Below are 72,089 nucleotides of genomic sequence, written 5' to 3'. Positions count from 1 at the left end.
AATCGATGATGGTTTTGGGAGGAGAAATTAAGATTGGGAATTATTTTTTCCCTTTGTTCCAAGTGTTTTCTTTTTAATTTTTTTTTTTATACCATGACAAGAATCATGAGGCTCCATCTAAAAAAAAATTTGTGATTAGTGGAGTTACACATGTTCTTATTAATGGTTCAATATTCTTACACTTATTCCATGTGGGACACAATAGTCTAATAGATTAAGCTCTGTACGACGTTGAATTTTGAGATGAGGCATACGCTCTTTTAAATGGAGAGTCCATCGTAGTATGTATTTCATACTACATGTGCTTGGTGACCAAATAAGAGGATGAGTGGAAGTATCCCTGCTTCCTCATCATGTGATCCTTATATGTTATCAATGTTACTATTGATAATATTATTTTTGTGCCCTATGTAACTTTTTACTATGTCATGAGGTAAAGAGATAGTGTCTACCACTTTAGCATATTTCCTAAGATTATGATTGATTCGATCTAAAGGGACATGGCTAGGCAAGCAACTGTATCAAAACTAAATGACATGAGGGCGAAAGGAAGACAATTTTGGGTTATATCATAAGTTTGCATTTGCTCTCGGGAATTATATAGGAATTTGGTATGCTAGTATAATTGTGAATGTGTAACTAAGTGATTCATAGATCTTAAGCATTGCTAAGTTGTGTTAACTTGAGGGATTGGGATGCTCGATCTGATATAACTAAGTTGGTCTGAGGCATACGAGACACTCTTAAGGAATGCACTATGTTGGTCCGAATAAGATTTAGTATAGCACTCCCAACCTTTCTTTGCATGTGGCTCAACAATCGCACAAATAGAACTACTATTGTGATGATTAGGAAAGAATTTTTCTCCTAGATGTGCGAGTGGGAGATGTTGGATTTCGGGTCTATGTCCATGACCCATTGGATCACCCATCCGGCTTGATCTATTTGAGAGCTCAGTTTTAATTTGAATGGATAATTAATTGATTAAATAAATAGATAATTCTAATAATTATCTTTATTTGATTATCAATATAATATCTATAGATATTATGATATTCTCAGGAAATATTGCGATATATTATTTTGAATTATTCAAAATATAAATATCTCTTGGAGAGATATCAAAAACAATCCCTAGAAGCACAATTATGTATTATCACAGTACACAGAAAATACATCTCAAGATAACACTCTTTCTTCTCTCATGGTGAGTTCCATGGTGGCTTTTGCACTATGGATACATGATGGTTGTTCTAGTAATACCATTACTGCGAGTATGATGATCTATTTGGCAATAGAAGATAAGTTCGTGATCTAGGAGTATTGTGAGACTACCGTTGGCGAATCATGACTGGTGCAGATTGTAGATCTGACCCAATCCAATCCAACACAACACATAAGCACTTCCAACAATATATAATCATAAACCTTTGTTTCTGGTTTAGTATTCTGAAATTGATGTATATAACAATAGGTAACATTTCTTAACAATTTTGTTGCTCAAACTAATCTATAAAACCATGGTATCTTTTTTTATGGTTTTAGATGTTGTAGCTGGTATAAATAAAATAAATGACTTTCCTTCATTTTCTTCTTGCGCAAAATAAAAAATAAAACCAATCAGCCATTTTCTTTTTTATCAATCAGTGGCATTTGTTCATGGTTTAGGTTACTGAAACTAGTGTATATAATAATAGGCAACCCTTATTCATAGTTTTATGGTTGAAATACGCAATAATTTGTTTTTAATGGTTTCAAGTGTTGTAGCTGATGTAAATAAAAGCAACTTTTTTCATATTTTTCTTTTTGAAAATAATGAACTAAATCAATCAGTAACCTCGTTTACCAACTAGTACAGTTGTTTCTGGTTTAGATTATTGAAGCAGAAGCATATAAGAATTACTAACATTTGTCAAAACTAATATATAAACCAAACCAGTAACATTTTTTTTATTTTGGATGTCGTAACTTATATAAATAATAACAAGTAACATTTTGATATGAAAATCTTACTGAAACTAGTATATAAGGCAAAATAATAAGCTTTGTATTTAGTTTGAGTTGTAGAAATAGAGTTGGATATTGATTTATTGTAGAATATAATTGGTAACTATATTGTAATCCAAAAAAAAAAAGGGCAAAATCTGATACATCTAATTTTCAAGGAACTACTCTATAACCCGGAAAGTTAAATTGTCACAAAAAAAAAAAAAAAAAAAATTGATAACCAACCCAATTTGAGCATAAACTCAGTGCTGATCTTTTTATCATCATTATTGTCATCATCATCATAAACTCCATTGTTATTGCCATCGTAGAAGTTGCAAGAATATATGTAAACAGAGCTGAAATGAAATGTAAAGGCTTATTGAGGAAAACTCTTTTTCAAACATAACACATAGATAATGACGTAACTGTTTTTTTTTTATGGAAAATAAGTAATCTTCATTAATAAAATCAATATGACATAACTCATTACAAGCTCATACTGAGCAATATCAGTAACAATGTTACAATTTTTCAAAGGAAAGAAAACCCACATATAGAAATTTCAACTAACACTACAACAAAAATATCTTTTAGCGTCGCTTTTTTGCGTCATTTTTGCACACTCACCGTTGCAATTGATCAAATCATCTCAGTAGCGTCGATTTTGAATGGACGCTAATTTTTTATAATTGCGTTGGTACTCTAACTGACAGTGTTAGTAAACACCATTAGCATCAGTTTTAAACCGGCGCTTCTGATATCAATCACAACGATTCTAATATCAATAGCATTGTTCATGCAATGACGCTAATGGGCTGATTATAAAAAAATTTAAAAAGAGGCCCAAAAAAAACCAAAAGGCATTAGCATCGATTCTAACGCGATGCTAATGTACTAAAAAAAAGGCCAAAAGATGGGTTGAAACCCATTATCCCTCAAAACCTTAAGATCTATCTCCAACCCTCTCGTTCTCTACTACTAGCTACCACTCTCTCAAGCTCTAACTCTCATTCTTTCTCTCTTCTCTCTCTCCCCCCCTCATTCTCCATTTATCTTTCACTCTCTCTTTTCTATATATATTTTTCTTGTTTTGTAGATGGTTGTTTGGGGCAGTTGTGGTGGTTTGAGGCGGTGGTGGGTTTTGGTGTTCGTGGGTCTCGATATCAACAACTCATGGTGGTGCTTGCGTGGTGGTTGTGATTTGTGGGTTTCTATAGGGCGAGAGGAATCAACGATTAGTGGGTTTGGGTATTCTTTTTCAGTTTTGCAGGTGGTGGTGCTCACGTGGCAGCTGTAGAGTCCAAGAACTTTACTTAGCTAGTTAGATAGTAGTAGTAATAGTAATAGCTAGTAGTAGTTGTAGTATGTTTATGACTATGAATTTCGGATCAAGCCGGAACTTAGTTGGACACTCGTAGCAACACTTATAGATTTTATAAGTTTAACCTATAGTTTAAGAATATTAATTATAATCTAAGGTCTGATTAATATGACAGATTATGAAGGTGATATTTATTATACTATAAGGTTTAGATAGACCCAATAAGATAATGACACTTTTCATGTGTATGTTTAATAAAAAATTAAGTATTTTTTAGGAATAGTTTATTAAGAGTAATATTTGAAAATTCTAGAGTCTGCCAGCAACTTTGAAATCGTTATTAGACTCAGTCAAAGCTGTTTACTCAATTCAAATTAGGCTAAAAAAGTATAATTACGTGTATAATATTTCAACGTATGCTGATGTAACGCCATGGATAGCCAATACCGTTACACTGTGTGTTTATAAAGTGCCAGACTTGCTAACCAAGTCGCTTAAACAAAATCGTGTTACTGAGACTATAAAGGAACTAGGGTTTAAAATGTTTTGGTCTCAAAAGCCGCATTTTCATTAAGAGACATTATTTGTTTACATGGGATCCCAAAAATACAAGTTTAGAGATCGTTTACAAAAGTTATAGGATTCAGATACAATAACCAGCCATACTAAGGCAAAACAAGCAGTTAGGTAATCCCTGTCCTGATCCACTCCTCGACCATGGTGATCGAACAGCTGGCTATGTACATTCAGCCCTGCAGCCCTCCAACTCAGGATTGGTCCAGCTTGCCTTTGCTTTTACCTGCACCACGTAGCACCCGTGAGCCAAGGCCCAGCAAGAAAACACAACAACAGAGCATAAGCAATCAACAGACAAATCAATATCTCATATTGCATCTCGTAATCTTAACCACATAACCATTTAATATAGCCTAGTATTCAACATGCCAAACATATCAATTCATAGTATACGTCACTGCACAAATGATAACTAGGGCTAGCGCTCTCAAGCTGCTCCCTCCGTTATCCCACTGACTCCGGCCCGCTTAAACCGAGCTCAGTGAATGTTAAGCTGTCCTTGGCTAACAGTGGCCAACCCGCGCCCTATGCGCAAGTATTATGTACGTCACTCTTAGGCCTCTTCTACATGTCCCATGGCGTAATACCATCATTGACACGATACAATTCTCGGGAGCACTTAGTCCCATCACAAACATATAATCGGGTGCAGTTTTCTTACCTTTCAATTCACTAGCTTTGATCCCTCGACTCCTTGAGCACGATCCCCCTCGAGCCCTAGCGCTCACCTAAACACAATCATGGGCCAAAGTCATTAACGATCCTCAAGTTCAAAACCTAGCCTCGGGGCTAATCCCGAGCCCCCGGGAAGTCCTAGAACTCAAGCACATGCATCCACAAACTCAGAATTTACCACAGCCACTCCTAAACACTTAAACTCAGCAGAAACCAATTGAACAACAAAGTTAGAGTTTAGACTTTATACCTTTGATAGGATTTCGACCACAAGTTGTCTCTAGACCTCCTTGGCTTGCTTTTCCTTAACCTTTGCCCTGAATTTCCCCAAAGTTCCCCATCAAACTCAACTTATACACCATAGTTCAGAAACCAAACTAGCAACTAAAGAAATTACAGAACCTTACCTCTAGTGATGGCCTAACCTTGCTAAACCCTTGTTAAATCCTCAATCTTAGCTCAGTAACCTTGTGGCTTAATTGAACTAGCTCTCCTCTGAATCTTACTTCAAGAAGAATGGAGAAAAGTGGTAAGAGAACCACAAACCGACTCAAAGGAAAACCACTCTGTTTTTCCTTCCTTTCTTTTCCTTTCCTTTTCCTTCTTTTTCAGACTTCTACATTTCTCTACACTTCCCACTAACATTAAGCCTCAGCATATATATTCCTTACATGCCAAATGACCCTAATGCCCTCCCCTTTATTTATAATCCTTTAGTCTACTTAAGGGCATTTTAGTCATTTTACCCAATTCCCGCTAACTCCTCGAGTGTCTCTAATATTTCCCGCTTAATCCCCGATACTTAATTAACCACCAATAATATTCCTCAATGTCAAAATAGACTCCAGTATATTCGCTAAATTCCCATTTATACCCCTAAGCTCACCCCGAGCCGGGTATAAATCCCCGCCATGACTTTTTCGCTACTTGCTCACTAGGATCGTCTCGAGTCACAGATCTCAGATATATCCACATAATAATGTGGTCTTGACAATTATCACATATATCAATACAATTATGCCCATAATGGCCAAAATTACGATTATTCCATTCTAACCTAATCAGGACCTACATGCATACTAATACACATAGTCATGCATCTCAAATACTCAAATAATCATATAACATGCTTTAACTCATAATCATGCATCTTAATAATTAAAATCACACATAATTCCCATTATGCCCTCCAGAGCCCAAGCGATATATCGCTTATGGTAGGCGATATATTGGCTCTAGGGCTGCATTTTCAAATGATTTTGAAACCGAGCTTATTATATTTCATAAACCTCTTGATAAGCCAGAATCTTTTTGACCGAGTCTTCAGCCTCTGCTGAATGATTATTCAAATATCTTTAAATTAAAAAGCCCTTATTTTATTCAAGCCAAATGAAGATCTTTTCATTCTTGAACTCTATAAATAGGACATAGTACCCAGCCATTTCTTCATTCTTCAAGCTGAGTTCAGAGCCTACAAGCTGCGAGGTTTACTTTAGAGTGTTAAACACTTGGGTTGAGGTTATAAGCTTTATCATTATAGGCTTATCAAACACTTGGGAAGTAAGATTTATAGTGTATTTCAGGTTTGAGGTATAGTTCGGTTATAAAGCAATCAAAGGTATTCCTATTCCTAGTTCATCTATGTATATTTCCTTAGTTTTTTTTAGTTTTTCTCTACTCAAATCCTAACTCAGTATTCTTTATTCTTGGTTAGGCATCTAAGTTCTTTGAACTTGAGGTTCTTGTTGGTAAGTATCTTCTCGATGGCTTAGTTCATTCTTTTCATCTCTTTTCTTTTAGAATACTCACCTCTCTATTAATGGTTTTTAGGAGTGTTATCCAAATTTCCGGATAGCGTTTAGATTGATGTCCTCGGGGAAGCAGAATTATCGATGTCTTTCACGGTAGGTGACCAGAGCTCGCGGATCCACAGAAAGGCTTTGCCTCTCCTGTTTAGTATCCGGATTACTCTTCCAAGCAAGCACAACACGGAAACTCGTCGACTCTCCCGGACTCCCGAAGGATACCCCTCGGGGAGGCCCCTTCCAGGAGAGGCTCTTCGAGTGGTCTCCACGGAAACAGTTCCGTGCCTCGCACAGAACAAAACCGAACGGCCGAGTCCGGGAGAAGGCATATTTGGAATGATATCCGTCTGACACAGGATCCCGCCTGACACGCCCGTCAGGTCAAAGCCGCACACATCCCAGCACGCCTAAGGGTACCTTTTCGCCTACTGTTCCGCTGACAACTTGGAAAAGACGGCTGACTTTGTGTGTTCCCCATACTTTCACGTAAATATACCCACATAGAGTCTTGTAGCCATGCTACTACAGTAATTGTATCCCCTATTTATGGCTGGTGTAATTAAGACTCATGTACGTAGAGAAAAACCCTAATCCGAAACCCTAGCTATAAAAACCCCTTCATTTTACAAGAAGAGAGGGGACGAACAAATCACATAGCAAAAACTCTACTAAAATCTCTCTAGCTTCATCTTCTTCAAGGGAACCCGAGAGAAACACTGTGAGTGTGTGGAGTTCTTGTGCACCAGCCATCTTACTGTAACCTTTTCCAAGTATAATAACATCGACTCGTGGACTAGGGCTTGTTAACGCCTGAACCACGTAAAAACACTGTTTGTTTAGTTACGTTTCAGCATTTCTACAGTTCTTATCTTTTTATTATTCTGTTAGTTATTCGTTTCCGAAAAACTCGGTAAACATTTTGGTGCTTTCCAACTGGGAAGGCCCCTACGAAGTCCAAGAAAAAGTGGGCCATGGGACGTATCACTTAAAGAGACTCGACGGATCTAAAGTCCCACGCGCCTGGAACGCGGAGCACCTCCGCCGTTACTACCAGTAGGCCCCGGACCATCCAGTCGGAAGTCCTTGGTGAAATTAGCAAAAGTGAAAAATGTGGAAATAATCCTCCCTGTTGTAAAACTCACGCCTAGCAGGCTAATTTAATGAAACACGGAGAGATTCACTCCGCTTTTACTGCACTTTTTATCCCTGTGTTCAAAGCTGCGTTTTAACAAGTGACCACGCGGTCCGGAGACGTCCGGACCCCACGCTCACTTGGGGGGTATACATGGCTAAGGCATAGCCATACGCCCCTTGAACAAAACGTACACAGAACACCACTTATGTGCTAGCATTGTGTTTGAAATTTTTAAATTGTTTGAAATGTTTAAATTGTTAAGCTTAGGTTTATTTGTTGCCATGAACATGCTTGCATTACGTGTCATATGTGCATTATGTGCTTATGTGAAAATTGCCATGGAAATGCCTGCCATTATGTATCATGAGAATTATCTCCTGTGTAGCCCAGCGATGGACGGGACTGGGGGTTGAGGCACGTTCATAGAGCTACGCCAAAACACCCCCAACTCCCTGACAAGTCCTTTGCAGAATTCTCCGCGATCGCTGTAGAGCTTTGCTTCGCAAGCTCCAGCTCCGGGTCTCGGAAGGCGAAAGATGGCGAGACCCGCGAGCGCTGTAGAACTTTGCTTCGCAAGCTCCAGCTCCGGGTCCCGCAAGGCGAAAGAAAGCAGAATTCTCCGCGATCGCTGTAGAGCTTTGCTTCGCAAGCTCCAGCTCCGGGTCTCGGAAGGCGAAAGATGGCAAGATCCGCGAGCGCTGTAGAGCTTTGCTTCGCAAGCTCCAGCTCCGGGTCCCGCAAGGCGAAAGATGGCATGATCCGCGAGCGCTGTAGAGCTTCGCTTCGCAAGCTCCAGCTCTGGGTCCCGCAAGGGGAAAGATGGCAAGATCCGTGAGTGCTGTAGAGCTTTGCTTCGCAAGCTCCAGCTCCGGGTCCCGCAAGGCGAACGATGGCAAGACCCGTGATCGCTGTAAAGCTCTGCATCGCAAGCTCCAGCTCTGGGTCCCGCGAGGCGAAAAATGGCAAGATCCGCGACCGTTGTAAGCCTTGCTTCGCAGGCTCCAACTCCGGATCTCACAAAATAATGCATGGCAAGCTCCATGGCCATTGCAAGTTTCAGCTCCAGAAGCAGACATGCTCGATCCCCCACTCACAGCCGGCCTTGCTTCGCAAAGCCCCTGCTCCAGGATCACACCTGGTGGGCGTGGCGATTTCCCCGACCCTAGTGAGCCTTGCCTCGCAGGGCTCCATGCCTGGTCCCTGAAGTCAGCCACCATGAGGTTCGCAACAACAGCTAGTTTTGCTTCGCAAAGATCTAACCTTAAGTCTAGCGACGCTCACCAAAAGAACTCCCGTTCCAAACAATGGAACGACTCACCTTAGCAATCCCAGCGAACAGTATAACTACAAGTCCCGGGATTGGCTATTTGCCTCAGGAAAGCTAAAATACGGTGAAAGGAGCCTGGCCGTTGGAACCAGGAAACCTTCGTAACCTAGAAACTACGTGGGAAAAGACATCATCCGTTAAAGCTTCAAGTGGGAAGTGCATAGGTTTTGGCCGTTGGAACCAAAACCCCATACGCCCCTACAACAGTTTCTACCGTATAAATGTCTACCCTAAGCGCAAAGATAAATAAAGAACTCAGCAGAAAAGAAAGGAGAATGCTATGATTATGGCAAAAATGTCCGCAATGAAAAACTCAAAATGAAAAATAATTAAAGATAAAACCCCTTCAAGCATTGGAGGTAACTACAGCTTCCACGACCGCAGCTTCGGGGGCATCGGTTTCAACTGAGGCTGGCGGAGTCGGCTCATTGGAAGGCGGAACTTTGTCATGAGAAGGTTCAGAGGTCCCCGCCTCTCCGGGATCTCCCACCTCAGGAGCTCCAGCACGTTCGTCAATGTTGTAAGTTTGGACGTACGCCTCTGGGCCCTGATCCCACACGAGTAGCTTCTCCCTCATGGCTTCGGCATCATCTCCCAGATAGCCTAATACCTCCGGGTTCACTTTCCAGAGTTGATGCATGAGGACCACATGCGATATATTAATCGTCCTGTTCAGTATCACCTCAGCATCCTCCTTCTCCTTCAAGCGCTCCGCCTCGGAGGTTGCCAGCTGTGCCTCCGCGACAGTTAGTTGAGCCCTCAATTTTTCCATTTCGGCCTTGGAGGCATCACGCTCCCCCTTAAGAGAATCAATCTCCTTGCGCTGTTCCCTATTTTGGCTTAGCACGGATTGCTTCTCGGTCACATGCCCCCTGGCAGTGAATTGTAAGGCCCCGATCTCTTTATCCTTCTCGGGGAGCCCTAACTGCAGCATAGACACGAGATCCCTGCTCCTCTTATGGAGTTGCTCCTCCTCGTGCAGCTTACTCTGAAGAGTGGAATATTCCTCTTGCCGCTTAAGGAGGAGATCATTTTTTGATTGCAAGCGAGTTTCCAGGGTATCCTTCTCCACCTTGGCTTGGGACAGCTCTTCCCGGAGCTTGGAGTTTTCGGCCTTCATCCCATCCGACCGCTGTCTAAACTCATTCTCTGCCTTGGCCCGGTACTCTTGATATTTGGCAAGATATTTCATCTCCGCCTCTTCTTCAGCCGTGCGCCGGGCCTGATCAATCTTCTCCGAAGCCCCCAAGGCCTGTTGGGTCAGTTTCTGTTTCTCCGCCTCCAAGGCCTGGCGAGCCAGTTGGCTCTCCTCCAGCTGAACCAGAACTGCACCAACCTCCCGGAACGAGCGTTCCGCGATCATAGAGGCCTGCAAGGAAAGACAACAGAATGAACTAAAGCCGGACCAAAAGACAGGTGATCCCAAAAAATAACAACTGACGGCTTACCCCGGACAGTTGCTGCTTCACAGCGTGTGTCAGCAACAGCGGATCCTTGCTGCTACTGATGGCCCATTTCTCAGAATTGAGCTCGCATAAGCTCAGGGCCATGTCCTCCATCATCTCAGCTCCGAACGGCGCCAATACACGTCCGAGCCGAGGCACCAGCCTCTTCTCCAAGGCTGGACCATCCAGAACCGCTTCGGCCGGGTGAAGGGATCTCACCCCCTCGGCCAGCTCAGCTCTCTTCACGGCAGACAAGTTATCTGCCCTTCCCTGAGTAACAGCCTTCTCCGCCTCTAACCGCCTCTTCAAAAAACTATCGGCCCGTCTTACACCCTCCAGGAGGGAAGCGGGGAAACTGGTTGGCTTCCGTGGGAAGTGGAACTTCAGGCCAGGCAGAGGAAGGTTGGTTGTCTGAGAAGAAGGAGACCCCGGAAGGGTGGACCCCCTTTGGGCTGGGGGAGGAGGCAGACGGGGTATTAAGGCCCCAGTCTGTTGCTTTTGCTGCTGCGGCAGCAGGAGTAATTGCCCTTGTTGCTGCTGCTGGTTTGGATGTTGTGGTTGCTGCAGCTGTGACGTTGGTGATTGTCCCTGTTGTTCTTGTTGCTGCTGTTGTTGTAGTTGTGCTTGCTGTCGTTGCTGTTGTTGTTGCCTTCGACCAGGAGAAGAGTGTCTAAGGAGTTTCTTCTTAGCACCCTCAGCATCTTCTCCGGGACGCTTGCTCACCCCAGTTGTCTTCACGGGGAACACAAGCCCTTCCCCGTCGCTGCTGCTACTCGAGACCATCATAGTCTCGGAAGGCCCGTCAGCAGGAGACTTCTCTACCCTCGGAGACACTTGCGCCTCGCCACTCGTCTTCTTCGGGGAGGCAGTTTTACCTCCCCTACCAGCCTTGGTCTTCCGTCCTTTCCCCGTGGACGGATCTTGGCTAGTGGCAGCCTTCTTAATGAGCAAAGTCACTCTCCCCAACATCTTGGCTTCTGGATACTCTGCAAGAAACGTACAAAGCAAGGTTAACGAACCAACAAGCAATGAGAAAGAAAATAAGTAAGAAGCGGCAATCAACAAAAAAGCACAAGCAAGCGCGCCAGCAGGGAACAAGAAACGAGAAAAAGAAAAGTTTGAAAGGGACGACCATGCACGAGAAACGTGGATGGCCTTCCCCGAGCAAAACAAAACATCGCTTCCTGCTCCAGGAAACTCCTGTACTCCTTGAAGTCCGGGAATGACATGCTGAGGGAAGAAGGGTCAACCATGATGACACCTTCTGGCAGACTACCGTCACTCAGACACCCGAGGAGCTCATCTACCCTATCGCAATATCTTTCGAAGGGTATCCTACGCGGATCTAGCCTAAGGAAACGGGGATCAAACCCCATCTGAGAGGTCCGGGAAACCTCAGACAGGCTGGGGGTGTGGATCAATCGAAAACTAGTCTTACCTCTCCCGGAGGTACTAGCCCCCGGAGCCCCTTCGTTAGGGTAAGCCGCGGCGTGGCGAGCCTCGATCTCCTCTTCCTCCGGCTGGGGGTCGGGGAACCTCTCCGCCCAACTAGGAGATAAAGTATTTTCGTCCCGGGCTGCTTGGGTGATCACCTTAGACAGCTCCAGGGCAATCTGCTCCCGGATGTCAGCTGACACCTGAGTTTGCCCCCTGCCACTCACTGGCTCGATGTTTTGGAAGGAGGCAAGTAACCCATACTCCCTCAACGAGTCGGAGGTCACAAGTCCCTCCACTTTCAACTCTTCCTCAGAAAGCCCTTCGTAGAACTTGGACCTCCTTATCATCTCCGCGCAGCGAGGTGTCCGCGTAACGACTTCTGCAAAATTCAAATACGAGCGTTAGAGATCCTACCAAAAGGCAAATCAAACGCAAAGAAACAAAGTTGAAAAGGAGAGGAAGGAACACTTACCAGGGATTTTGAAGTCCAAAGATAGGGCTGGCACCCTCTTCAGCGGAAAGCCAGTCGTCAGGAACCAGTATTCCCGGAGGTCTGGAACCCTCGCGGTATGACAGGTGGGGCACATCACGTCCGGGTGCCTTTCCAGCCTGTAAAACCCCACCTTGTCTGAATGACCCCTCATAGGCTGAGACTTCAACCCGTAGAAGTACAGCACCTCCTCCGGGGTAGGAGCCTCCAATTTCCGGGACTTGCAAAAGATGAACCACCCCGCTAAGAGCTTGTAGCTGGGAGGAATCAACTGGAAGGGGGCAATCCCCGCCTTCACACAGAAATTGGCAAAGTAGCTCCTTAGGGGCAAGTGCGCCCCACACACTATGTGTGCCCAGCTCCAGGCACCGAAGCCTTCGTGACTCTGACTAGCCGACTCGCCCAGCACCGACAGACGATGCCACATCAGACCTGGGATGTTCTTCAGGCCTGCCTCGGAGGAATACAGCTCCAGCATGCCATAATTCCTGAAAAGGTTCGGCTTTTGGTCCATCTCCCAGATGGAACTATTGGAATTCGGTGGACTAGTCGCGACCACTTTCGCCTTTCCTTTCCCCTTTGCGCCAGCGACAGGGGAACCCTTCTCTTGGGCAGAATCAGCCTCCCCCACAGCAAGGAGTTGTTCCTTTGGGATGTTTGTCACTGGACAAAAGAAAGAAAGAAGAAAACACTCTAAGCATTCAGCACCCTTGTCATACCCTAGTGGTATCAAAGGCATCGGGGAGACCCTCCCCGAAAACTGCTTGGAGAGGCTCCCACCGAGCTTACCGAGGGATTGGCACCATGCCACCCGAAGGGCAGCAAGGAACCAGACTCCGACTCCGAGCCTAATCCCACCAAAAGAAGTGTTTTTCCAAGAAAAAAACACCCTAAAGGTGTTCATGCTTATGCCCTAAAACAGCATGAACATGCCTACTTATCGACTCACATCAATCACATGCCTACCAAAGCCCTATTCACACATGCACATAAGCAATAATGGCAGAAACATCTACTCTAACAACTACCAACAACCTAAGGTTTGGGAGGAAAGAGCAAAGTAGAAATACTTACTGATATTCGGGTAGTTGGAGGTTGAAGGGGTAACTGGACCACTGCGCAGCACGATCGCGAGAAGTAAAAGCTGCAAAGACGAACGGCGATTCAAACCAGGAACTTCGGCGAATAAACCCACTGCCAAATCAAAAGAAAATTTTCCAGATACTTACCAAAAGAAATGGCAAGTTCGGGGGAACGTAAGCTGGGAAGCCTGAGAGTTCGAAGGTTTGGAAATCTGAAAATCCTAAAGATGGAGAATCTGAAAGCGTAAAGAGGAAGAAAGGTCCTTTCCCTCGTTTTTATAGCAGGGAGGAAGTCGTTTCGAATTCCTCAAATGGACGGTCCCGATCTTCCCATTCCGTGTGCATCAGATCCAACGGCTGGAGAGGAAGCGACGATCCTATTTATGACTCCTCGGATGGGAATAAAGTATTTATTTCCCATCATTACACCACCTCGGGCCCGGAGTACCATTAAAAACCGTCAAATCATTATTCAGATGACTGACGCACGCATACTCAACCAGTCGCCTCACGCACACGTCTTGGTCGCAGAACCATTCCCAGAATGACACGTGGTCCTTGCCGCACTTGAGTACTTGAGTTCAAACAGAAGAAATTCCCTTTCTTTTTCATACTAACACTCAGGCGGGAAAAAGGAACCCTTCCGGGAACACAGAAGGTGCCCCCTCGCCTAATCTAAGAAACCGAAATACCTGGAGTACTGTACAAGCTCCCGGATCTCTCAAAGCTCCGTGACCTTGGGGGGTAAATGTTATCCAGATTTCCGGATAGCGTTTAGATTGATGTCCTCGGGGAAGCAGAATTATCGATGTCTTTCACGGTAGGTGACCAGAGCTCGCGGATCCACAGAAAGGCTTCGCCTCTCCTGTTTAGTATCCGGATTACTCTTCCAAGCAAGCACAACACGGAAACTCGTCGACTCTCCCGGACTCCCGAAGGATACCCCTCGGGGAGGCCCCTTCCAGGAGAGGCTCTTCGAGTGGTCTCCGCGGAAACAGTTCTGTGCCTCGCACAGAACAAAACCGAACGGCCGAGTCCGGGAGAAGGCATATTTGGAATGATATCCGTCTGACACAGGATCCCGCCTGACACGCCCGTCAGGTCAAAGCCGCACACATCCCAGCACGCCTAAGGGTACCTTTTCGCCTACTGTTCCGCTGACAACTTGGAAAAGACGGCTGACTTTGTGTGTTCCCCATACTTTCACGTAAATATACCCACATAGAGTCTTGTAGCCATGCTACTATAGTAATTGTATCCCCTATTTATGGCTGGTGTAATTAAGACTCATGTACGTAGAGAAAAACCCTAATCCGAAACCCTAGCTATAAAAACCCCTTCATTTTACAAGAAGAGAGGGGACGAACAAATCACATAGCAAAAACTCTACTAAAATCTCTCTAGCTTCATCTTCTTCAAGGGAACCCGAGAGAAACACTGTGAGTGTGTGGAGTTCTTGTGCACCAGCCATCTTACTGTAACCTTTTCCAAGTATAATAACATCGACTCGTGGACTAGGGCTTGTTAACGCCTGAACCACGTAAAAACACTGTTTGTTTAGTTACGTTTCAGCATTTCTACAGTTCTTATCTTTTTATTATTCTGTTAGTCATTCGTTTCCGAAAAACTCGGTAAACAAGGAGTGTTCCAAAATCCCAACCTTGTTCTCATCATCCCGGTATTTTAGTAAGGAAAATAGGATAGTTCCTATGTGATATGTGCTATGTTTATATAATATGTTATGATTATGCGATAGTATGATTTATATGTTATGATATATGTATGTTTTGGGGCTTATAGTTGTTATATAACAAACCCTAACACTTTTATGTTTTGGGCTTATAGTTGTGATATAGCAAACCCCAACATTTTTATGTTTTTGGGGCTTATAGTTGCTTAACTAGCAAGCCTCATTGTAGTTTGAGGCTTATAGTTGCTTAGTTAGCAAACCCCAATAGTTACCATGTACATGGGTTAGAATTATGATATATGTGTTATAGTATATGATATATGTTCATTGTTTATGTGTATGATTATGTTTCATGCTTGTAGTAGATTTTCCTTACTGGGCATTAGGCTCATTCCTTTATGTTTTATATGTGCAGGAAAATAGTTATGGCGGTGGGAAGATTCTCAGAGGCTTGGGAATGTGTATTGAGGAAGAATGAATTCAGTGGACTGCATGAACGATTCGAGGATGAAGTTGTTTTTAGTCATTTCTATCATATTTTCTATGTATTTTTTCGCATGTGAGCTGTAACGAATTTTAAGATTTAAAGTTATGTTTATTTTAATATTTTCAAAACAATGGGATTCCATATCCTAAATGAATTTTATACCTTTGCTTTATAGTTTATAATAAAGTTATGGTTATTTCATATGTATGTTTTCTTAAGATTAGTGTCTGTGTATAGTAGTTTTTAATGGTCCAAGATCTAGAATAGTTGGGTCATTACAGTTGGTATCAAAGCAACGGTTCATTTGCACAAAGTTCTCCCCGATACACACACTCAAAGCTCTGAATCTGACCGCCAAGTAAGTGTTTATGATTATAGTTATTATGTTTATATGTATAGGTAACGATTTTAGCCTTTATGTTTCAGTTAAGAATGAACGGAGCATTAACTTATGAGGATATCTGAGCCATTAAGGCTTGAAAAAGAATTAGAGACCCTCAAAACACCATAGGAGTGTTAGAGAGAATCACTCGGAGGCTACTTTTGTTCCACAGGGAGATAGGTCACCTCCAAGAACCTAAGAAAATTATGATGAGATCAACCGAGCAATACGTTTTAGTACTTAGACTTTTTAGAGATTATCCTACTGTGACTTCAGCCTTAGAAGAAATTTGGGAGACGATAGATGACGAAGATGAATTGTCGGTAGCTATGAGATATTATTTTCTCATACTTAGGTTCACTTCAAAAATGGAATTTCAGTTTACAAATGAACAAAAACATAGAATTTTTACGAATCTTCCTCGAGGGCATTTTGAGGCACAAGATAATGTTGACTATGAAGAGATAGAAGACGATATGCTAGATGAAGGATCGGATGTAGAAGATCCCGGTTTTTAGAATAGATTAGTTTCATTATTTATTTTATTTGTTTTCTTTTATGATTGTAAATAGTGCAAAACTTTTTCCAAATTAATATCATGGTTATTTTGTTATCATGTATGAGTTTGATTTTTCTTTTGCAATCATAATAAATAATAAATTTAATAAATAATGACTAAGTTCGGTGAGGGTGGATACAAGTCAATGAACCAAGTTCCTATATTGAGAGTTAGGAGGTCATATTAGTGGGAACGATTTTACTGATCCCAGCCGTCCCTCAATAAGGTTAAATTTGGAACAAAGATGAATTTCAAGCCTCTGAATTAAGTCATACAGGATGATTAGAAACAAACTTAGAAAATAAAGACGGCTTATTTTTCTAAGTATAGAAACCCCCTTTAATAATAAAGAAGACTTATATAATTTTCATAAGAAGTCATAATCAATAGGTCCGAGTTATGTTTGTTTAGATTAAGTTTTTCCCTTAGAGCCTATTAGGGAAAAGTTCTGACATATTTCTCTCAACTGTTAGAACTCTGCTGCGATGTCGCTCCGAAGATCTGCTCGCACCAACGGAAATGCCTCCAATGCTGCTCCAGTGAACAATGAAGCCCCTTTGGTTCAGAGAAGGGGAGTGCGTGCTGCTGGCAGCCGTAATGCACCACCGACACCGCCAGTTGACAACACTGCGGAGATCACCAGACTGCGAAAAACAAGTCGAGGAACTATTGCAGCAACAGCGACAATAGGCTCAGCCTCAGACTCAGCCTCCGCCTCCGCCGCAACCACAGCCACAACAAATGGCCTCAGCACCCCCAACAAGTTGGTCCATATGGGGGATGGCCAGTGGCGAACTATGCACCATATCCAGTTCAGCATATGGAGCCAGTTTATGAGCGATTCCGTAACCAACACACTCTAAACTTTGAAGGGAATACAAACCCCTTTGAGGCAGAAGAGTGGCTAAGAAACGTGGAGCCAATCTTGACACACATGAACCTCAGCAACGAGGACCGCATATCCTGCATTTCGTCTTTGCTCAAGAAGGATGCCAGGATATGGTGGGACTTAGTCCAGCAGACGCATGATGTTGCCACTATGACTTGGACCCGATTTGTGGAGGTATTCCACAAGAAGTACTATAACTCGGCTGTACTCTCTTCAAGAGTTGAGGAGTTTGTTGGCTTGAAGCAAGGGAATTTATCAGTGGCAGATTATGCTCGGCAATTCGACCAATTAGCTAAGTTCGCACCAAAAATGGTTCCAACTAACTATCTGAGGGTGTCTAAGTTCGTTAGAGGACTTCGACCGAAGATCGAGCTAGGGGTTAAGCTAGCAAGCCCAGGAAATACTACCTATGCCGATGTTCTAGAGACGGCAATAGAAGTGGAAAGGCTGCAGGCTAATGTTCGTAAAGAAGAAGCCAGTAAGCCTGAGCCTAGATAGCAGAATCAACCTCAAACTAGTCGGAACAACAACCACCATAGCAACAACAACAATCAGTCTAGCAACAATAATAACGGTCAGAAAAGAAGGAATCCTGACAATAAGTAGTTCGACAACGATAAAAGGGCACAGACAAATAATGGAGGTATTGGGCCGGGTTATGTAGAATACCTACCATGTGCTAAGTGCCAAAGGAAACATCCTGGGGAATGTCGAGCGAACACCAAAGGATGTTACAACTGTGTTCAAGAGGGACACCAAAAGAAAGAATGTCCTCAGCTCAAGACAGAAGGGAAAAAGGAAGATAAGATGGTTCCTGCCAGGGTTTTTGCCTTAACCCAAGGAGAGGCTGATGCTAGCAATAAGGTGGTCACAGGTCAGGTTTCTATCCTCAATAATATATGTTCTATATTATTTGAATTGGGACCCACTCATTCGTATATCTCGTTAGGAATGATAGAAAAACTATACAAACCTTGTGAAAGATTTAGAACTAGGTTTGTAACCAACTTTCCTTCGGGCAAAGTAGTTCTATCATCACGGATAGCACGAGGCATACTGATCAAGATTGAGGATGTAGAACTAGAAGGAGACCTGATAGAACTGGAGATCAAGGACTTTGACGTGATACTAGGCATGGACTGGCTAGCACGGCATGGCGCGACAATCGACTGCAAACGCAAGAAGGTAATGTTCGAGACTCCTGATGGCCAGAGATTATGTTTCATGAGACAAGTTTTAGGACTACACACACTGCTAATATCATCTCTCAAAGCTCAAAGGATGATAGAAAAAGGATGTCAACCGTTCTTAGCCTGCATCACAGACGTAGTAAAGGAAGCACTGCTTAAGGTTGGAGACGTCCGCATTGTACAAGAATTCCCAGAAGTATTTCCCGATGACTTACCAGGGTTTTCGCCTACTCGGGAAATTGACTTCATGATAGAATTAGTACTGGGCACCGAGCCTATCTCCAAGGCACCATACTAGATGGCACCTACAGAACTCAAGGAGTTAAAGACCTAGCTACAAGAACTCCTAGATTTGGGTTTTATTAGACCAAGCCATTCGCCATGGGGAGCACCGTTTTATTTGTGAAACAGAAGGACGGAAGCATGCGGATGTGCATAGACTACCGCGTGCTGAATAAGGTAACAATTAAGAATAAGTACCTGCTACCCTGGATGGACGACTTATTTGATCAACTTCAAGGTGCGACCATATTTTCAAAGATTGATTTACGGTCCGGGTACCATCAGCTCAAGTTGCGGGGAGAGGATATTCCTAAGACAACTTTTAGGACTCGTTATTGGCATTACGAGTTCTTAGTTATGTCTTTTGGTATTACCAATGCTCCAAGCGCGTTTATGGACTTAATGAATAGGGTCTTCAAGGACTACTTGGATAAATTCATCGTAGTATTCATCGACGACATCTTAGTATACTCCAAGGATGAAGTCGAGCACGAGGAACACTTGAGGTTAATCCTAACGCGACTAAAGGAGCATCAACTCTACGCCAAGTACAAGAAATGCGAGTTTTGGCTTTCGCAAGTGGCGTTCCTCAGGCACATTATATCCAAGGATGAAGTTGCAGTAGACCCATCAAAGGTAGAGGCCATGAAGGATTGGCCAAGATCAAAGAACGCATCCGAAGTAAGAAGCTTTCTGGGATTACCAGGTTATTATAGGAGGTTCATAGAGAGATTTTCTAAGATAGCCACTCCGCTCACCAACCTAACCTGAAAACAGCAAAGATTCAACTGGAATGATAGATGTGAAGAAAGCTTCCAGTTGCTTAAGGACAAGCTATGCTCAACACCAGTACTCTTTGTACCGACACCCAACGACAAGTTTGTAGTTTACTATGATGCGTCGAATCAAGGGTTGGGTTGTGTGCTGATGCAAAATGACAAGGTGATAGCCTATGCCTCAAGGCAGCTGAAGGAGTATGAGAAACGCTACCCAACTCACGATAAGGAGTTGGTAGCGGTGGTCTTTGCGTTGAAAATCTAGCACCATTATCTTTACAAAGAACTGTGCGAGATTTATACAGGCCACAAAAGTTTAAAGTACTTCTTTACTCAGAAGGAGCTTAACATGAGGAAGCGCAGGTGGTTAAAGCTAGTGTAGGATTACGACTGCGAAATCCTATACCACCCAGGAAAGGCAAACGTAGTTGCTGATGTGCTAAGTAGGAAGAATTATGGAAGTTTAGCAGCACTAGCCAAAAAAGAAAAGCCGCTGCAGCAGGAGCTGATCAATGCCGGAATAGAAATAGTTGTCGGCAAGCTGGCTAACTTGTCTATCCAGTCAAATCTGCTAGAAGATATACAGATTGGGCAAAGGTGTGATGACACACTAGTGACACATATGGATACAGTCAGAGAAGGCAAGACCACAGATTTCTCAATATCTGGTCGAGGGTTATTGAGATATAAGGATCGGGTATGCGTGCCAAATGATCAAAGGATTAAGAGAACGATTCTAGAAGAAGCACACAGTACCCCATACTCAGTTCACCCAGGGTCGACCAGGATGACACACGACATCAAGGCAATGTATTGGTGGCCAGGGATGAAGAAGGACATAGCGGAATTTGTGTCTAAGTGTTTAATATGCCAACAAGTGAAAGCAGAGCATCAGCAGCCTGAAGGCTTATTGCAACCGCTTAGCATACCAGAATGGAAGTGGGATGATATAGCTATGGATTTTGTGACAGGTTTGCCACGAACAAATAGGCAGCATGATTCAGCTTGGGTAGTAATAGATAGACTAACCAAGTCCGCTCATTTCCTTCCTGTTAAGACTTCACACACAGCGGACCAATATGCAGACATCTATTTTCAAGAGATAGTATGGCTGCATGGGATTCCCAAGACAATAGTTTCGGATAGAGGATCGGTGTTTACATCGAGATTTTGGGGAAGTTTACACCAAGCCATGGGTACTAAGTTAAGTCTTAGTATAGCTTTTCATCCTCAAAATAGCGGACAGTCCAAGCGTACGATACAGATTTTAGAGGATATGCTATGCGCTTGTGTACTTGATTTCGAAGGATCATGGAATAAGTACTTACCGTTGATAGAGCTCTCCTACAACAATAGCTACTAGTCAACGATCGGGATGGCACCTTATGATTTACTTTATGGAAGAAGGTGTCGATCACTGTTACACTGGGACGAGGTAGGAGAAAGGCAGCTTCTCGGTCCCGAAGCAGTTAGAAAAGCTCAAGAAGTAGTAGTGTTGATTAGACAACGTATGCTTGCTGCTCAAAGCTGTCAAAAAAGCTATGCGGATGCCAAGTGACACGATGTGGAATTCAAGGTTGAAGATCAAGTCTTCCTAAAGATATCTCCTATGAAAGGTGTGAAGCGATTTGGGAAGAAAGGCAAGCTTAGTCCTCATTTTATAGGTCCTTTTGAGATATTGGACAAAGTGGGAGCAGTTGTGTAATGACCCAAAATTACTATTAAGACTTAAGGGCCTTGATTAGTGTGCCGAGAGGGCACAATTGGAAGTTATGTGAATTAATGTTGAAAATTCATGACAATGGCGCAAATGCAAGCTTATACAATGGGCATATTTGTAATTTTGGCCCGTTGAGGGCATAAATGTAAATATTTGTGATAAATTGTCGAGACCACATTATTATGTGGATATATTTGTAGCTTGTGACTCGAGGCGATCCTAGCAAGCGGCTTAGCGGGGAAGTCACAGCGGGGATTTATACTCAGCTCGAGGTAAGTCTGTGGTATATCTGAGAATTTGGAGAATATATTGGAGACTATTTAATATTGAGAAATTTAATTGGTGATTAGTTAGGTATCGGGAAGTAAGCGGTAAATATTAAAGACACTCGAGGAATTAGCGGGATTTGGGAGTAATGACCAAAATGCCCCTAGAGTAATTTAAAGGTTTAGCTATTATTGGGAGGACAAGGTGGTCATTTGGCTTACTAAAGGATAGGCTACATTCTGCTTTATGGCTTTAGTGGAAGTTGTAGATAAACTCAGAAGCTTAAGGAAAAGAAAAGAAGAAGGAAAGAAAAACAGAACACTTGGAGCTATCACTTTCTCTCTTTCAGTTGGGTCATGTTTTCACCATTCTTTGTGAGTTTTGGAGGTGGAATTCCAGAGTAAGCTTAGGTTGGAGCTTAGGGCTAAAGACCTTGGTGAAGCTAGAAGAGCTAGCAGGGATTAGCCACTCAATTAAGGTAAGTTTCAAGGTTTCCTAATGTGTTTTTCTGAGTTTTATTGAGCTGATTTCTAAGCTTGAGGAGTTGAAGGGATTGAGGCTGGTTGGATGCTAGGGATAACTTAAGGTCAAAATTCTCCATAGGAGGTAACAAATTATGGCTTTGAAGTTCTGAGTTTCTGGTTGAATCTTTGAGTTCTTGGGTTCAATGTTTGTTTTTTATAGTTTGATGATGCATGTGGTTAAGTCTTGTGTTATTGGGTTGTATGGGATGAGATATAGGTGATGGTAGACTCAATGTGTTGTGTAGTTGAGGTTTGGAAGGGTTCCAAGGGGTTTTGGCTCGAGGAAAATCGAAGAAGGAAAAAATAGAGTGTTGTTAGTCTGTGACTAGCGCTGTAGCACTAGCCTTTGGGCGCTACAGCACTAGGCTTGGGTTTCCTGGTGCTTTTAGTTCTATTTTTAGCGCTATAGCGCCCTCTTTATAGCGCTGTAGCGCTACCCTATTTCCAGAAAGGGGTTTTTGGGTTATTTCTTAGGGTTTTTGCCCGGGGGCTCGGGGTTTGATTCCACCACCCCGTTTGGTTGAATTAGGGCTTCTCGAGGGCTCAGGATTGGCCCCGAGGCTAGGTTTTGGATTTGAGGTTTGGTGATGATTCTGATCTATGGCTGTGACTAGGTGCGCGCTAAGGTTCAGACGAGATCGTGCCTGAGGATCAAATTGAACAAGGTAGCGAAATCTAAAGGTAAGAAAACTGCACCCGGTTATGTGATTGTGATGGGACTAAGTGCTCCCTATATCTGTATAATGTCATAGATGGTATTACGCCATGGAACATGTGATAAACGGCCTAAGGGTGTCGTACTCAATATTTGCCCATAGGGCGCGGCTCGGCCACTGGTAGCTAAGGACAGCTTAACATTCACTGAGCTCGGTTTAAGCGGGCCGGAGTCAGTGGGATAAACAGAGGGTGCGGCCTAAGGGCTCTAACCCTAGTTATCATATGTGATTTGATTATTGATATGGAATGATGTACTTAGTATGTTGAAAACTTGATTACTGTGAATATCTGGAATGTTGAGTATATGAGTATATTGTATGAGTTATCTTGTTGTTTATTTGATGATTATGCTCTATTATTGTGTTTTCTTGCTGGGCCTTGGCTCACGGGTGCTACGTGGTGCAGGTAAAGGCAAGAGCAAAGTGGACCAGTCGTGAGTTGGAGAGCTTTGGGGCTGAATGTACATAGTCAGCTGATCGACCACCACGGCCGAGGAGTGATACAGGACGGGGAGAACCTAAATGTCTATTTTTCCCTTAGAACGACTAGTAGCAGTACATTTGTTCTGAGTTTTGTAAACTATCTTTTATCTTGATTACTATTGGGATTCCATGTGAGAATGTTTGATTATAAGAAATAAAACTTTTGAGACCGAAATATTTTAACCCTAGTACAACTTTAGTTATTGTAACACGTTTCTAACTGAATGACTTGATTAGCAAGTTTCGCACATGTGTAAACACACAGTGTAACAGTCTTGGCTATCCAGGGCGTTACAACTTGGTATCAAAGCGTCCTAAGTTTAAGGGTTCCTGAAGACTGGTTGGACATGTACATTCGCCGCGAAAGACAAGCTCGACTCAGGGTTTGGTAATTGTGTATATGGTTATATGCTTAGATGAATAGAATGTAATATGACTGTTGATATCTGCCTGATTAATAGGGAGCATGAGATACTAATAGGACCTGGCCCTTGACTATTTCATGATGAGATTGAAGCGTGCTGATTAGCATTGATGTTGCATGTGAATGAATAATTGGATAATGGTTTGCATACTGAGTGTATGTGGTAAATTTCCTAAATTGAATACATATGACATATCTGTTTATTGGCTTGTAGGAAGCAAGATGAAATGTGAGTATACTTAATTGTGATAAAATTTGGTAGCTAAATGTATAGTATTGTGGATTTGTGTTTAATATGCTTTATGTGTGCATGATAACCGTGGTTATTTGGGACCTAGCTGTGGATTGATTCAGAGTGTGAATCTCAGGGTTGAGAAGTTTAGTCAGCAGTGGCGGATGAACACAAATGGTTTGCACCTAGAATGGTTAAGTGGACTTGGCATTGTTATATGGGGGGATTGCAGATAATAGTGGGAGTTGGAAACCTCCATCTATCCCTGGAAGCCGCAGCAAATGATCATTAGTATGTGAGTAAGCTATGGGGTTTAATAGTTGGGATTAGGTAGAAGAACAACGGACTTCTTTGGGGAAAGAGCTGTTTTGTATGCTTTGACAGTGAGGCTATCAGTGTGGGTTTATTGTGAGATTATAGACAGATAAGGGTATTTTGTGGAAGGCCTAAAAGGTGTTATCCTCTAGTTTTGAGGAAAGTTTAGATTGCCTAAGAATTGGTCAGCGGATGGGAAAAGTTAGTTCCATCCTTGGTTATATGGAGATGAGAGGTCATGATTAAGGGGTTGTGCTAAGCATTTGTGGCAGAAGAGTGCCTGGAAATGGTACTTGGATCGAGACATTAGCATGATGGGTTGGAAAGGACTCAGATGTTGAATTGATAAAAGAGGTTATAAAGACATGGTTTGAGCTGCGGAGATTGGTAGGCTTATAAGCTTGATCTGGAATAATAAGGTAACAATAGTGCATGATAACGAGTTTTGTAAGTTGGGTAGCTCATTTTGAGAAATTGATACGAGCGTGATGTAGTTGAAAATGATGATGACCCATTTAAGGATTAAACTCTGGAATGGTCCAGAGCGTTTGGGCCGCTCCGATGTAAGAATTCATCATCTGTATTTGGGTAGTAGAGAGGGCCATGTTATTGAGGATCAATGAAATGAGGTATAAGGCATGAGTGCCAGAGTAGCTGATGGCAGTGCTTCCATTGGTGGAGTTTAGTAAGGACAGATTTTCGATAATCAAGTAGAAGAACCTCGGACAATTCTATGGCTCTTGGTTTTGTCAGGAAGGGGGAATCTGATTGACAAGATAGTTGTCAGGATAGTGATGGGAACTAGTGAAGTTATTTATTATGCACCAAAGGCAAGAGATGCCACCTGGGAGGATGTCAGGTGAGGGCACAATTTCTACATGGGATGATTCGATATGTTAGGATGGATTTCCCAGGATTAGGGGGTGGAAGACTGGAATTTCTTGTTACATTTGAAGCCGAGGCTAGTTCCTCGGAGTTGATCGGCTAATTGGAATGTTTACGTTTCTGGTTATATAATAAGCTGGAAGAGTTCGGTGTTGAGAGTGTGTCAAGAAAGAGTTGGACATAAAGAATTTGCCTCAAGGTACTTTGCGAGGGGCTGGAAATACTAAAGAGGAATTAGGAACTTTTGGAAGAGGTATTGGGACACAAGTAATAGTGAAGTTCGTGGTGAAAGCAATAGAGTTCGTCATATGGAAGCCTTGGCATGAGTGAGAGTGAGAATTAATTTGTTAAGAAACAACCATGGATAGTAGGGAATATCATTTGGAGTACTTCAGTTGGACTGAATGGAAACCAAGTTGCCCAGTAGGGATTCAGGTAGGTATACAAGGAAGGATTGGGTACATTTCAGAACTCGACTACAGATAGGTTCGGTATCAGGGACATTATGGAAGATGATAATGATTTGATAGAAAGAATTACTGAAGCAGTCGAAGAATTTTAACCCCAGAGAGAGTCAGATAGAGCATCGCACGGTGTGAATTACTAGCATAGTCTGATAAGAATAAAGAATTTAAATGCCCGGTTACAAGTTAGGGCAATGTCTTCAGGAATTGATCTACGATCTGGTTATTACCTGCTGGGGATCAAGGAAAGAGACATTTCAGGAATCATAACTTATACCGGGTAGAGTGTGATGAATTGGTAGCAAAGGTTCTTAGTTGATTCAAGCGTCAGTAACTCGAGTAAGTTCTACAAGCAGAAGATATAGGAACAGTACAGACAAATCTCCTTCAAGGTTTATGGACGATATAACAGACTACTCCCAGGCAGTAGTAGAAAGCGAACGACTACTACGCTGAAGATGTTAGTATTAAGGAAGCAAGGTCATAGGAAAAGCTCCATGAAGTGTCAGTTTGGTCTCGCCAAGGGTATTCAGAATAATGCTACAAGAAGAAGAGGGGGCAGGTATGAAGAAATTTAACCTGAAGCCACAGAGAAGCTACTAGAGAACGTCTGAAGGATAGGGAGCACCACAAGACCGAAAAACGCGTCATCTACTACATGAGTGTCTTCGTAGACAGCTACATCAGAAATTAGAGGAACATCAAAACTTGAAGTTAGACTGAATGGATAGTGTTAGATTAGAAGTTCAGAAGATAGAGTAAGAATTTATTAACGCTTGGTGATGTGGGAATACGCGTGTTATAGTTGGATATATAATTGCAGTATAAAGGACCTAACTCTTAATGAAGATATGAAACTGTGAGGGGTGCATCATAGGTTGGGGGCACGCCCAGGCTTAGACCGATGAGAGGATGGATCAAGCCTCGCGAGAGGTAAAATGGGAACATGGTCTATTCACTTGAAATAATAGGTAGGCAGTGTATGCATAGCAAACGGTAATGAGCGTTTGGTCATTTGTAGGAAAGATAATGTTGAGACCCAGATTTAGTGAGATGTAATGGGTGGGTGGTTGGTGTTAGAAATCCTCAACTGTATGAGGGGAAATTTTAATTGAAGGTGGATCTCTTAATTGGAAGGTGCGTGTCAGTCAAAAGAACGCCACAGATTGTGATGGAGTGGACAAGGTAACGACTGAGATTGATATAGCGTTAGTATGTGGTGATGAACGGGTATGTATTCTTTGGACTATGGAATCCAAAGTGTTCGATTTGGTAGGAACAGGGAAGAACCCTGATAAGGTATTACAAGTTGAGATATCAGGATCAGGTGAATGATCCGATGGGAGTCTGATGTAGAGACGAGAACTCTGGAAGGATATCATTCCACCTCCTAGGGTATGTTATACCGGGAGGATTGAGCGGGTGACAGAATCTAGTACACTTGGATATTGGAAGGTAAAGTGATATGGTGGTGTATCATAGGAATGAACCGCATTAGACTATAAGTAAGATGTTTGGACAGAGAAAAGTTTTAACTCAGCTGAATGAGTTAATGTAATTGGTTCAGGTGAACTGGTAATGGGGTAGAACGTTGATGGTGCTAAATTGAGATCCTATAGTATTCCAAGTTTTGGAAAGGAACTAGAGAATGAAGAGAACAGAGTAGGGACCTGGAGTTATTGGTTGATAGCAGATGGAATAGCAGCCTAAAAGCTTAACGGTTATCTTAAGGAATTAAACATTGAGTACTCGAATACTTGAGATATTAAGGAAAATGTAATCCTTGGTAAGATAGTCACGATGATGAATACTGGAATACAGCTAAGGTGACATAGCATACGACATGGTTAGATGAGAAGTAAGAAGTACTATGCAAAGTATAGAAATGAAAGACAATGGATACTACAGTTTAGTGTTGATTCAAATGGAAAAAAAAAACAACAAAGAGGTTGTGGGAATTCTTAAGGCAGAAGTGTCTGCCTATCCAAAAGAGACATAAGAACCTGTAAATTGTCAGTTTTGGAATACAAAGATCTGGGATAAGGGATTTGTATCTCTCCAAGTAAGTGTGGAAAAGAAAAAGTATGATTTTTAAAAAGAAGAAAAAAAAAAAGAGTTCCGACTCCTAATTCAGCATAAATTCTAAAGATGTACCAAGGATTAGGCCGAGGGCCTATAGATTAATCTCACCCTGGTAAGGGTGATGACTCATAGGAATTTCCGATATTAGGAATAAGACAATGAGGTGATCATTGTGAACTAAGCAGACCCTGAAGCGTCAGCAGGATCGTGATGCAAGCAAGGGTTAATGAAAGTATGGCTATTAGACAAGATCTTGAAAAAAAAAATATTGTTACTCTCGTAAGAGTGTTGTCGAGGAGTAAAGTAAAAGTGTTGGACCTTTGGAATTATGGTCAGAGGTACAAGGTTTACTATCTGATGTGCTTGAGTAAATTTTGAGGACGAAATTCTCATTAGGAGGGGATAGTTGTAACGACCCAAAATTACTATTAAGGCTTAAGGGCCTTGATTAGTGTGTCGGGAGGGCACAATTGGAAGTTATGTGAATTAATGTTGAAAATGCATGATAATGGCACAAATGCATGCTTATATGATTATTTGGATTAATGTAATGCATGACTATGTGTATTAGTATGCATGTAGGCCCTGATTAGGTTATAAGGGCATATTTGTAATTTTGGCCCGTTGAGGGCATAAATGTATATATTTGTGATAAATTGTCGAGACCACATTATTATGTGGATATATTTGTAGCTTGTGACTCGAGGCGATCCTAGCAAGCGGTTTAGCGGGAAAGTCACAGCGAGGATTTATACCCGGATTGGGGTAAGTTTGGGTTATATCTGAGAATTTGGAGAATATATTGGAGACTATTTAATATTGAGAAATTTAATTGGTGATTAGTTAGGTATCGGGAAGTAAGCGGTAAATATTAAAGACACTCGAGGAATTAGCGAGAATTGGGAGTAATGACCAAAATTCCCCTAGAGTAATTTAAAGGTTTAGCTATTATTGGGAGGGCAAGGTGGTCATTTGGCTTACTAAAGGATAGGCTACATTCTGGTTTATGGATTTAGTGGAAGTTGTAGATAGACTTAGAAGCTTAAGGAAAAGAAAAGAAGAAGGAAAGAAAAACAGAACACTTGGAGCTATCACTTTCTCTCTTTCGGTTGGGTCATCTTTTCACCATTCTTTGTAAGTTTTGGAGGTGCAATTCCAGAGTAAGCTCAGGTTGGAGCTTAGGGCTAAAGACCTTGGTGAAGCTAGAAGAGCTAGCAGGGATTACCTACTCAATTAAGGTAAGTTTCAAGGTTTCCTGATGTGTTTTTTTGAGTTTTATTGAGATGGTTTCTAAGCTTGAGGAGTTGAAGGGCTTGAGGCTGGTTGGATGCTAGGGATAACTTAAGGTCAAAATTCTCCATAGGAGGTAACAAATTCTAGCTTTGAAGTTCTGATTTTCTGGTTGAATCTTTGAGTTCTTGGGTTCAATGTTTGTTTTTTATAGTTTGATGATGCATGTGGTTAAGTCGTGTGTTATTGGGTTGTATGGGATGAGATATAGGTGATGGTAGACTCAATGTGTTGTGTAGTTGAGGTTTGGAAGGGTTCCAAGGGGTTTTGGCTCGAGGAAAATTGAACAAGGAAAAAATAGAGTGTTGCTGGTCTGTGACTAGCACTGTAGCGCTAGCCTTTGGGCGCTACAGCGCTAGGCTTAGGTTTCCTGGTGCTGTTGGTTCTATTTGTAGCGCTATAGCGCCCTCTTTATAGCGTTGTAGCGCTACCCTATTTCCAAAAAGGGGTTTTTGGGTTATTGCTTAGGGTTTTTGCCCGGGGGCTCGGGGTTTGATTCCACCACCCCGTTTGGTTGAATTAGGGCTTCTCGAGGGCTCAGGATTGGCCCCGAGGCTAGGTTTGGTGATGATTCTGATCTATGGCTGTGACTAGGTGCGCGCTAAGGTTCAGACGAGATCGTGCCTGAGGATCAAATTGAACAAGCTAGCAAAATCTAAAGGTAAGAAAACTGCACCCGGTTATGTGATTGTGATGGGACTAAGTGCTCCCTATATCTGTATAATGTCATAGATGGTATTACGCCTTCGAACATGTGATAAACGGCCTAAGGGTGCCGTACTCAATATTTGCGCATAGGGCGCGGCTCGACCACTGGTAGCTGAGGACAGCTTAACATTCACTGAGCTCGGTTTAAGCGGGCCGGAGTCAGTGGGATAAACAGAGGGTGCGGCCCAAGGGCACTAACCCTGGTTATCATATGTGATTTGATTATTGATATGGAATGATGTATTTAGTATGTTGAAAACTTGATTAATGTGAATATCTGGAATGTTGAATATATGAGTATACTGTATGAGTTATCTTGTTGTTTATTTGATGAGTATGCTCTGTTATTGTGTTTTCTTGCTGGGCCTTGGCTCACGGGTGCTACATGGTGCAGGTAAAGGCAAGAACAAAGTGGACCAGTCGTGAGTTGGAGAGCTTTGGGGTTGAATGTACATAGTCAGCTGATCGACCGCCACGGCCGAGGAGTGATACTGGACGGGGAGAACCTAAATGTCTATTTGCCCTTCGAGTGGCTAGTAGCAGTACATTTGTTCTGAGTTTTGTAAACTGTCTTTTATCTTGATCACTATTGGGATCCCATGTGAGAATGTTTTATTATAAGAAATAAAACTTTTGAGACCGAAATCTTTTAACCCTAGTACAACTTTAGTTATTGTAACACGTTTCTAACCGAATGACTTGATTAGCAAGTCTCGCACATTTGTAAACACACAGTGCAACGGTCTTGGCTATCCAGGGCGTTACAAGTTGCGTATAGATTGGCCCTACTGCCAGCCCTAGCAGATAGTCACAACGTGTTCCACATCTCAATGCTACGCAAGTATGTGTCAAACCCATCTCACATCCTCAAGTACGATAGAATAGCACTCCAGAACGACTTGAGTTACGAGGAACGACTAGTTAGCATCCTAGATAAAGGGATGAAGCAATAACGGTCCAAGAGTATTCTGATAGTCAAAGTCCTATGGAGTAATAGTTCTGAACAGTGGGCAACGTGGGAGTTGGAGGAAGACATGCAAGGCCGGTATCCGGAATTGTTTGGTAAGTAAATTTCGAGGACGAAATTCTTTTTAGTAGGGGAGAATTGTAGAGTCCAAGAACTTTACTTATCTAGTTAGATAGTAGTAGTAATAGTAATAGCTAGTAGTAGTTGTAGTATGTTTATGACTGCGTGTAATTACGTGTATAATATTTCAGCGTATGCAGATATATCGCAGCTCTAGGGAGCGATATATCGCCACACGGGGATACGAAAAACACGTAACTTCGCACAACCACTTCGACGAGCCTTGGGAATATGAGCCCAGGCGATATATCGACTCTAGGGCTGCATTTTCAAATGATTTTGAAACCGAGCTCATTTTATTCCATAAACCTCTTGATAAGCCAGAATCTTTTTTACCGAGTCTTTAGCCTCTGCTGAACGATTATTCAAATATCTTTAAATTAAAAAGCCCTTATTTTATTCAAGCTAAATGAAGATCTTTTCATTCTTAAACTCTATAAATAGGACATAGTACCCAGCCATTTCTTCATTCTTCAAGCTGAGTTCAGAGCCTACAAGCTGCTAGGTTTACTTTAGAGTGCTAAACACTTGGGTTGGGGTTATAAGCTTTATCATTATAAGCTTATCAAACACTTGGGAAGTAAGATTTATAGTGTATTTCGGTTTCGAGGTATAGTTCGGTTATAAAGCAATAAAAGGTATTCTTATTCCTAGTTCATCTCTGTATATTTCCTTAGTTTTTTTTTTTTAGTTTTTCTCTACTCAAATCCTAACTCAGTATTCTTTATTCTTGGTTAGGCATCTAAGTTCTTTGAACTTGAGGTTCTTGTTGGTAAGTATCTTCTCGATGGTTTAGTTCATTCTTTTCATCTCTTTTCTTTTAGAATACTCACCTCTCTATTAATGGTTTTTAGGAGTGTTCCAAAATCCTGACCTTGTTCTCATCATCCCGGTATTTTGGTAAGGAAAATAGGATAGTTCCATTGTGATATGTGCTATGTTTTTATAATATGTTATGATTATGATATAGTATGATTTATATGTTATGATATATGTATATTTTGGGGCTTATAGTTTTATATAACAAACCCTAACACTTTTATGTTTTGGGCTTATAGTTGTGATATAGCAAACCCCAACATTTTTATGTTTTTGGGGCTTATAGTTGCTTAACTAGCAAACCTCATTGTAGTTTGAGGCTTATAGTTGCTTAGTTAGCAAACCTCAATAGTTACCATGTACATGGGTTAGAATTATGATATATGTGTTATAGTATATGATATATGTTCATAGTTTATGTGTATGATTATGTTTCATGCTTGTAGTAGATTTTCCTTGCTGGGCATTAGGCTCATTCTTTTATGTTTTATATGTGCAAGAAAATAGTTATGGCGGCAGGAAGATTCTTGGAGGCTTGGGAATGTGTATTGAGGAAGAATGGATTCGGTGGACTGCGTGAACGATTCGAGGATGGAGTTGGTTTTAGTCATTTCAATCATATTTTCTATGTATTTTTCCACATCTGAGTTGTAATGAATTTTAAGATTTAACGTTATGTTTATTTTAATATTTTCAAAACAATGGGATCCCATATCTTAAATGAATTTTATACCTTTATAATAAATTTCATATGGTTTATAATAAAGTTATGGTTATTTTATATGTATGTTTTCTTAAGATTAGTGTCTGTGTATAGTAGTTTTTAATGGTCCAAGATCTAGAATAGTTGGGTCATTACAGTAGTGGTGGTTCGCAAAGGTGATGGTTGAGGCTCAAGGGGCTCGACATCCATTTTTCACTCAATCTCTCTCTTTCAATCTAATTTCATGAATATGGTGGCTTGTGGTGATGAAAATGGAGCTCAGTATCAGACTTGGAATATTTTTTGTAAATAAACTTCAATATGTTTTTTTTTCATATTGTTTTATGTGTATAAATCTCAACTTTTGTTCACTACGCATTGATTTGTAATCTTGATTCTATATTTTTTTCGTTGTACTTTTTGGGTATATAATGGCATTGTGATTGAGTTATCTGTTTTGAATTGTATTCGCTATTAATGTTAAAGCCATCTAAAAGTGGGATATAATTTTTTTCTAAGCGATAATTTAAAATCGGTGCTATTTATATCAATAGCATCAGTTCTAAACTGACGCTTCTAAATGTATCAATCGCGGCACCTTCTACAATATCGGTTTGGAAACCGACGCTATTGGCAGTAGCTTCGGTTCTCCACTGACGCTAAATCTCTTATTTTTAGTAGTGTAAGTCCAATAGGCCACAGCAATAAAGCATCCAACGAGTGTGAAATAAACAAATCTTTCTTCCCGAATGAAAATATGACATATCAACTCCAGCAATAGAATAACACCCAAAATTAATCTTCAATCATAAGATTAAAGGCTTCATTATTGGAAAATAAACAACGATCCACTATCTGTGCATATTTATAAAGAACAACAAACCGTCACGAACCCAGGGACCAATACCTTATTCATGTCGATTCAGATATTTTTGGGGTTTGATGCCTTAATTAAAACTCAATTTCTTTGTAATCTCATTTTCTTATCAATAAAAGAATAGAAATCATTTTTTACTTGGTCAATCACTTTGTTCACGTGCATTATCTTCATGATTATTTGTTTAATATACACTTCTATTAAATCCCGAGCATATAGATAATCATATTTATAGTGACGTAATCATAATGGAATATAAATATAATTATATGTTCAAAAATAAGTTAGTCCTAAGATTAGTCAGTGCACAGGATTTACACTGACTTGTCAATCTACGATATGATCTACTTACACATTGTAGTGTCATGTTCTTTCCAGAACATTAGCAAAGTAGATAAGATCAGATGTATTTGTTACATCAGACTAGACCGAATTAATAACTTTAGAAAGATAAGTAAATGTACCATTATTATCTAATATAGTCATATTATAAAGTTGACCATAGGTCAATTCAATCTCAATTTTGAGTGGTTAGTATTCTAACTGATTGTATTATTCAAGTCATTTGATTTGTTCGTTACCACCTTACCCTATGGACTAGCCCATACTTACATCTTGGGGACTTGGTAGTATTATTGAGTGGGAATGTTAATCATATATATCTATAGCTTATGATAACCTTATAGCTTGGTTCAAAGAGTTAAATGATTGAGTACTAATTTCTGTGATTAAAGTTCATGGAAAAATCATTTACAAGGAACTTACTCATATTTAAGGATAAAATACAATGAGGGGTAAAATGGTAATTTGTACCCGACTCAGTTGTAGATTATCTATAGAGGACTGAATGACAAATTATGGTTGTAGCAATGGATAACATATTTACTTTAAGTGTAAAGTGTTCTATGAGTTCAATGGTGTAATTATGAGTCTGTAGTCACGAGGAATTAATAAGGTAGCGAAATTATTCGATAATAATTTTACGGTAACTTATTGGAGCTTGAATTCATGGGTCCATGGTCCCCACAATGTCTTTGATTAAATTATCTAGATAGTCTCGATTAATTGATTTAATAGTCAATTAGGATTGTCAAAATTGGTTTGTGTCAATTTTGGACAATTTTACTAAGATGTGGAATTTAAAGAAGAGAAAAGAAATTTGGGCAAATTTATTAATTATGACAGATTGGTGTCAAATTAATAAATAGTATTAAATCAATGTTCAATTATAATTAGTTAATTTGAATAAATTATTTATTTATTTAATGAATTATTGTTTAAATATAATTATATATATGTATATAATGTTTTATTACAAATTCCGTTTATAACGAAATCAGTTTATAATATATTTTATATTATATTATATTAATTAATTAATAATAAATAAGGATTTTGTTTTATTATATAACTATAAAAAATAATAGTATTTGAATTTGTAGATTTTTATGCTTTGAATTTAAAAATGGAAAAATTCTAAGGTTTGAAAAAATATCTAGTATTCAGTCATATATATGGATTTTTAAGTTATTATTTTAATTAAATTGATTTACTTTAAAATGTTGTTATAAATAGCTACTTAAGTTCAGGGTTTTCAAGTGAAGTGTTAAGTATTGAGAAAAGGCAAAAACCTAAACTCAAAAAGAGACTTATTGTGGCCGCCCATCACTACTCTCTTCTTCTCCATTATTTTCTCATCTCCTATGTTTATAATTGCCCACCCTAGTATAGGTGATTAAAGAAAATTTTGGAAGAATGTGTAGTTTGAAGATCCAATTCACTCTTTTGTTATTACTCTATGAAAAAGTGATCAAAGAAAATTTTGGAAGAATGTGTATTTTGAAGATCCAATTCACTCTTTTGTTATTACTCTACGAAAAAAAGAAATAATGGTTAAAGAGAGGAAGGAATGAGTCTCAATATCAACTGCATAAAAGTAAGATTCTTAAACTCTGTTATCTAATTTATTTTATGAAATTTATTATAAAAATATTTGTAGTTTATTTTATATGTTAATTTATTTAATATATGAAACATGCACGAAAATATTTATGATTCTCTAAAATATATTCCTAACAAATATAACCGGACCTCAAACAGGGAAGAACCATTATGGAAGGCATGAACCCTGTCGGTAAGACTCTTGATGGTAAAATGACAAAATTAAAATACACAGAACATATAACAACAGAAAAATAAAAGTAATAGGTCTAAACATAGAAGCATTCCTTTTCTTTGATCCTCATTCTCCCACCAGTACTGGAAAAGACTCCCCCTCAATCAAAATAGCGGACTCGTCATGGATCCAATTCGCTAAATCGATCTCTTCCTCTCCGACCTAAGCAAGGCTAACCCCCGTCACCCCCCTGTCTGAAGCGTCGCTGATGTCTCCGCCCTAAGCCACAGGTCCAATCGCCAGAAGATTAGGATCGCCTCCCCTCCCACACGCCAGATCTAAGTATTGGACAAAACCCAAAGCACCTGTAAAGCCATTAGATCTGAAAAACCTTGATCCCCAATCCATTCTAGGCCTAAAGTTTGACTTTCCCCAACCGGCGAGCTTTAGATCTGACGCTACCTGAGAAGAAGATTAGCATAAATATCCCATTCCTCCATCAACCCAGCACACCAAAGAAGAGAAAAAAAAAATGCAAAGGCTCATATATAAACAACCTCCCCTCTCGCTCAGAGAAGACGGGACACCCCATGGTGTCAACAGTAGCTGCGACCGATTAATGAGCACCACTGTAATGAAATAATTGTTATAAATACTTGAAAAATCCCAAAGTAGTTTTCCTATATTAAAAAAAATATGGGCAAATAAATTATAGTAATATGATAACCATATCTAAAAGAAGGGCCGAAACCAAACTTTTGGGTGAGAGGGAGCTAAATTTTTATTTTATTTTTATAATTTTAGAGGGGAATAAATGTATTTTTTTAAATATTTGGAGATTTTTTTGTAATTTTAAGGGAATTAAATGCAAATTTTCTTAAATTTAGGGGACTAAAATGAAATATTTTTATAAATTTGGAGAGTTTCTTTGTAATTTAAGAGGTTTTAGTGTAATTTTTCTTAAAATTGAATTTTTTTTAATTTTAGGGGAGCTTAAATGTAATTTTTTTTTAATATTTATGACTTTTTTATAATAAAAATATTAATATATTTATATAAATACTGAAAAATAAAAAATCAAGTGACGATTTCATCCATGTATAATATGAGAACTATTTTTTTTAAAATAAATAATAATCTCACAATTTTAAATTTTCTTATTCAGTGAAAATACTTTAATTATTAATTTAGTATAAATTACATGATATATAGTCTTTTTTCATTTAACTTTTTTTTTATGGAAATTTTGAATTATTAATGTTCTTATGGTTTTTTTTAATTTTCAAATATATGATTTTTTTTTCCATATAAATATTTAAGTTTAGAATTGAACCATAGTTTTTTTTTAAGTTATATTATATTTTAGTGGCATTTTTGAAAAGACATACTAGACTATTAGTTATTGATTTTTTAATTAATTTTCTTAAAGTTAGATTTATAGTTGTTATCCATATTTTCCACATTTGACACGTGGCAGGGCCAAACGGGTCCATGGAACCTCATAAGAGGTTCGGGCCCAACCTGGGCCCAGTCAACAATGAATCAGGAAACCCTGACGGCCTAGACCATACTAAGCCCAATGACGGGCAAGTAGCATAAGCATAGTGAGAGGGCCAGAACCAAGGTTCAGGCCCATATCGTCTCTCTCACCACTCTCAACCTACATCCTCCAGGATGAAAATGGTGATGGTGGATGGCTCACTCTAGGAGACGGATCCCAACAAGTGGGATCCAAGAGAAGATGTTGTCAACAAGGTATCCGTCTTGGTAAATGAACCTGGGTCCTGGTAAACAAACAAGGACTTAGGTGAACGATCACGGATATTTGTAAATGAACCCAGACCCTACGTCCAAGTAGTACAAGTCTAGTCTTCCCTGATGCTGATGTGTCCCCAAGAAATCCAGAGGTTGGTCGCCCTAACTAACCTACAGAATGGGGTACGCACGAAACGTACACTGTTCCTAGGAAACATTACTGCCACAACTCTAACAGATCTTGTCCCTAGGATACCCTTACTAGTCCACACGGATCAGTCTGTACTAACAAACAAAGGGCAATTGTAAGGCTTGACCATGCCTAAGTCGGCCCAATGGGCCCAAATTAACAACATCTAATTATGTTACATTCTTTGTATTATGGTTCTGTTAGTGAGGAAATAGTAATTACATCCTTATTGGGCCCAGATTAGTCCGCCCCAAGCTACGTAACTGCCTATAAATAGGGTCAGTTGTGCACAGTAGCAGGGATCGCAGAATTTCTCTTGTAAGCAAAACGTTGCTGAACTTGTAGAAAAACTTCATGGTCAAAACTCTCTAAAGCCTAATACTAGTGACTCATGGACTAAGGCTCATTAACACCCTAGCCATGTAAAAATTGTGATTGTTCTTCTCTCATCCTTTCTTTCCATGTCTTATTTTATAATACATTTCTAGTTTTTGAAAAATTCGGTAAACAATTGGGTGCTTTCATTGAGAGTTGAGGAAAGCTTGAATCAATCTCTATCATCTACAAAAATGGTGAACACTAGGCATATGGTGTTTGATCCTGCTCACCTGCAGCAACAAGACAATGGAGAACCATTGCCCAATCAATCACTTCCTCAAGACCAACTAGAGGACATGCCTTATTATGGGCCCCTGCCTGACAACTCCCAGAACATCGGGGAAGGGGGTGACTACGACGAAGGCTATTACGAGGAAGACAAAGGGGAGTATAAAGATCACGTGGCTGAGAACCCCGTTGATTATGACAGGAAGGATGTGGATCCTGGACAGGAAGATCCAGAGGCGGCCCGTCTGAGACAACATGTCCTGGATCAAGAAGCTAGGATGGCTGAACAACAGAAGGCCACCTGCAAAATTCAAGAGTCCCTCCTAGCTCTTCAAGCTTTCATTGCTGCCCAAGGATTAGCAGACAATCCTTCAGTCGTTCCTCCCCCAGGAACACAGCCGCGTTTCCCACCTATGAGGACTGGCGTGCCCAACAACGCTGCCTCTACTCCTCCTCCAGGACAATCCCCGCATCCTGGAGCCGCTTCAACAAATCCTGATCAAGACAAGGGGAAAGCCAGGATGGCCGATCCCATTGAAAAAGCAAACCCCCAAAAGAGAGCTCCTCCCACTCCAAAAACCATGGTTGACCTAGGGCAATTCCCTAGGAAAGAACGAATGATCCCTATCCCAGGACGGAATCATTCGAACAATCTGCAGGGGAAGCGCCCACAGGGTACAAAGCCAAGGAGGGTGCAAACGCAGAGATGAGCTGGAAGCGGTCAGTTCAAGAGATGACACATATCCCGAGTGGACTTGCAAGATGGCCTCAACGCCCAGAAGGAGCGGGCCCAAAAAGAAAAGATATGCCCTCACAGAGGCAACTTGAGGAATAACTGTTGGATTAGCTTATACAGGATCTTTATTTATTTTCATGTATATCTAATATTAAACAAATTAATACGAGATAGCCTAAAACATGTTTCTAAAATTGAATTCAAAGAGAAACAAAGAATAGAATACTTACAGTATACGCAGCGGAATTAAAGAGTCATTCCTTCAGTTTCTCTAACTCTTGTATCCTCTCTGTCGCAGAGTATTATCAAGAAACTGAACCGATCTTCTATTTTCTTCACAATCTTCCAATTTATCCTTAGAACCACCTAGACTAGTGTGGGCAATTCTCAACACATGAGATAGATATAGAGAGAAAAAGAGAAAATAACAAAGAGGCTTAGAAAAGGACTTGTGTTTAGAGAGAATCTAAAACTATAAGAAAATATGACTTGTGACTTATGTTTTCACTTCTCTCTAAGCACTCCTTTTATAGACTCAATTAGGCCATTTAATTTAATTAAAAAATCAATAAAATAATAGCCATTTTGAAGCCCTAGGTCGAAATTATCATGGGCTATAGGCCCGTGAAATTTCCCATTTGATTATAAGTCCATTGGACTTAAAATCAAGGCCTGTATTATTTTCTATTGATTTAATTAATTAAATAATTATTTAAATCCTTTATCAAATTAATTATTTATAATTTGAACCTTGATTTAAATTTATTTATTAATTTAGATACCAATTTATCTTAATTAATAAATCTACCATAATTTCTCTTTTCTTCTCAAAATTACACAACTCTGTGAAACTATCCAAAATTGACCTGGTCAACTTTGATAATTCTAATTGATGATTAAATCAATTAATTGAGACTATCTAGATGATTTTATCCAAGGTACAATGGGGACCATGGGCTTGTGAAATCAAGCTCCAATAAGTTATAATAAATCTAACAAATAAATTTACTAACTTATTAATTCCTCGTGACTCCACTATAGACTCGGAATTGTACTCTTGAATTCATAGAACGCTCTATAACAAATATAGATACGCTATTAATTATCCATTGTTACAACCATATTTTTCACTCAATCCTCTATAGACGGTCTACAATGAGATAAGACTAAAATACCGTTTTACCCCTCATTGTATTTTATTCTTAAAACACTTAGTTCCTTGTAAATGATATTTCAGTAAACTAATTTAATTACTGAAATGAGATCTCTATCATTTAACACCTTGAACCAAACTAAAAGGAAACCATCGTTTCACTTCTTCATCAGAAGCTATAGATGTTCATATCTATGATTAACACTCCCACTCAATTATACTACTGAGTTCCCAAGATGTAAGTATGGGCTAGTCCGTAGGGTAAGCTGGTAATGAACAAGTCAAAGAACTCAAATAATACAATCAGTTAGAATACTAACCACTCAGAATTGAGATTGAATTGACCTATGGTCAACTATATGATATGAGTAGAATAGATAATAACGGTATGTTTACTTATCTTATCAACTGTCAATATCGGTCATGTCCGATGTAACAAATACATCCGATCTTATCTACTTTGCTAATGTTCTGGAAAGAACATAACACTGTAATGTGTAAGTAGATCATATCGTAGATTGGCAAGTTAGTGTAAATCCTGTGCACTGACTAATCTTAGGACTAACTTATTTTGAACATATAATCATATTTATATTCCACTGTGATTACGTCACTATAAATAAGATTAGCTATATGATCAGGATTTAATAGAAGTTTATATTAAATAAATAATCATGAAAATAAAACATGTGAGCAAAGTGATTGACCAAGTCAAAAAATGATTTCTATTCTTTTATTGATAATAAAATGAGATTACAAAGAATTTGGGTTTTAATTAGGGCATAAACCCCAACAAACTCCCACTTGCACTAATTGAAACTAATGCCTTAATTCTACTAATCCTATTTCCTTGATATGCTTATCAAATGTAGCTTCTGGTAGTGTCTTTGTAAACTGATCCGCAAAATTGTCTTCAGTTGCAATCTTCATAACCTTCTTATCTCCCCTGGCCACATATTCTCGAATAATGTGATACTTCCTTTCTATATGCTTACTTCTTTTGTGACTTCGAGGTTCTTTCGAGTTGGCTATCGCTCATGTATTGTCACAAAACAACACAAGCGATTTATCCATTTCTGGAATAACACCAAGATCTGAATAGAACTTCTTTAGCCAGACTATTTCCTTAGCTGTTTCTGACGCGGCTATGTACTCAGCCTCCATGGTGGAATCTGAGATTGCAGACTGCTTTATGCTTCTCCAAATCACAGCTCCACCCCCAAGAGTAAACACCATTCCAGAAGTAGACTTTCTGTCATCGACATCAGTCTGAAAATCTGAATCAGTGTAGCCTACAGGGTTCAGAATACCACCCTTGTAGACTAACATATAATCCCTAGTCCATCTCAAATACTTCAGGATATGCTTAACTGCTATCCAATGTTCCGGTCCTGGGTTTGACTGATACCTGCTCACTACTCCCACTGCATAGTAGATATCTGGTCTAGTAGACAACATGGCATACATCAAACTTCCAACTGCAGATGCGTAAGGAACTTTTCTCATTGCATCTTCCTCTTCAAGAGTCTAGGGAGACTGCTTCTTTGAAAGATGAATTCCATGGCGGGACGGTAGACGCCCTTTCTTCGAAATTTTCATTGAGAAACGTTCAAGCACTTTATCAATGTAAGCTGCTTGAGATAGAGCTAAAAGTTTGTTCTTTCTATCTCTGATGATATGGATACCTAGAACATAACTTGCTTCACCCAAACCCTCATCTGGAATTGAGTGCTCAGCCAATTCTTCACATCTGATAATTTCTTAACATTGTTTCCAATGAGTAAGATATCATCTACATAAAGAACCAGGAATACCACTATTTTATTTTCCTTCTGTTGGTAAACACAGGGCGCATCAATATTTTGTTCAAAGCCATAGGTCTTGATTATTTCATCAATTCTAAGATTCCAGGAACGAGAAGCTTGCTTAAGTCCATAGATGGACCTATTCAACTTGCAAACTTTTCCTTCTTGTCCAGATACTTTAAATCCTTCTGGCTGATCCATATAAATGACTTCGTCAAGCTTTCCATTAAGAAAAGCTATCTTGATGTCCATTTGCCAGATCTCATAGTCGAGAGCGGTTGCTATGGATAGGAGGATGCGAATGGATTTGAGCATGGCTACCAGACTAAAAGTTTCCTCATAGTCCACGCCTTCTCTTTGGGTATAACCCTTTGCCACTAATCGAGCTTTATAAGTCTCGATATTTCCATCAATACCTCGTTTCTTCTTGTAGATCCACTTGCACCCAATGGCCCTAAAGTCACTAGGTGTTTCCACAAGATCCCAGACGGAATTTGAGTACATGGACTCCATTTCCTGTTTCATGGCTTCGAGCCATAGTTCCTTTTTAGGGCTAGCCATTGCCTGTTTGAAATACAATGGATCATCATCACTAGTGTCACCAACAACCATATTGATTTCACCATCCAAACCATAGCGAACTGGGTTCCTAGAAACCCTCCCACTACGACGAGGCTCCGTGAGTGTTTGCTCAGAAACAATGGTACTTTCTTCATTTAAACCAACTTGCGTCGGTTGGACGTGAAGAGTGGGAATTTCATCATCAACTTGTGTTGATGTCGATGGAACATTGGTTGGAGTCAATTCTTTAACTATCTCCTCTAAAACTACTTTGCTGCGAGGTTTAAAGTTCTGGACATAGTCATTTTCCAGAAAAGTTGCATTTGTAGAAGTAAACACTTTCTTTTCTGAATGACTATAGAAAAGTCCACCCCGAGTACCTTTAGGATAGCCAACAAACATGCAAACTTCAGTTCACGGTTCTAGCTTTCCCTCCTTTTTCCTCAGGACGTGGGCGGGACACCCCCAGATTCTATAATGGCATAAACTAGGTTCACGACCATTCCAGCGTTCTAAAGGTGTTTTGGGGATTGATTTTGACAGCACGACATTGAGAATGTCATTCGCGGTTTCAATTGCATGTCCCCAGAACGAAGTTGGTAGAGTTGAGTAACTAAGCATGCATCTAACCATTTCCAATAAAGTTCTATTTCGGCATTCCGCTACACCATTTTGTTGCGGAGTACCTAGGGCAGTAAGTTGTGATAAAATCCCAAGTTCAGTAAAATGATCTTGGAACTGCATATCCAAATATTCTCCACTCCTATCAGATCACAAGATCTTTAACGTTTTACCTAATTGGTTCTGAGCCATTGCTAGGAATTCCTAAAACTTTGAAAATGTTTCTGATTTCCTATGCATTAGGTAAAGACATGAGTATCTAGAGTAATCGTTAATGAAAGTGACGAAATACTCAAAACCACCCCTGGCTTGTACATTCAAAGGTCCACAAACATCTAAATGCACAAGACCAAGTGGTTCTTTGGCCCCATCACCCGTTGCAGAGAATGGACGCTTGGTCAGTTTGCCTTCTAGACAAGATTCACAGACAGGTAATTCACCTAAGGTGAGTTCCCTCAAAGGTCGGTCCTTTGTAAGTCTTTGAATCCTATCATAGCCAATGTGACCTAGTCTCAAGTGCCATAAATACGTAATATTATTGTTATCGGTCTTTTGACGTTTATTGGTCCTAGGTTTAGCTACTTTGAATAAATCATTATTAAGAGCGAGGGGTTTGTTAGGTCGCAGAATATAAAGCCCGTTTTCCAAACATGCAATACACAATTGTGATCCATTGAAATAAATAGATATATTAAAACTTGTGAAAGTCATAACAAATCGTTCTAAGTGCAACATGGAAACTGAAATTAAATTTCTACTAAAATCCGGAATAAAAAATACATCTTTTAAAATTAAAAATTTATTTCTGAACTTCAGACGAGCTCTTCCTCTAGCTTGGATCGCAACAAATGCTCTGTTCCCAACTCTAAGCTTTAAGCCGCCTTCGTTCACTTCCTCCCACGATTCAAGAAGCTGTAAAGAGTTACAAACATGGTTAATAGATCCATAATCAATAATCCAAATAGAGTTATCATTCTCTAAAACACATGTTTCCAAGATAAATGAACTATAATCATTACCTTTGTTTTTATCTGCTAGAAACTTAGGGCATTCTTGTTTCCAATGCCCATTCTCTTTGCAGTGAAAACATTTACCTTTACCTTTATTGTTTTTCTTGTTTTTCCCCTTAGGCGTCTGTGCACTTGGTTGTGCACTCGCCTTTGCAGCTTTTGCAGGCTTGGGGTTGTTGTTTTACCCACCCTTCCTCTTGTTTCCATCTTTTGAAGACGAAGCTTGGTTAGCTTCAGCCTTAGCTGGATTAGCAGCAGTAGTAGTAGTTGTCTTCTTTTTTCCTCCCTTACTAGGTCCACCCATGATAGACTCAAAAGTCCGAAGTTCATTCATGAGCTGCATCAGACCATAGTTGAGTTTATTTAACACATAGTTGGTGGTGAATGGAAGGAAAGCTAGAGAAAGACTGTTGAGGATTAAGCCAACTTGAGTTTCCTCATCTATTATGGCTCTGTGCAGTTCAGCTTCCTGAAAGTAGTTTGTCATCTTGATCAGGTGATCACGAACATGTTGAGAAGGTGCCATTCGAGCATTGGCATATTTCTTGGTGGCCTCAAAATGAGTTTGCGCTAACTTGGCACCAAACATGTCTTGGAGCTGATCCATGATTTCGTAGGCTGTCTCGACATTCTCTATCTTTGTCTTGAGAGTGTCGACCATACTAGTCAACATGTAGTACCGCGCCTTGTTGTTAGCCGCCTGCCAACGCTCATACTTGTCCCTCACAGACTTGGTAGATCCTTCAGCTGGAACTTCCATGGATTCCTCAGTCATGACGAACTTGGAGTTGTCACCTATCAACACAGTGTTGATGTTTTGCTTCCATTTAAGGAAGTTTTCTCCCGTGAGTTTCTCCATCGAAAGTTGAGAAAGGATGGGAGTAGACACAGCCATAAGTCAAAACTACAAATTACCAATAAAATAGAAATCAATCACATTTGCTCAATAAAACTTCTATTCACACAAATTTCAAGAAATAGCACAACATAAACAAAAAATATGTAAGATATGAGAAAAAAATACCAAGACAGGACATGGAAGTCAATGCCCTGGCAAATAGGATCAATCCAGTCTTGGTCCGAATTGCAATCTGCTTTCTGTAAAAACTTCGTGACCGCCATAAAGCTGGACATGGAAGTCAGTGCCCTGGCCAACATCAAACAGCATCCTATAGAGACCCTTAGGGCTTACATCCCACGCTTCACAGAAGAAGCCTCAAAGACTAAGGTGGATGATCGACAACACCTACTAGCTCTCCAATATGGAATCAGAGCCGGATTCTCTCTCTGGGATGACATGCAATGTAGCAAGGCAGCCACCCTTGAAGAATTTATAAGGAGGGCATAAGGTTTCATCAACTGGGAGGAGGCTAGATTCAAAGCCTTTGGGTGCAGCCTGTACCCTAGTCAAAGTGCAAACCTTTCCCGGATATGGAGCACAATATCTGGCAAATCTCTATCTGGCACCTCCAATGGCGTCTAGATTCGATGGGGCTCTTAGGATGCAATTCATGACCTCAACTGTCTATGGCCCCACTTGGTCGAGATATGCTTCGGCTCCATCAACCCAATTCTTCGAGTATGGGGTGGCACCTACCGGGTACAGTGTCGCTCCTGACGGTGCCCAACCACCCCAAGCCAAAGTTGCTGAGGCAAGCATAAACCCATCCCGGGGAAAGAGAAAGAGCAAAAGTTAGAACCGATCTGAGTCCTCGAAGAAGGGAAAGAGGGGGTACGAGCCCCAATACATAGAGTATACCAACTTGTTGGCCACCCAGGAAAAAATCTACCTTGCAACAGGCAATGTAGTTCATTACTGGAACCCAAGCCCTATGTTCAAAGGGGGAAAGAATTCGAGGGACACCAGCAAAATTTGTGCCTACCCCAAGGACATGGGCCACACAACCGAAGAATGTCGTCAGCTAAAGGACAAGATCGAAAACTTGATCAAATTGAGACATCTCCACCAATGGGTCAGGATGCCAACAGGAGTTTCGGGACTGCCCTCAGCTCCCGGACAACCTTTGGCCCTAGGTGCCAAGTGTCATACATAACTCCTCAGGGAGGGCACGCTCCTGGATCGGGAGCACAGCCCCCTCAGGGGGCCCCAATAGTGCAATCACCTGGAGGCCCAATGGCTCCCAGTCCTGGAATGTCATATCCTCCCAGAACCGCACCTCTTCAAGTAGATGCCCACGTGGCAACAATATCAAGAGGTTCGCACCTAGGAGGACCGTCCAGGAACGATAAAAAAAGATACCTCATTGAGCTCGATCACGACCATGAGGTGTGCGCATTGGTCCAGACCTCGACCCAACGTCCAAAGCAGATGAACCTGCCCATAACGTTCAAGGAGGGAGACGCCCGGAACGTTCACTTCCCGTGTCACGACCGTTTCGTCATTGACGCCCAAATCGCCAACAAATGAGTTTCCTGAGTGTTGGTGGACGACGGGAGCTCCGTCAATGTCCTATTCAAGCCCGCCTTTATGCCGATCGGGCTAACAGAGGCGGACCTAGCCTCCTACCCTACGCAAATTTACGACTTCAATGGGGATTCTTTGCTCCCGATGGGCAAGATTCCACTCCCTGTGACTCTGGGGAATGAGGTTCAGGGCTCATGCAAGTACTGTACCTTCGTCGGGAAAATTTTCATTTAATAAGTCTACTTAAATGATCAGCCACCAAATTTTTTCACCATCTCTTATCTTTTATTTCAAGTTCAAATTCTTGCAGAAGTAAAATCCACCGAATAAGTCTGGGCTTCGCTTCTTTCTTAGCCAGTAAATATTTAAGAGCTGCATGGTCATTGTAAACAATAACTTTAGTTCTAATCAAGTAAGACCGAAACTTTGCTAGAGCAAAGATGATCGCTAAAAGCTCTTTCTTCGTAGTAGAGTAATTCAACTGAGCATCCTTAAGAGTTTGAGAGGCATAGTATATAACATGAGGAACCTTACCAACTCTTCGCCCTAGGACCATTCCTACTGCATAGTCAGTAGCATCACACATTATTTCAAATTGTAACTCCGAGTTTGGTGGCTGAATAATAGGTGTTGATGCCAAGGATTCCTTAAATTTGTTGAATGCAAACAAACATTTATCATTAAATTCAAATGCCACATCCTTTTGAAGAAGATTGCTTAAGGGAGAAGCAATCTTTGAGAAATCCTTTATAAACTGCCTATAGAATCCTGCATGACAAAAAGAGAATCTTATTTCTTTCACACTCGATGGTGTTAGAAGAGAACTAATGAGATCAATTTTTACCTTGTCCACTCTAATCCCTTTTTTTGAAATAACATGCCCCAAAACAATACCTTGTTGCACCATAAAGTGACACTTCTCCCAATTCAATACAAGATTAGTGTCAATATATCGTTTAAGAACTAGAGTTAAGTTGTGGAGGCACTTATCAAAAGAATCACCATAGACACTGAAATCATCCATGAACACTTCTATGATGTTCTCTATGTAATCTAAGAAAATACTATCCATACATTTCTGGAAAGTGGCGGGATCATTGCATAATCCAAATGGCATTCTACGAAAAGAAAATGTGCCAAATGGACATGTAAATGTATTCTTCTCTTGGTCTTCAGGAGCAACAACAATCTGATTATAACCTGAATAACCATCAAGAAAGCAGTATAAGTATGTCCTGCTAATCTTTCAAGCATTTGATGGATGAATGGCAAAGGGAAGTGGTCTTTTCTAGTTGCAGTATTCAACTTTCTACAATAAATACAAACTTGCCAACTTGTTTGGACTCTCGTGGGCACTAAATCGTCCTCATCATTCTTTACCACAGTGATGCCTGGTTTCTTAAGAACTACTTGAACTAGACTCACCCACTTGCTATCTGAAATAGGGTAAATCACACCCACACTTAAGAGCTTCAATATCTCATTCTTAACTACCTCCATCATAGGTGGATTTAACCTTCGTTGAGCTTCTCTAGAAGGCTTGAATCCATCTCCAAGGAGAATATGGTGCATACAAATAGTTGGGCTTATTCCCTTATTATCTGCTATGGTCCACCCTATAGTTGTTTTGTATTCCTGAAGTACTCTTATCAAATGATCCTGTTGTACTTGGGTAAGTTGTGTGGTGATAATAACCTGCAATGTCTCTTTCTCATCCAAGTAAACATATTTGAGATGCTCCGTTAGTGGTTTTAATTCAAGCTTGGGTGGTGATTTAACAGATGGTTGAAGTTGCTCATGAGAAACAGGCAACTCTAAGAACGACACCTCTTTAGAACCCTCTACACTGCTATTAAGTGCAGCCAATGTCTCCTTTACTTCAGTAGTGACATCATTTTCTTCAAGCTTATTGATTCCCTCAAAAAAACATCTAACCCATCCTCTCCATGTAAATCCAAAATTCTTTGTAACAATAAGTCTAGAATATCAATTGAAGAAACTGAATGAACATCACTTAGATACCGCATAGCCTCAAAAATATTATAGTGAATCACCTCACCATCAAACTCCATGGTCAAAGTTCCCTCATGAACATCTATCTTAGTTATAGTTGTCTTTAAGAATGGCCTTCCCAATAATACTAGTGTAGAACATGGAACTGATTCATCTTCCATATCAAGAATGTAAAAGTCCGCCGAAAAAACCAATTGATTTACTTTAACAAATACATCCTCTACTACTCCCCTTGGATAAGCATTAGAACGATTCACTAATTGTATGATCACCTGCATTTCTTCAAGTGGTCCCAAATTCAAAGAGGTATAAATAGAGTATGGCATTACATTGATTGAAGCACCCAAATCTAACATACATCTTTCAATCCGTTTATTGCCAATAGTGCAAGGAATAGTGAAGGTGTTAGGATCCTTACACTTTGGTGGAAGTTTCTTTTGAAGAATTGCCGAAACATTTTCCCCCACACTCAACTTTTCATTCCCTTTTAGCTTCGTCTTATTGGTGCACAACTCCTTTAAAAACTCTACATATAGAGGTACTTGCTTAATGGCATCAAGTAAAGGAATGTTTACCTCAACCTTGTGAAAAGTCTCCAATATTTCCTGTCAGCTTCATCTTTCTTTGTCTTTCTAAAACAACTAGGAAATGGAGGAGTAGTGACATAAGTGGGAATAGTTGGTTTAGGTTTGGGTGCTGTGGTTGGGGTTTCATCTTTGTCTTGTTGGGCGAATTGGGTAGGAGGTAATGGTGTATCATTTGAACTTGATGGGATAGTGGGTGGATCATAAGTCTTGCCATCTCTTAATGTGATGGCATTAACATTTTCCCTTGGGTTCCGAACAGGTTGTGAAGGTAGCTTTCCTTGATTATGTGGCTCACTTTGACTTAATGAAGTGGCAATTTGACGCCTTGTTTTCTCTAAATTTTTCAAGGATGCGTGAGCACCTTGAAGAAGTACTTGAGTTTTTATATTGGAGGCTACTAACGTTTTTAGCATGTTCTCCATTGATGGATCTTGAGATTGTGAGATAATAGGTTGTTGAGGCTGAGGTGTATAGGTTTGTTGTTGCCTTTGTTGATAAGCAAAATTTGGTGGTCTAGTAGGTACAGTTTGTTGTTGATCCCCATATCGAAGATTATAATGTTCCTTCCATCCTTCGTTATAAGTTATAGCATAAGGGTCATACCTTTGCCTAGGTTGCCCCGGGAATCCCCCCATTGCATTTACATGCTCATTGGTATCCTCTTGAAGTGTGGGACATGCATCAGTAGCATGCCCCACCAAATGACATATGCCACAAGGTCTCACTTGCTGACCTAAAGCCATTTATTGAACCATACTAGTTAACTGCGCAAGTTGCTGCTCCACTTTAGAGTTTGTCTCATTTAATCCCTTAACTGAAACTTCTTGATGAACTCCAAATTGTTGAGAATTAGCTGCCATATTATAAATTAAAATCCTAGCTGCAGCAGGGGTCTTGTCCACCAATGCTCCCCCACTTGCTGCATCAATCATGCTCTTGTCTAATGGAAATAGTCCTTCATAAAAGTGTTGGATCAGGAGTTGTTCACTTATTTTGTGGTGGGGGCAGCTACCACATAGCCTCTTAAATCTCTCCCAATACTCATATAATGACTCCCTAGTTTGTTGGCAAATGCCACAGATTTCCTTCCTTATACTACCAACCTTAGATGCTGAGAAGTAACGCTCCAAGAACAATGTCTTCATTTCATTCTAGGCACAGTTCCAGGTGGAGGGTAATAGAGCCATTCCTTTGAACCATCCTTCAAAGAAAATGGAATTGCTCTTAATTTAATCTGCTCTTCTGTTACTAAAGCTGCTTTCATACTAAAGCAGACTATGTGAAATTCTGTCAGATGCTTATTCGGGTCCTCTCCTGGTAGCCCATGGAAAGATGGTAGTAAATGTATGAGGCCCGACTTTAGTTCAATGTTAACGTCCAACACCAGATATGTCCAACACCAGCTACCACTATGCATGCATGATGGACCCAAAATGGGTATGTTTTAAATATTTATTCGCACACAAATCGTTCATATAGAATAGTGATCGTGTAAACAAGGATGTCAAACCCAAAGGATATGTCTAAAATCAAAAGGAAAACTATTTTAAACCAAAGTTAATAAATTTTAACCTAGCTCCAAAGATTGATGATATTTTTGTTATCAAGAAAATAAAATAAAAGATAATAATAAAGATATTAAAGACAATATATATAACTAAATTAACAATTGTAAACAAGATGGTATAAGAAAGATTATTAAGATAATAGAATCCACAAAATATAAGTTCAATAATATTTATATGTACATTGATTCCCAAGTTTTAGTAATAGCAGAAATTATCCAAACCATCACTTATTCAAATTAGATATTCTATTTAAGCACAAGTTTTTATAAAAATATAGGATTTATCTTCACTTTTTAAGATATAATTTCAAAGTATTTAGTATGAATCAATTTAAAGAAACAACAAATAAATCAATGAATATTATTTAAAATGCAAAACATAATATTTTTGTTCTAAGCATTTGATGTGCACAATTTAATGGCACACCTTAATCAAAGAATATTATGATTTTGCACAAATGAAGAACAAACTGTAAATATGTGCTAACAATACATGAAATTTAAGATGAAAGAAGATATTTGAAGAAGAAAAATCTATAAACTTTGTTGCACAAATGAGAAATCAACATACAAAATAAATATGTAACGACCCAAAATCACTATTATGGCTTAAGGGTCTTGATTAGTGTGTCGGGAGGGCATAATTGGTTTGTGTGTGAATTTATTAATTTAACGTGTGATTATATGATAAGCATGCTTGTATGGTTATATGAATGTAAATGTGATTATATGTTATACTTGTGAGAACCACATTATTATGTGGGTAAATCTGCAGCATGCGACTTGAGGCGATCCTAGGGAGCTAGTTAGCGGGAAAGTCACAACGGGGCTTAATACTTGACTTGGGGCAAGTCAAGGGGTATTTCGAGTATTAGATGATTATTTGGGTTATCGGGTTATGGAAATAAATAATTGGAGATATATTTGAGGTTAGGAAGCTTAGGCAGGAACATTAGGAAATTTTACCATTTTGCCCTCGGGACGTTTTCGGTACCCTGAGCCTCGGGATTGACTTAATTAACTAAGGTTAGACTAAGTAAAATAGAAAACAGTAGAACAAAAACCCAAAACCGACCCTTTTTGTTCCTTTCTTCCTCAAGAAAACTACTGAAACCTAAGGAGATTCAGCTGGAACTCTGTGATTTGAGCTGAAGTTTTGAGGGATTAGCTCAGTCTTAACTAAAGGATTCAACCAGGACTAAGGTAAGAATTGAATCATACTCCTGATCATTAGAATTCTGTGTTTTGGCTGGGTTTTAAAGTGTTTATGGTTTTGAAATTTAAGGACTGAATTGAAGTTAGAAAGCTTGGGTTTTAGCTCAGAAATCGTAAGGGAGTTGATTCTGCAGTGGAGGTAAGCTTGAATCCATGATCTAATGGCTGAATTCTGGCGTTTCATTGCTGGTTTTTATGTTCTTGAGTTTCTAGGTTTCAGAAATTTAAATGGGATTTTAATGAGTTTTTAAGCTAGGTTTCTGCTGGATTTTGTTGCTAGAATCATGTTAGAAGTTTTGTGATCAATGGGTTTTGGAATTAGGGTGCTTTGGGGTAGTTTTGAGCAAGGTTGGGATCTTAGGAATGGTGGATTTTCTGGGCACGAGGGGCTGGGCCGCGTCTCTGTTCTAAAGTGTCGCGGCCCTGCGAAGCAAAGAAAGGCCAAGGAGGCTCTGCAGTAGGGGAGCGCCGCAGCGCCACAGGGCAGGGTCGTGGCGCATGTCTGTGGTCAGAGAGGCCTAGCCTCTGTTTTAGGGGGCGGGCCGCAGTGCAGGTCTTTAGGGCCGTGGCCCTTAAGGGCATTTTTTATTGTTTGAAAGTTTTTAGCGCGGGAACCTAACCTAGGGTGCTCGGGATCGATTCCACCACCGTGCTTGGTCGAATTCGATGTCTCGGAAGCTAGAACTTCGCCCAGAAACATTTATTCTAATATGAATGGAATCCCTTATCTTGGTTGTGACTAGGTAAAAGCTAGGGCTAAGGAGATGGATCGTGCTCAAGGGGCATTTCACTTAACCAATGCGGTTCTAAATTAAAGGTAAGAAAATTGCACCCGGTTGTGGATTTATTATGGGACTAAGGGTTCCTGATCTATATTCTTTATAGAGGATGGTATTATGCCATGCAAATAGTAAACAAACGGCCTAAGAGTGCCGAAGTTTACATTAGCGCACAAGGCTCGGCCACTGGTAGCTGACAGCTTATTATGCACAGAGCTCGGTTTAAGCGGGTCGGAGTCAGTGGGGTAAATCGAGGGTGCGACCTAAGGTGTTGACCCTAAATAATATGTGATTTGATTGTTGTTATTGGTTGGTGAATTAGTCGTACTGTATAGTTGAATTTTGATTGGATGAATCTTTGATTGTATCTACGTGCTATGTGGTTAATGTGATATGATAAGTATATGATCATGCTTAAAGGGTTATTCAACTGTTATCATTGCTCGTTATATGATGTTATGTTTTCTTGCCGGGCCTTGGCTCACGGGTTCTTCGTGGTGCAGGTAAATGCAAGGGTAAGATTGATCAACCCTGACTCGGAGAGCTCTAAGAGCAGAATGTACATGAACATCTGCTCAGCCGCCACGGTTGTGGGGAGACAGGGATAGGAGAACCATAAACATCTATTTTGCCTTTAGAATGGCTAGCGGTTGTATGTACACTGTCAATTTTGTAAACTAACTTTTAAACGCTGTTTCTTTTGGGATCCCATATCTTAAATGTTTAATTATATGAAAAGTATCTTTTGAGACCAAAACCTTTTAACCCTAGCGCACTAATGACTTTAGCAAGCACATTTTTTTTTCCTAAATGACTTGATTAGCAAGTTCTGCACCTTTACAAATACACAGTGTAGCGATCTTGGCTATCCAAGGTGTTACAACTTGGTATCAGAGCGTCCTAGGTTTAAGGGTTCCTGAAGACCGGCTGGACATGTACATTCACTGCTAGAGATAAGCTTGATTCAGGGTTTTGTAATGTGTATATATGTTTATACGCTTATATGCTTGTATGCTTGGAATGAATTATGAATGTTGTTATTTAGTGAGTTAATAGGAAGCATGAGATACTAATAGGGCCTGACCCTTGATTGCTATGTGAAAATATGGAGGAATGCTTATTAGCATAGTTGTGCATGTAAGTGAATATTTGAATGATTAACTGCATATTCTGTATGGGTGGATGTTTATATTTTAGCTGTTGAGTGGTAATGTTGGGGCATGCTTATTAGCAGTGTTAGTGCATGTGGATAAATGCCTATATTTTGATTGTTTGTGATTGGTTATATTCCTTTGGTGGATTTTGGAGAAGCTTTTACCCTGTCATCATGGTCTGATTTCTGAGTCGTTGATTGCAAATTGACTTGGATAGCTATGCGTCTAAGAAAATCTACGCGACTAGCCAGCACTAGGTCTGGGACCAAGGGTGATGACTAGAGCCAGATTCCTTCGCCAGTCCCTGAGAACTGGGAGCAACTTATGGCAGATATGCAAGCGCGATTGCAGAGTCAAGATGAACAGATTCGCTTGTTGCGACAGCAGGCCCCATTAGGGAGTGCTGCCCCTATTGTACCACCTACAGTGGTACCAATTGTACAGCCAGGAGAGGTTGGAAACAGGTGTGAATCGTTATATGAGCAGTTTAGGAAGCAGGAGCCCCCAATCTTTGAGGGAGGACCTAATCCACTGAAGGTCGAGCAATGGTTGACTATGATTACTACTATTCTAGATTTTATAAGGAGAGAGGGGCATGATAGAGTGGCCTGTGCCACAGATATGTGCAAAGAGGATGTCCACATTTGGAGGGAAATGGCATCACAGACCAGGGATGTCACTTCTTTGAGTTTGGAAGGATTTAAGGACTTGTTCAGCTAGAAATACTATAATGTTGCCATCAGGGCCGCAAAAGTTAATGAGTTTGTGGGTTTGGTGCAGGGCAGCATGACAGTTACTGAGTATGCCCTAAAATTTGATAGACTTGCAAAATTTACACCAGACCTTATGCCTACAGATGCTGCTAGGCAGGATAGATTTATTAAAGGGCTTAATGCTATGATAGCCCGAGATGTGAGGATTACGACAGTTCCTAGGGGGACAACTTATGCCCAGGCTGTGGAGAAGGCTCTTATCGATGAGGAGGTGGAGAATAAGATCTAGAGGGAAAGTGTAGTAAGGTGGAAGGGTCGCAGAGTGGTACCTCCTTATTCTGGGTCAGGTAGGGGCGGAGGCCCCAATGATTTCAATAGAAAGACTCCTGACACTTCGACCACTGCTAGTCCTGATAGGAGGGGTCGGGGTGGTCAGAGTGGCCGTCAGGGTGGCAGTGAACCATGGAGGAGTTATCCGGAGTGCCCGAGTTGTAGAAGACGCCATCAGGGCGAATGTCGGGCCAAGGCTTGCTATGTGTGTGGAAGGTGGGGCACCTCAAGAAGGACTGCCCAACAGTGAAGAAAGGGGAAGCAGGAAAGGCGGATAGCTTGACTCCAGCTTGAGTATTCACCTTGACACAGGCAGAGGCAGATGCTAGTTCCTCGGTAATGACAGGTTAGCTTTCTAGCACTGGCTCTCCTTTTTCTGTATTGATTGATTCTGGTGCTACACATTCCTTTGTTTCTAGTAAAGTGATTGATAGACTGTGTAGACCTAGTGAGTATCAGACTGCGGGGTTTGGGACTTTATTGCCTACAGGTGAACTGGTAGTTTCTAGGAGATTGATTAGGGCACTGCTAGTGATGGTTGATAGTAGGGAGCTTTCGGTAGATCTGATTGAGTTAGACATGGGGGATTTTGATATGATCTTAGGGATGGATTGGGTAGTCAGGTATGGGGCTGCTATTGATTGCAGGAAGAAGATGGTGACTTTTATGCCTGAGGGCGAGGATCCTTTTGTTTTTGTGGGTGTGGTATGCGGACCCTGCGTACCCATGATATCAGTATTGAGAGCCAGAGACTTGTTACAGGGTGGATGTATAGGTTTTCTGGCTAGTGTGGTAGACACTACCAGGGTGTTGCCAGCGAGGCTGGGAGAGACCAGGGTGGTTTGTGAGTTTTTGGATGTATTTCTTGAGGAGCTACCGGGGTTGCCGCCACGCAGTGAGATTCAATTTGTTATCGAATTAGCACCGGGGACAAAAACAGTATCAAGGGCGCCATACAGAATGGCACCAGCAGAATTAAAGGAATTGAAGATACAGCTGCAAGAACTTTTGGATTTAGGGTTCATCACGCCCAGCTACTCCACATGGGGCACTCCAGTTTTATTTGTTAAGAAGAAGGATGGGACTCTGAGAATGTGCATAGACTACAAGGAATTGAACAAGTTGACTATTAAGAATAATTACCCTCTACCAAGGATTGATTACTTGTTTGATCAGCTGCAGGGAAAGACGGTGTTCTCAAAGATTGATCTTTGATCTGGTTATCACCAGCTGAGGATCAGGGACGAGGACAAATCGAAGACGGCCTTCCGAATGCGGTATGGACACTACGAGCTCTTGGTCATGTCTTTTGGTTTGACCAATGCCCCAACAGCTTTCATGGATCTGATGAACATGGTGTTTAAGGATCTCTTGGATCAGTTTGTCATTGTCTTCATCGATGACATCTTAGTGTACTCCAGTGTAGAGGCAGAGCACGAGCGGCATCTTCGACAGGTATTACAGAGGTTAAGAGAACACCAGCTATATACTAAGTTTAAAAAGTGTGAGTTTTGGTTGCCAGAGGTGACTTTTCTTGGGCATATAGTTGCTGCAAAAGGGATGAAGGTGGATCCATCGAAGGTGGAAGCGGTGAGAGATTGGCCGAGGCCAAGGAACGCGTCGGAGGTGTGGAGTTTCCTTGGATTAGCCAGTTACTATAGGCGGTTTGTAGAATGATTCTCAAAGATTGCTTCACCAATGACAGAGTTGACATGGAAGAACCAGAAGTTCATTTGGTCAAAGAAATGTGAGCACAGTTTCCAAGAATTGAAGCGACGACTTGTTACTGCACCTGTTCTGAGTCTTCATTCGAAAGAAGGAAAGTTTGTAGTATACTGTGATGCATCAAGGATGGGTCTGGGCTGTGTATTGATGCAGAATGAGAAGGTTATAGCTTATGCATCGCGACAGCTGAAGGAGTATGAACAGCGGTATCCTACTCATGATTTGGAGCTGGCGGCAGTGGTGTTCGCACTGAAGGTTTGGTGGCATTATTTGTATGGAGAGAAGTGCAAAATATACACTGACCATAAGAGTTTGAAGTATTTCTTCACCTAGAAGGATCTAAACATGAGGCAAAGGCGTTGGTTAGAGTTGGTTAAGGATTATGATTATGACATTCTTTACCACCCAGGGAAAGCCAATGTTGTAGCCGATGCATTGAGCCAGAGGGGATCGGGGAAATTATTTAATTCTGTTCAGATCTCCAGAGAGTTAGCTGATGAGATGACCAGGGCGAGGATAGAGCTAGTGATAGGTTGGTTAGCTAATATTTCCTTGCATTCGACCCTGCTAGAGCGGATCAAGGAGGGTCAAATGGTAGACGCACAACTACAAGAAGTTCGACAGCATGTTTTAGCGGGGGTAGCTAAGGATTATTCTGTTTCTGAGGCTGGTATGATTCTATATCAGGGGCGGATTTGTGTTTCGGTAGATGAGGGGATCAGACGAGAGATACTAGATGAGTCTCACACTATGCCATACTCACTTCATCCAGGTACCATGAAGATGTATCAAGATCTACAGACATTATATTGGTGGCCAGGGATGAAGAAGGATGTGGTAGAGTATGTGGCCAAATGTTTGACATGTCAGTAGGTGAAGGTTGAGCATCAGCGACCAGTGGGGTTGCTTTAGCCTTTGGGTATTCCTGCGTGGTAGTGGGAAGACATTACGATGGATTTTGTGGGAGGTCTACCTAGGACAGTGGGACTTTGTGACTCGGTGTGGGTAATAGTGGACAGATACACCAAATCAGCTCATTTTCTACCAGTGAAGTCAACTTACACAGTGGAACAGTATGCAGAGTTGTATGTGAGGGAGATAGTTCATCCCCATGGAGTTCCTAAGTCCATTGTATCTTATCAAGACCCTATATTTACCTCTAAGTACTAGGGAGTGCTGCAAAGAGCCATGGGGACACAGTTGAAGTTTAGCACAGCTGTTCATCCTCAGATGGATGGACAGTCTAAGAGGACGATTAAGGTGTTGGAGGATATGCTTAGGGCATGTGTGATTGATTTCGAGGGATCTTGGAGTAAGTATCTCCCGTTGATTGAATTTTCGTATAACAACAGTTATCAGTCCACGATTGGAATGGCTCCTTGTGAGTTATTGTATGGAAGGAAGTGTAGGTCGCCCATTCATTGGGACGAGATGGGTTAGAGAAAGTATCTGGGGCCAAACATGGTTTAGAAGACAAGTGAAGCTATTGAGAAGATTCGAGCCAAGATGCTTGCTTCGCAGAGTAGACAGAAAAGCTACGCTGATCCTAGGCGTAGAGACGTGGAATTTCAAGTTGGGGACCACGTGTTTCTGCAAGTTTCACCACTGCGAGGGGTGAAGAGATTTGGAGTAAAGGGCAAGCTAAGCCCCCGATTTGTTTGACCTTTCGAGATTTTAGAAAGGATTGGACAGGTGGCGTACAGGTTGGCCTTGCCACCATCGCTGTCGGGAGTTCATGATGTATTCCATGTCTCTATGTTGCGGAAGTATGTCTCAAATGCGACGCATGTACTGAAGTATGAGGACTTAGAGTTACAGACAAATTTGTCCTATGAGGAGCGACCGGTTCAGATTTTGGATCGGAAGGATAAAGTTCTACGGAACAAGATGATTCCGTTAGTTAAAGTGTTGTGGAGAAATAGCAAGGTCGAGGAAGCGTCATGGGAGCTAGAGACAGTGATGCGGGATAAGTATCCCGAGCTATTCAGGTAAATTTCGAGGATGAAATTCTTAGTAGGAGGGGAAAGTTGTAACGACCCAAAATCACTATTATGGCTTAAGGGCCTTGATTAGTGTGCCGGGATGGCGTAATTAGTTTGTGTGTGAATTTATTAATTTAACGTGTGATTATATGATAAGCATGCTTGTATGGTTATATGAATGTAAATGTGATTATATGTTATACTTGTGAGAACCACATTATTATGTGGGTAAATCTGCAGCATGCGACTTGAGGCGATCCTAGGGAGCTAGTTAGCGGGAAAGTCACAACGGGGCTTAATACTTGACTTGGGGCAAGTCAAGGGGTATTTCGAGTATTAGATGATTATTTGGGTTATCGGGTTATGGAAATAAATAATTGGAGATATATTTGAGGTTAGGAAGCTTAGGCAGGAATATTGGGGAATTTTACCATTTTTCCCTCGGGGACGTTTCCGGTACCCCAAGCCTGGGGATTGACTTAATTAACTAAGGTTAGACTAAGTAAAATAGAAAACAGTAGAACAAAAACCCAAAACCGACCCTTTTTGTTCCTTTCTTCCTCAAGAAAACTACTGAAACCTAAGGAGATTCAGCTGGAACTCTGTGATTTGAGCTGAAGTTTTGAGGGATTAGCTCAGTCTTAACTAAGGGATTCAACCAGGACTAAGGCAAGAATTGAATCATACTCCTGATCATTAGAATTCTGTGTTTTGGCTGGGTTTTAAAGTGTTTATGGTTTTGAAATTTAAGGACTGAATTGAAGCTAGAAAGCTTGGGTTTTAGCTCAGAAATTGTAAGGGAGTTGATTCTGCAGTGGAGGTAAGCTTGAATCCATGATCTAATGGCTGAATTCTGGCGTTTCATTGCTGGTTTTTATGTTCTTGAGTTTCTAGGTTTCAGAAATTTAAATGGGATTTTAATGAGTTTTTAAGCTAGGTTTCTACTGGATTTTGTTGCTAGAATCATGTTAGAAGTTTTGTGATCAATGGGTTTTGGAATTAGGGTGCTTTGGGGTAGTTTTGAGCAAGGTTGGGATCTTAGAAATTGGGGAATTTTCTAGGCATGAGGGGCTGGGCCGCGTCTCTATTCTAAAGTGTCGCGGCCCTGCGAAGCAAAGAAGAGCCAAGGAGGCTCTGCAGTAGGAGAGTGTCGCGGCGGCACAGGGCAGGGCCGCGGTGCGTGTTTGTGGTCAGAGAGGCCTAGCCTCTGTTTTAGGGGGCGGGCCGCGGTGCAGTTCTTTAGGGCCGTGGCCCTTAACGGAATTTTTTATTGTTTGAAAGTTTTTAGCGCGGGAACCTAACCTAGGGTGCTCGGGATCGATTCCACCACCGTGCTTGGTAGAATTCGATGTCTCGGAAGCTAGAACTTCCCCCAGAAACATTTATTCTAATATTAATGGAATCCTTTATCTTGGTTGTGACTAGGTAAAAGCTAGGGCTAAGGAGACGGATCGTGCTCAAGGGGCATTTCACTTAACCAATGCGATTCTAAATTAAAGGTAAGAAAATTGCACCCGGTTGTGGATTTATTATGGGACTAAGGGTTCCCTGATCTGTATTCTTTATAGAGGATGGTATTATGCCATGCAAATAGTAAACAAACGGCCTAAGAGTGCCGAAGTTTACATTAGCGCACAGGGCTCGGCCACTGGTAGCTGAGGACAGCTTATTATGCACAGAGCTCGGTTTAAGCGGGTCGGAGTCAGTGGGGTAAATCGAGGGTGCGACCTAAGGTGTCGACCCTAAATAATATGTGATTTGATTGTTGTTATTGGTTGGTGAATTAGTCATATTGTATAGTTGAATGTTGATTGGCTGAATCTTTGATTGTATCTACGTGCTATGTGGTTAATGTGATATGATAAGTATATGATCATGCTTAAAGGGTTATTCAACTGTTATCATTGCTTGTTATATGATGTTATGTTTTCTTGCTGGGCCTTGGCTCACGGGTGCTTCGTGGTGCAGGTAAAGGCAAGGGCAAGATTGCCTGACTCAGAGAGCTCTGAGAGCAGAATGTACATGAACAGCTGTTCACCCGCCACGGTTAAGGGGAGACAAGGACAGGAGAACCATAAACATCTGTTTTGCCTTTAGAATGGCTAGTGGTTGTTTGTACACTGTCAATTTTGTAAACCGACTTTTAAACGCTGTTTCTTTTGGGATCCCATGTCTTAAATGTTTAATTATATGAAAAGTTTCTTTTGAGACAAAAACATTTTAACCCTAGCGCACTAATGACTTTAGCTAGCACGTTTTTTTTTCCTAAATGACTTGATTAACAAGTTCTGCACCTTTAGAAATACACAATGTAGCGGTCTTGGCTATCGAGGGCGTTACAAAATTCTATTTAGTTACATATTGTTTCATCATCACCTGAATAATCTTAAAAATATTAGAAACTCATAACTAGAATAGAAATTACAAAATAAAGAAAATACATACTTGAAAAATTCTCTTGAAAAACACTAAAATGGAGGAGAGAATGGTAGAAAAGAAGATTGTAACCAAAAATTAAGCACCCCAAAATGGTCTTGAAATTACATATTTATAGCCAAAATGAGATTATTAAAATAATCAATTAAAATTAATTAACTTGATTAGATTAATTAAATTAATAATAATATGGCAAGTAGGGGTAAATTCTAGGGTTTCATGATGAATCTTGTAGTGAAATGTGTAGAAAAATTGGGTAAAAATTAGCATTTGAGGGACAAGGGGACAAGGGGACAAAATGGGCTCAAGAGGAATGGGAAGGTGGTTGGTTGGTTGCTGGTGGCAGGCGGGCCTGGGCTGGGGCAGTGCGTGGGCCGAAGGATGGGCTTGGGCTGGTTGGGAGTCCGTGGGCATGGGGGAGTTGGAGGCTGCTGGGAGGCGTGTGCTAAGCTGGTTGAGGCGTGCGGGCCCAGGTGCTAGGAAGGCTTGAGCTGAGAGATGGGAGGGAAGCATGGGCCTCGGTGGCTTCTCCTGTTGGGCCGAATAAGGCATGGGCCTGGTGCCATTTTTTGCTTATTTCCTCTTCAAAAATGCCATAATTATCCTTTCATCACAACTTTATTTTCTTTTCTGCTTCAAACACCTCAAATGCAATAATTTTCCTACAAAATAAATTAAATCATAATCAAATAATTTCAATTATAAAATGAGTCATAATAGTTCTTTGAAAATATAAATTAAAACTTAATTTACTTAAACATTTAAGCTCAAAAGTGCATCTTTTTACTTCTAAATTAACTATACTAATTTCAAAAAATTAAACTACAACATATTATAATAAAATGTCTATCAAAAAATATAAAAATCTAAAAAAAAATTACAATAAGACTAATAAATTCAAAATTACTTAAAAACTTAATAAGTTACTTAAAAACTTAATAAGTTACTTAAAAACTCAAAGACTAAGCAACAATTAGCATAAAAAATGTGGTAAAATAACTCTATTTTGTAGAGTTATCACACCCTCAAACTTAAAGTTTTGCTAGTTCTCAAGCAAAAGAAAATTTAAACACAATTTTTTTTTATTGCTGATATCTTAAGTATTTCCTAAAAAGTTCACAATGATAATAGCTCTAAAAAACATATGAATTTAGATTAAGCTTATGTATTTAATCAAATAGTCAATCTTGCTTTCTAAATTATATTTTTAAGAACCATTATTTTTCATGTAAACTTATAAAAAAATTAGAAGTGTTCTATTATGAAAAATATATATATGTAATTTAAGCTAAATTGACCCAATAATTAGAAATAAAGCTTAAGAAATATTCATATTTTCAAGAGAAATACAATCACACTCAATCAAGGTTCTTATCATTGGAAATAAATGATATCGCCAAGTTTTTTATTTTTTTTTTAAACAAAACAATACAAAACATAATAAAACAAAAAAAATCAACACAAACTTAACACAATTCTACCCTCATATTAAACATAATGAATGGTAAACAACCATTAAACTCACTACCACAAACTTAATTTAAGCATTATCCTAAATGTGTCAAAATATAAATATAAATATAAATTAAAATTGACAAGAGGTTAGAGTTTAGAATGGTCGTACCTCATCGTGGTGCAATGTCAAGAAAGCAAGAAACACTTAACAAAAAGTATAACACGCAAAAGTAAACACGAAAACAAGAACACAATAATAAACACACAAAACAAATAAAACACAAGTTACCAACAGTAATTACAAGTAATCAAATAACTTGGTAAATAAGATCCTCGAGGAGGATTTCATCCACTTCATCGGTTTTTAATTCTAAAAATAGTTTTAATTTTTGTCCATTAACTTAAAAAAATATCACCATTGTTATGATTTTCAATTTCAATCGCTCCATGTGGAAAAACAACTCGAACAATATAAGGACCAATCCACCTAGAATGTAATTTTCCTGGAAATAAATGCAACCGAAAGTTGTATAAAAGGATTTTCTGACCTCGAGAAAAATCATTTCTCAAAATAGTTTTATCGTGGTAAAATTTCATACGATCCTTATAATTTTTTTGAATAGTTATATGCATCATTCCTAATTTTGTCTAGTTCATTTGGTTGAAGCTTTCTTTTCTCACCTGCCTTGTCTAAAGAAAAATTTAACTGCTTAATACCCCAAAAGGCTCTATGTTCTAACTCAACAGACAAGTGGCACGCCTTCCCATACACAAATCTCTAGGGTGACATGCCAATGGGCGTTTTGTACGCGGTACGATATGCCAATAATGCATCAGTGAGTCTTGAGGACCAATCTTTCCTAGTTGGATTCACAGTTTTTTCTAAAATGTGCTTAACTTCCCTATTAGACACTTCAACTTGACCACTAGTTTGTGGGTGATATGGTGTTGAGACTTTATGTGTAATGCCATATTGTTTTATTAAGTGTTCAAATGGCTTATTACAAAAGTGTGTACCGTTATCACTAATGATAGCACGTGGTGAACCAAAATAGGAAAATATATTTTCTTTCAAAAATCGAAGCACAACTTTGTGGTCATTAGTGTGGCATGCAATAGCTTCAACCCATTTAGACACATTGTTAACTCCAACAAGAATATAAATATTATCAAAAGAGTTAGGAAATGGTCCCATAAAATCAATGCCCCGAACATCAAATATGTCAATTATAAGAATAGGATTCAAAGGCATCATGTTTCGTCTAGTTAAACTTCCTAACTTTTGGCAACGTTCACAAGCATTATAATACCCATAAGTATCACGAAAGATAGTTGGCCAATAAAAACCACATTGTAAAACTTTAGCAACTGTTTTCTTACCACTAAAATTTCCTCCACGTGCAAGATCATGACAAAAATATATAATCTTATATTGGTCGCAATTTGGAATGCATCTTCTAATTATTTGATTAGGGAAGTATTTAAACAGGTACGGTGTGGATACCAAAATTTCACTTGAACGAGACCCCTGCCTCGTGGCCCTTGGAGTATATGCTTGGGTTGGAAATAGTCCTCACGTCCCACCGTCTCTCCCCCACGTGACACTGTAGGGTCTCGCGGACACCATTTCGCCCACACAGCAACATCTCGCGGACACCATCTCGCCCACACAGTAGCGACTCACGCGCCACTCAGCCATGTGATGGCGCCTCGCACTCCATAGGTGCCTTACGAGGCCATCGTACCTTGGTCACTCGAGAGGTGCCTCGTACACCTGCCTTACCCATTTTCCTAGACAAAGGACCTCGCCTAGCGAGGCCCATCTCGCCTGACCGTCGTGATGTCGCTCATGTATAGGGCCAAACGTCGTTTGCCAAAGCGTCCCTAGCCAAATGCATGCCTCACCATACGCCCATAAGCCTCGCTATGCGAGATACCGTGCCTTGCGCTCAAGGGTGTATGCGAGACCCCACATCTTGTTGGGATGAAGACCCGCGAAAGGCACCTTGCCTCATCATATATGACCCATCTCTCGCTTAAGAAGCCCTACTTACCCCCCAAGAGTAGCAGCCACCAGCAAGGCACGTCTTTACTATGACTTTTCATAAAATGTAAAGTCTAGAGCTTCCCGAGTATACATATGAGGAGAACTAGTAAGGGCCCAACCATCATTTGGTATCAGGCTAGAATTGGGGAAGGTGACCAAGTAACCAACTCATGATGGCTTGCAAGGGACAATCATGAGAAAATATGTGTCTTGGAAATGTAAGAAGGACCATCAGGTATGAGGCACATGTAGGGGTACGAGATGTACGACACTGAGGAAGACAAAGGCATGACTCTGACATCCGTATTCGACAAGTAGTGGAAGTATGAGGAGTGGTGGCATGACTTGCATGTCTCTGACCACAAACAAGCATCGACACCACGATCCTCTACTCCACCACGACCTGTGCCACTACCATGACAGTGTACCCAAGTACCTTCTTGTCCCCTGGGACCACCTTGTATCGGAGGCCATTAGAGCCAAGCTATAAATAGACCTCAACCCATTAAACTAAGGGGTTGGAAAATTCTTGTAATGTCAGGCTATTCAAAGAGAAATATACATATTTTCTTTCATTATTATCATGTTGTTGTTCTTTGTGTTTCCATAAGTTTTCATAAGTCTATAAGTTCTTGGTTAAGTCTTTGAATTTTCTGACCTTAATTCGTTGACGAGTTCTCACCCTCAACAGTTTAGCGTCGCCTGTGGGAAGAATAGGTATCAAGCCACAGTTCTTTCATTACTTCTAGCAAGGAAATATTCCAAGGCATTCGAAACGCCTACGTCAACTACAAGATGTTGAGGTTTGCCTAGACGGTGAAAAGCTGAGGGCCTCCAGAAAAGATCCTCTGCCGCCTAAGCATGGACATATGCCGAAGGAACATCCTACACAAATAAAAGAGAAGGAAACATCATCCCTGGCTGTCCAACCCAGCGGAGATCATTCAGAGCCACCAACACACCCACATCCTCAACCCCTGGTGGTACCACGTTTTGGCACCGAGACCCAGGTCCCTTGACGCATAGGCTAGGCAAGAGTCTTCGTGCACTCGGTGAGTTCCAGCTCAAGGACTTGCTTCTATGAGGACGAGATTCGCGAGTTACAAGAAAAGAATTGAAGGCTGGAAACCACACTAGAGAACATGCAGGAGGTTTTAAACGACTTTCTGCAAGGAAAGTCAAGCATACCCCTTCAAAAGCATAAAGAGAAAGAGCATGAAAGAGGGGAAACCACTATCCCCGTAGATGATGGGAGAACCCAAATTTCCACCAGCAACACTCCCCAGACAAAGTACCATGAGGGACCTAGGCTGGCGAAATACCCCCAGGAGTAAAGGCGAAAGGACGAGTCTTGTCATAAGAACGAAGTCGAAGTCACCTCTAAGGAGGCACCCCCTGAACTAAGAGAAAAGCTCAATGGGAGGAGGTCAGAAGTAAGGACGACACCTCCTATGGCCCCTTTGAAGAGTAAAGAGAATAAAAAGGCCAATCCTACCGAGCTAAAGCACTCCTTGAATAGGAGGCGACAAGAGCTAGACACCGAGATGAGGATCCTTTGGAGTAAGATTGTCACGGAGTCTGGGGGGCACATTACCGATGAAGAGTTCGACTACGAGTCACCCTTCACGTGATAAATTCAATTTGAACGACTCCCGACTAACTTTAAAGAACCTCATATGACCCCATATGAGGGCACCTCGGACCCCAAGTACCACTTGGATGCCTTCAACCATTTGATGAAGCTAAGAGGGATCAATAGTAGAGCAAGGTGTCATTGTTTCGCTGTCACGCTGAAGGGCCTGCATATAAGTGGTTAAAGAGGCTGAGGTCGGGGACCATTAGGTCATGGCAACAATTTTCCAATGAGTTTCTCCAACAACATCACGATGTGCGTGATTACACGCTAATGTGAAACAAGGAGAAAAAGACAGCCTGAAGAGCTATATCCATATGTTCAATATGGAGGCAGCCAAAGTAGGAAGCCTAACCCGTGGGGAGTTAAAAATGGCTGTTACAGCCAAGGTGCGCCCGGGTAGTAAGCTGTGGGATAACATGCTAAAGATGGAGGTCACTGACTTAGACTATTTCTATGAACGGGCACAAAAGTACATTTGTGTCGAAGATGACCATGAGAACCTGAAGGCATCACTTGTCAAGCCCTCAGCCCATGAAGGATAGAATGACGCAAAAAAGAAAAGAGTGTACGAAGGGCCAAGAGATGACCACCCGAGGAAGCACAAACACAGAGGTAATCCTTAGGCAAACATCCCACACCTTCTACACTGACCTAACACATACTAGGGAGGATATCTTCATAGCGAACAAAAATCAAGTCCCCTTCAGAAGACCCCCACCAATGAAGAGAGATCGGTCAAAGAGAGATCCTGAAAAATACTGTCAGAACCATAAAGACATTAACCACACCATGGCGGAATGCACCCATTAAAAGATGGAAATTGAAGAACGCATACGCATGGGGCACTTGGGTAGATACGTCCGAAGAGAAAATGAAAGACCAGATGATAGACCACCCTCACCATAAGCATGAGATGTAGCCCCAGAAGTGCAAGGAGAGGTGAGGACGATCTTCGGAGGACCAAGATTCGGAGGAGAATCAAGAAAGGGGTGAGATAGATACACCAAGGAAGCCAGACGATATCCACCCTCGTGCATGCTAAGCTTAGAACAACGACCCCTGAAAATCTTTAAAGGGGAAAATGACTCAATAATCTTCACCGAAGAAGACGTGCGGGGTGTGCATTTTCCGCACAATGACCCCTTGGTATTAAGTGTACAGCTGGCTAACATGAAGGTGCATCGAGTTCTGGTAGACAATGGGAGCTCCGTAGACATCCTGTATCGCCCAGCCTCAGAGAAGATGGGACTAGGCATCAGGAACCTAAAGCCCTGCAACACCTCCCTGTATAGGTTTACAGGAGACTCGATACAGCCCTGGACACAATTGAGTTAGCCCTCACCATGGGAGAGCCGCCCAGACAGACCACTGTAATGACGAACTTTTTCATAGTAAGTTGTTCCTCGATCTTCAACGTGGTATTAGGGAGACCCTCCCTGGTAGAATTGAAGACGATAACCTCAGTATACCACTTGGCCATAAAATTCCAAACTCCTTGGGGGGTAGCGAGTGTGGAAGGGGAACAGAAAGAAGCAAGGGAATGTTATAACACGTCCCTCCACACAGTCATGAGAATGCCAGAACCTATGGTGATGGTAGTGCATTGGAGCACAAACCCATGTGAGTTCAACCCCAAAGTTACTTAGGAGATCAGAATCAATGGTTGTGCATACGCGCTTGAGAGGGAACATCGGTTAAAGCTCCACTTTTAGTATGATAATCAAAAGGGTTACCATAGTTAGCCCCCCAACATAGTTATGAGTCCTCCCCTTAAAAGCAGCTATGAATTAGAGGGGTAACCTAGATGCCCTAATATGTAGTAAGAACAATGTTGCCATGGATACCTATGTACTTTACTCATTTTTAATGAATATGTTTCTTATTGGCATGTCACACTCCTCATTTATGTGAGCACATATTTAACTCTTGTGTATCTATCACCAATTGGAATTATCAAAGTGCATGAGCAAAATGATCAAAGTGCTCGACAAGATAAATTTTGCCAACCACTTGGGGGGCAGAGTATGCAGCCAAAAAGGGTCCTAAAATAGGCCCTTATTAAAAAAAATAAATAAATAAAGAAGAAAACCTTGCAAAGCATCTCTTGACTTCACAAGGGTTAGCTACCCTTATGAACATCAAGAGAGTCAAAAGATCCTATAGGAAAAACCTCCTAATAAAGGTTGATACCTCCATGAGAGGAAAGGCCTCAGGGAGAGCATCCACCAATAAGCCTAGAGCGACCACTAAGCCGTCTAGCCAAAAAGGGTCCTAAAAGAGACCCTTGTAAAAATAGTATTATGCATAATGATGAGAAGGACGCTTCTCGCAAGAAATAACAAGCCCGCATAAAAATATATAAAAGGATGGCTAGAACCCAAAGGGTCAGCATATCCTTACAAATACAATCAAGGTACACCAAAGAGACCATCACTACCGGTCCAAATAAAGTATCGACAAGTTATTAGAAAAAAGAGAGACCTATCAAACCCCTTTAAGTGGGCTCAAAAGGACCTCAAGCATAAAGAAATGAAAACAAATGATCACATATACATATATAAAAGAAGAAAGTTGCGATAATGTTGTAGGATAAAGTCGGCATCAACCACAGCAGAACTTAGAAAAGTTCCTGAAGAAAAAAAAAACCCAAGAGAAACCTCTCTGGTATAATAAGGTTCGAATGAGCATACAACCAAATCGAAGTGAAAGATAAAAATTGTAGAAAAGGAATCTCAAGGCCTCCTGCTACGAGCATTCCACTCGGCCACCTTGGCAATGGCATGGTCTCCAAAGGAGGAGAAGTCGAAGCTAGGATTCTATGTCCACATTCAATAAAGGGTGCGCTATACGGACTTATACTCAACCTTTGCCAAATTAGTCTCTAGGAGAGTGACCCTTTGATGACGAAGAGGTTTTCGCCTAGGTCTTCTCCAGCTTGAGGTTGACATCGGCAAGCTGTCCCTCAAGCTCCTGAACTCTGACCGCTAGACGATCCTTTTCGGCGTTGGATGAAGATAGGCCCTATGCCAAGTTTACGAAGCATTAAGCCACCAGAGAAGCCTGGAAGGAAGGAAAAAGTGAGTAAACAAGGAGCCCAAAACACAAAAACGACCAATGTAAGACGCATGAACTCACCCAAGTTGTGGAGTGTAGAAGGGTCTCCCCAAGCTCTGTTATGGTAAAATTCGTGAGACCTCTCCACTCGGTCTCGGGAATACCCTCGGCAACTCGGGCATACCTTTCCATGTAAGGGGCTGATGTGCGACCCATCCAGGACGTCCCCTCCAAATCAGGAGCACCTGGGTGGGTAGAGACAGATGACCCACTCACCGCGGGAGGAGGAGGCATAGGAACATCAACAAAGGGTACCCCGAATGGCCATGTCTAGCGGGAGCGTAAGGAAGATTATCAAATTCATCGGAGAAAGGCATAATGAAGCACCCTTGCATGGTTTGTGGACCACGGGAATGAGAAGCCATGTCGCGGTCCATAGTAGCAAAAGAGGGACACCCCCTGGAGGATGGAGATAGCCGAGCTGGACATTTAGACTCAGGGGAAACCTCCTCAGGCACCCATTCAACATCACCCTCGTCCGAGTGAGGTTCTGCCAGAGTTGCCTTCTTCTTTCCCTTGGAATTGTGCCATAGCAGGTCGGTCTCTGAAACCCTGGATAGACCACAATGATTGAGGTTGGCCATAGTAAAGAGATGGGCAGCCATTTTCATTGCAGGGTCTGCGTCAAGGAAGATATCAACTGGTGCTGCCTCCGACTCAGGAACGTCGGGGATATTGAAGCTCTCTCAACAATCAACTCAGTTATCAATATGAGTATAAGTTCCACAATAGCAAACTCAATATAAAAGGAAAGACTTGAAGTACTTACTTGGGGATGAGCATAAATGTTCGCGGTCGGAAAGGGAACCTTTCACAAATAAAAAGTCCTGCTTCCAGGAACTTGGGTCAGAAATAGAACCCTCTATCAAGGAGAGTTGGCTTTCTGTGAAAAGTAGAAGCCTTTATATTTAGGAGTGGGCATGAGATTGTACATAAAATGCACCTCCTGGGCCATGGGAACGCGACCGTTAAGCTTCATGAATGCCATATATAGGCAGCTTAAGGTCAACTAGCTGTTAGGTGCCAGCTGAAGTGGAGCAAGGTCGAAGTGATTTAGGACCATGACAAAGAACAAGTGTAAGGGAATGGTCCCACCCGCCTTCAAAATATGTTCACTCATAGCGACATATCCCTTGGGGGGATTATCAGCCCGACACTTGTTGGAGGGTACATACAGCTTGTACTCTTTACTAATGTGGTATTTCTCGGACAACTCTAACAGCCTATTTTCTAACACGTGGGAAATGATGGTGGACGCTAATAAAGGACCGGAGTCCGGCTTCTCCGGAGAGACTTGTCATCTCATTCTCTTTGACATGTATGCAAAACCAAGGGAAAAAGGTGAGGTTAAAACATAACACTTTACCCTCCATTTTCTTCTTCTTGCGTGAGTTTTCCACTGGGACATTGGGTGTGGAAGCATAAAACATGGGTGGATTAAGGAAAAAGGTTGAGGGGAACTAGGGGTGACCTCGAGGCTACTATAGGGAGGACATGGGGTGGAGGGTTCCGGAGGGAGGTTTCCCTCCATGAACTCTAGCTTCATTCGTAGGTCAAGGAGGTTCACTCTAAGGCTTGCAATGTGATCATTAAGATCAAAGGAGAAAGGGACTCCATCTCCCCGCAAAGCCGAATCTATCTCACTCTCCACCAGTCATATTTTATGTCTAAGCTCAGCCATGCGTTCAAGGTGACACATACGGGCCCTCCTCAAGGTGTCGTAGTTTTGGTAAGGGTTGCTTTCAAGGGACCCCGAGTCTACAAACTTAACCCGCAGAGGAATGCTAGATGACCCCTCACATACCATAAAGTCGAATCTCGTTGGTGATATGGGTGCAAGTGTATGTGTAAAGTGTACTAGAAAACACAAAGGAATAAGCTCAAAACCTCCAGACACAAGTGCTCGAAATAACCAACTACAGGGTGCAAGGAGGGTATATGTGCCAACGGTGGCATATACATAAATTAGCTCATGAGGAGCTCTGGCCGAGACACCCCTTCCCAAGTAACTCTAATTTAGACCCATTACGCACAAAAAAGGGTGAAGGTGTACCTTAAGCGGGTAAAGTCGCGCACCGTCGCAAGTGCAGAAATACCAGGGGTCCAAAGTACACACCTACAAAAAGATAGGAGATAGATGTTTTAGTCTCCTAGCACATATACAGACATTTATATATATAAAAAAAGAGAGAGAAAAGAAAGAAAAAGTGCCCTTATGAAGGACAGAACCACCTCTTGGAAGCTTTGAAGACAAAAGCACCACCAAGCTAAGAGGAGTATGTATAGAAATTATCCTTAGGAGAAGACCTGTTTATAGGAAATTCAATCTCATCCTAACCATTGAATTCAATATTTGATCTATGGTTAAGAATGAAGTTGTGTATCCTAATTTCAGTACGAGTCTTTTACTCAGATCATGTGCAGCTGGCGAATAACTGCATGAAAGGAATAGCCTATGAGTCCAGGTATTCTCCACATTGACAACACGGTTCTCATGATGGTTGTAAGAATTATGGATGCATAAATTGATAAGCGTGAGCTTATAATATTTATAAGGCACGACCTCCATGATACGAGCTCGATAATGTATTCAGCTCATGGTAAATTGAAAATATGGCGTGTCCTTGGATCCTTGAAGACCCGTATACTTTATACGATCGTTTGTGGTCAACCTGTGATATTTAATGTCCCAGATATTAGGAGACTGTTTATTTCATGATTAGATCATATCCTAGTATAAATGGGATACCCTATTTAAATGTAATAAATACGCAAACTCGTGATTGACTCACGGGGTTACCCAAACCTGTCCAGGGAATTTCTCTATAAATATTGAGAATATTGGACAGGAAAAGGGACGATTATTCTGTAATACCGAAACTCTGTCAAAATAGAGAGAGAAAAGCAGTAATAATATAGACTCGTGGACTAGGTCGATTTTAACCACTGAACCACGTAAAAAGACCAGTGTTCTTGAGATTAATTTTCTTACTTCGGTTTACCATCATGCACTAATTCATCCTATTTATTTTCTTAATTCACTGTTGGAGAAAAACCGCATCAACAGTTTGGTGCTTTCGTTGAGAGGAAAATTAGTGCTTTCATCAAAATTCTAATCAAATCTCATCAGGGTGGTCACTCGCTCAATGCACGACAATGAGATGGAACAGCCTGGTGGGCAGGGGGCCACCATACTGTTGTTTCAAATGAACATGGCCCTGAAGT

At 40.9% G+C, this 72,089-nt stretch overlaps 2 long non-coding RNA genes across 2 annotated transcripts; one reads left to right on the top strand and one right to left on the bottom strand.

The window, feature by feature from the left end:
* Positions 1–34,686: 34,686 nt before the first annotated feature.
* LOC133782625 (uncharacterized) lies at positions 34,687–60,326 on the top strand. Its single transcript, XR_009870614.1, has 3 exons — positions 34,687–35,069; positions 52,776–52,924; positions 60,145–60,326. It is a non-coding gene; the product is annotated as an uncharacterized LOC133782625 (long non-coding RNA).
* Positions 35,170–36,311, bottom strand: LOC133782624 (uncharacterized). Its single transcript, XR_009870613.1, has 2 exons — positions 35,807–36,311; positions 35,170–35,711 (listed from the first exon to the last, which is right to left on the bottom strand). It is a non-coding gene; the product is annotated as an uncharacterized LOC133782624 (long non-coding RNA).
* Positions 60,327–72,089: the final 11,763 nt, after the last annotated feature.

The sequence above is a fragment of the Humulus lupulus genome, chromosome 6, assembly GCF_963169125.1.
Source record: "Humulus lupulus chromosome 6, drHumLupu1.1, whole genome shotgun sequence".
NCBI classification, from domain to species: Eukaryota; Viridiplantae; Streptophyta; class Magnoliopsida; order Rosales; family Cannabaceae; genus Humulus; species Humulus lupulus.
The sequence above is the reverse complement of the archived record's forward strand: the minus strand, read 5'-3'. Positions and strand labels throughout refer to the sequence as shown.